Source organism: Cyprinodon tularosa, unplaced genomic scaffold, assembly GCF_016077235.1.
Source record: "Cyprinodon tularosa strain WSP-4 unplaced genomic scaffold, ASM1607723v1 ctg185, whole genome shotgun sequence".
Taxonomy (NCBI): Eukaryota; Metazoa; Chordata; class Actinopteri; order Cyprinodontiformes; family Cyprinodontidae; genus Cyprinodon; species Cyprinodon tularosa.
Window position 1 is genome coordinate 147048 of NW_024038643.1, and position 59719 is coordinate 206766.

At 36.9% G+C, this 59719-nt stretch overlaps 1 protein-coding gene across 1 annotated transcript; it reads left to right on the plus strand.

Annotated features, from left to right (window-relative positions):
- Positions 1-30678: 30678 nt before the first annotated feature.
- LOC119781891 (melanopsin-A-like) lies at positions 30679-59304 on the plus strand. Its single transcript, XM_038282506.1, has 10 exons — positions 30679-30807; positions 30896-31029; positions 36366-36569; positions 39855-40026; positions 40218-40379; positions 45490-45597; positions 47846-48017; positions 48121-48225; positions 56420-56491; positions 57819-59304. Exons 1-10 carry the CDS (start codon positions 30770-30772, stop codon positions 58017-58019), a joined length of 1368 nt encoding a protein of 455 aa, XP_038138434.1. The 5' UTR covers positions 30679-30769; the 3' UTR covers positions 58020-59304.
- The last annotated feature ends 415 nt before the right edge of the window (positions 59305-59719 follow it).

Consider the following 59719-nt stretch of genomic DNA (forward strand, 5'->3'; position numbering starts at 1 on the left):
ACGATAATGGAAATTCAGCTAGAAAAGGGAGGTTCTGAGCTAGATCAAAAAGGGAATAAACTGTACTTAAATAACAGATTGTTATCTTATCATTTTCAGCTGATTAAACATGGTTGTTACAAAGCCTGTTTTCTTACCTTATTTCTTATAAAGCTTAACATGGGGCATGACAAGTAAAAATACTCTTTTCTTAAAACAGGAATTTATGTTGCAGGTGTAATCTATTGTTTTGGACTTTTGTTCAAGCTGTCCAACGCTTTTCTGATGGCGGTGGCCGCTCTCTACATTCCGGAGGCAGCAGCCTTATGCCAACAGCTTGAGTGCTGGTTGGCTCGGGTCCGCCACTGCTGGCCCTGACGCCATGGGGGTGTCGTCCAGGTACCATCGCAAGGTGCCGTCCCTGGAGAGGAAGGTGGTCATACAAACAAAACAAGCCAGTAAGGTACTAAACAGGAAAAATATGCAAAGTGTAGATGCACAATATGCACAGTGTATATTTGACAAATCAGAGGCCTCCTGTCTGCACCACTGTCTGCGGTCACCTACAGTTTTGGAGAGGTGCACCAGAGTGTCTGCGGAAGGGGCAGGGGCATATCTGCGTTAGCTCCGACACACCCACACACACAGACGACCTGGTTTCTGATCATAAACCAGCCTGCAGACCCCCTGTGTAGAGGAAAGATGGAGTTAGTGTGATAGAGTCAAAAAATAAAGAAAGCATAGATAAATTGATCGAAAAAAAGAAACATAAAAAAAACAGTCACCCCATTCCTGCTTAGCTCAGGCAAACAATTTGAAGGTTTTGGGCCGGTGGACCCTGACGAGGAGGAGCGGTGGTGGTAAGAGGCCCCTGCTTGCGCTGCACGGTAGACCTCGCTCTCTTCATCCCAGGGACTGTTCACTGTCCTTTGCTTTTTTTTATTAGTTTTTTTGTTCCAGCAGTGAATGGGGTGAAAGCGGGTGGGGTCCCTTCTCTCACCGTTCAAGACATGGCAGTGTCTGTCGGGCCCCTCTCGGATGTTGGGTGGGGGTGGTAGAGCGCAGGGTCCGGAAGACCCCTCTAACTACTAAATCAGGGCGTTTACCCACCTTTTTTCCAAAAGAAGGAGTTGACAGATGGTTTACTGTTCTTAAACAATAACTGAAGGTTTGCATCAATGTTTGAGAAAAAAATTATTGATTTCTGTTTAATTGTTTTGCTTTTTTCTCTGAAGGATACAAAGATCAGCATTGCATTTGAAAAGACCAAAATCAAACACATTTACATTTGGCTCAATTAAAATTACACTCTAACTTAAAGTTAGACTTCTCACATTTGGCATTAGCATGTCTCTGTGATTGCAGAGTGCTTTTAGGACAGCAGGGTGTTTAAATATTGCTTTATATGTGTTTCAACTGTCCGCTTGTAATGTCCAGATAAAAATAGGAATCAGTTATAACTGACTCATACAGGGATAGGGAACAAAAAATACAATTACAGTCATCAACCAAACAACATCATTGTGGATTCAGACAGTTTACAAGGACATCAAATGTGCAAGAGAGATATCTGCAATTTCTCAGACAAAATATGCATTGCTTTTGGAGAAAACGGCTTGCAGCAAATAAAATAGTCTTGATTGAGAAAGTCTTACATTCATGGTCAAAAAGTATGAAGCGCTCAGCTGAATCTACCTTGACAAACTTTACTCATAGAATATCAAGTGCTTGTGTGTCTTATAACTTTCAGAAAAATGTCAATATGAATCATCAAGTTTAAACTTTTTGCATTAGATGTCACATTTTAAAAGACCAGAAATGAGAGAGAGAACAGATCAGCTTAGTCATGGGAACGGCGACATAGATTCAAACCTTCTACCCCTTTATTATCTTTCTGGTATTAAACCTGTGGTAAGGTATTCAATCTCAACATAACATGGTGAGGCAGGAGAATACATTTGGCTGCTTTTGTATTTAATTAACAGTTAATTATAAATAGTTTGCTTTTAAGATACTACACAGTTACATTTCTTTAATGAACATCTTCAGTTTTTTGTGATCAGTCTTTCACTTTGGCTAAAGTGTTACAGCATTATAATTAAATCAACCAAGGTCAAGCTTGTTTACAGTTCATATTTATAGTTAACTTTTAACCTTTTATCTAGCCAGATCAAAATCACCAAGAATATTATCAAAGGCTTAATTTAATTCAGCTCCTTTTCTTTGCACATTTTTAAATCTTATATACCTCTGCTAACAGTGTTCTGTGGCTTCGTCAGGAAAAATTCAGTCCGACTCGGGAACCCAGTCCTCACTACAGCAGTCAGCTGTAGTTGAGACTTGGCAGTCAGGTAAACCGGTGTTGCTCTCCCCTTAGACTTGAAGGGTCACAGGCAAAGATGAAGAAAGGAAGGAGTCGGCTGCTTAAGTCATCTCTGCCGCCGGGATGTGTTGTCATGGGGGAAGAGGTGCTCTCGCTCAAATCATTGACATTTGATCTTTAACATTCTTTTAGATTGTGAATGAGAAAAAAAATAATTGGCATATTAGCAGCGTCGATTCAAGAATATCTTGACACGAGCCCAGGCACCAGACACCCCCTAGCATCCCCTCACCCTCCTACTGCAGCCATAGTCCATGCGCAGGGTCAGGGCAGGTAGCAAGGCAGACCTACACCACAGGCTGAGATGCATCCAGGCATGGCGATAGTATCACATCTGCAAAGATGGGGCCAAACCTTCCAAATGTCCTAGACCCCCATCTGATGCCAGGAACCAACATCCCCCACCCTAGTAGGCGGACAAATAATTAGGATGGTAGCCAACAGTGCCAAGAGAGTCCAAGGAGAGCCAGAAACCCCAGCCAAGCCATAACAAACCCCAAGGGCCCTTACTCACACTTTTAAACTAGATAAAAGGAGGGACAGATTGAGTGGTTTGTTAGAAATTTAAAAAGAAAGTTGCTGATTCAGAAAATGGAAAATCTCTTTTTAATTGTCCATATTTCATATATTTGAATAAAGCTCAAGGTTTGTTAAAGTTAATGCATTGCTACCTTTTTTATTTAATCCCTAATCATTAATCATATTATTTTTTAATTTTATGCTTTTCTTTTCTGTTTTTTTTTTACATGCATCAAGATAACATATGAAATGTCAAGTGGTGTGCTAATAATAGACCCCATCACATCAAATTAAAATTATCTGGCATAGCCCTCAAAGCTGTTAACCCCTGTTGTAATAATGGACAAACAAAGGCATAACCGGCCTCTCTATATATAAAAGAAACCACTGGCATCAGGTGAGTCGGGATAATAAAAAAACATTTCAAGCAGCATAGTTAGACATTCTTTTTCTTTTGGCAGCCTGCAGCATCTCAAATGACAAAGCCCCCGCTTGTCTGAAAGAGCTCATGGTTCTATAATTTTTCAAACATTGTTCAAACAACCATTTTGCTTGTGATAACTGAAAAAATCTCAGTTCAGAACAAGAGATCATCTTTATCCATCATCCAATATCAGCTTCAAATGTGTGAGCCAGACACCCTGTCTCCTTGAAAGGGCAGCCTTAGTGTAAGAACATCTTTATTTTTCAGTTAGACATAGCCATAGGCCATAGCATAAGCTCCCTACTTTCAGCTTGCATAATTTTTGGTCTCTCTTAACTGCCAATAAATGCTTATTTTTGTTTCTCCAATAACAGGTACGTCTAGAAAAAAGGCAAAAAAAATTCAAATCATGGCAAAATTTTATATTTTATTTTAATCCAGACAGGGAAACCTTTTTCTAATGTAATTCTGATGATTATGACTTATCAATTATGTAAAACCTAGGATTAGGGTCCTTAGAAAATGTGATTTAATTAGGTTTAATTAAAGGTTATTCATGTTCTAAGGCAAGGCTCTTAGTGTAATGATCTTGGTGCAGATGACTGGATTGATTGTTCAGTCTATTTATCTGCCTAGCTCTCTGCAGTTCCTCATCACCGTTCAAATGTGTCACCTGCTCTAGTCTCTATTAGCCTGCCTGCTTGCAGTCATGAGTGCCAGATTATTCGAGTCTTTGGTTAGAGTCTTCTAGCGAGTCATAGTGTTTTCTGATTGCCTGATCCTGACCTGTTTTGCCTTTGGACATCTGAGCCTGCCCGTTTCCATTCTCATCTGTTTGCCTGACTTGTCCTGGGACTCCTGCTGGTTTCTGCCTGTTGACAAACCTGGAAATGCTTCCTGACACTGGCCAGGATTTCCCTTCAGTACCTCTTCAGATCTCTGATCTCTGGCCCGGATTCCTTTAAACCTCTTCGACAGACCTCGATTCCTTTAAACCTCTTCGACAGACCTCTTCGACACCGGCTCTGACTTTGTCCTCTGGATTGTCCTGCCTTCTTGGATCTGATCTCCTGCCAGATCTGTAGTCTTCAAGGCTTTGGTATCTGAAACTCTCTGGGCAGCGTTTGCCGCTTCGTGTTTGCAGCCATTCAGCTGAAATGCACCTCTTCCCCTGAGCACGGACTTTAAGACCAGGTGAGTGACTCACACGTCGGTAATAAATCCTCTGCCAGATAAACCTGAATGGAGGTTCCTGCCTCAAATGCCCTAGCTGCCCACTGTTAATCAAGCAATTTGTCTGTCTTGAATACTGGGTTCTCTGTTCTGAGCCTTTACACTCACAAACATACAAGAAAACACTTAGAATAGAGACACCAAAGATTGATGTCAGTGGGAAATAAAAATAAAAACCCCATGCTTAAAAAAGAAAAGACAATTGCAGAGACATATAGTCAGTCAGTTTATGAAAACCATCAGAACCGTTCGGTTCGACTGTCTCGGTTCGATTCGCGTGTGTTGCGTTTGGTTCATGCGCTGCTCCTTTTTCTCATAGGGGAAGCGATTACACTCCAGAGCAGAAGGTGGCGGTACTGCGACCAAAGCCAACCACCAGTAGTAAACAAGAAAGAAGAAGAAGCGAAGCAGCGTAGCCGGGTGTAGCAGAAAAAAATCAGTTGCTGTGGAGAATTGTGTGGGTATGGTGAGTGGGAAAGAAGAAGGGTTGGAAGACGCGCCAGCAGCACTTTATAGGTTTGCTGTATCGGACCGCTTTGCATTTTGAGTGACCTACGATGACAGCGGAAAGAAAGTTGTGGATAAAAGTGCAACAGTGTGCAAGCATTGTGCAACACGTTTTGTTTATGCTAACAGCAACATTACCAACATGTCAGGCTAACCCCGAAATCCCACATACTCCGTCAGAGCTCCGCCCCGCTGCGCTCCAGACCGCCTGCTCAAAGCAAAGCCTACAGCCTCCACTGTGGCTCCCGTCTGCTCTGCTCTGAGTTCCTTGGAGATGGTAGAGAGCATGCGTGAGATGATTAAATTCAAAGCAGCAAAACATGCGGAAATGATCCAGGGTTTCTGCAGATCATTAAAAATAATTACAATTCATAATTTTTTGGGGATTTTTTCATTAATTTCATAAATTTTTATGGTATTTCAGGGTAACAATCAACATATACCAAACCAAAAACCGTGAAAACGTGAACCGAACCGAACCGTGGATTTTCTGAACCGTTCCACCCCTAATATACTGTATATATATATATATATATATATATATATATATATATATATATATATATATATATATATATATATATATATATATATATATATATATATATATATATATATATATATATATATATATATTAAGAAAGAAGGATAGATTTTTTTAAAATAAATAATCTCTGGTAAGCATCTCTGGTAACTGTGAAATATAGTATTTTTAATAATATAATCTGGTACTTAGATGCATATTGAATCTGAATGGCTGCTGATGATGTAAATGTGGTGATGTGGTGGAGCTGTGGTTTGCTGTTGTCTTAACTGGGCCTCTTCTTAATTGATCTCTGTTTTCAATCTTACATTAATCTTCCTCTACTCTTGTTACAGCTCTTATTTGAATACTATTGGTGTTTTTTTTTCTATTAAAATGTGAAAGTGGTGATATTGCTCCCTTGGCACCTATCATTGAAAATATGCCACAAACCCTTTGTATTAAAAAGATAGCATGTGCATTCCCTAAGTGCTAGTTAATACACATTCAGTGAACATGAACCTTTTGCAAGCTCTTGTTTCTGTTAACAACTGGACCCGATAAATTGAGAAGTAAGGATCAGAATTTATCTTGCTGGTCTGAAGTAGGGTTCTTGAAGTCATGGAGGAGTATGCAGAGTCTTAGGGTGTTAAACTGTGTGACAAACAGTCTTCATTATGGAGTAGTTGGAGAATTGGCAGTTTAGCTTCTAATAGAAAAGGGAGATTTGATGTTGCTTTTGATTGGGGAAAATTCTGGAACCCTGGGGCACTAAGAGGGAGGCAAAACGAGAATTAGAAACATAAACATAGAAATTTTAAATATCAGAAAGCTTGAAGTACCTCCTGGTTGACACTCAGGCATTGAATGACCGGCTGTGTGCTCCTCTGAAGCTCCAGCTGATGAGCTGATCAGTAACACGTGTTCCAGTGTTGTGGAAGACCTCCCGCTGTGTTCCGGTACCAACTAAAACTCATCCACCAGTCTTCTACGTCTGAGGAGCTACTGCTTTGACATCCATTTTAAAGGTCCTATTGGCTCCCTTAAGTAATCAAGAAAGCAGTTGCCAGTACTCCCTGCTGTACTGCTACTCCCTGTGTGTTTAATACATCTGCTTCAACAGAATCCACCTTCATTTAAACACAGAAGACAGCCCTGTGAGGATCATGTTCTTTAATTTTACCAGTTCATTAAACACAATTTGTCCTAATTTACTTTGGCAAAATCTAAAGATTTAGGTGAAGGCATCAACAATCACCTGAAGGACTATCTGAAAAACAGACCAAACTGTTTAATACAAGTGTCTAATCAGGTAGTCATATGGGAAATCTTAGAAATACAAAATCTTCTAAGGCACTGAATTTACACAGCTAATTTGGAAGTATTAATTCAACTCCTATTAGGCTGAATTCAGCACTTCTAACATGTAAGTTTTCTTCCCCACTGCCATCAGACTGCTGAACTGTTGAAAAAACTCTAAATCATGTCACAGGCTCTGCATCAGACTGATAACACCAAACCAAAAATACTGCTTATTTGCACCATATATATTAATGCTCTGAACTTCTATATCAATGTGTTGTTTTTTTTTGCCCCATTTTTTTTCTCCCACACTGTTAATATTGATCCCTGCTGCACTTTATGGAATTAAAATGTTAATTTACCATCTGGGAAGCCGTACTAAATTAAATTTTGTTTTGTATACACTTTGTGTATACAAAATGACAATAAAATTGTCCAAGTCTGTATTGATCCACTCTAGATTAGGCTAAAATAACATGTTAAACAATAAAAACTGTGAGGTGGAACAATACTCATAATGGTTGTGTTTCAACAGTTGGCAGGGTTAAATTCATCTAACACAAGTGTATAGTGTCAAAAGTGTACTCTTTACAATAGTGCTGGTTTTATATGCTGTAATACTATTATATAGAGTTATTTTTTCACAATACACACTAGTGAAAATCCTTCACAAACACATCACCAAACTGAGCACTCTGACTGTAGTGGGGCTGCAGCACACAGGCACCACCAATCACTTTGACCACCATCAGTAGCCAACGCGGATGAAGAATCTTGCACAATGACACAATCTTCCCTCTTAGTTGTTGTGTCCTTCAGTTGCAAGATGAACTTCTGCATCCTATGCCAAGGCCTGACCTAAACAAGGTTTAAATAGGAGCAAAAATGTTTTATGTTTTATACAAACATGTGTGGGTAGGAAAAATCAACAGAAAAAAAAAACAACACTTAACAGAGCTTTATGAATTGAAGTTACATTCTAGTTAAATTAGCATTAAAAATGTTAATTCAACATTGTACTTTCAAGATACTAAGCCAACAACACAGGAAATCTAACACACTGGATATTACTGTGTAGGATTTAATTTAATGATTTCAAAGTTGTGAGGCATAAAGCTTTGCAACATTTTAAGCTATGCAATATATGTCCGTATTGCTGATATGTCTGACAAAAAATATAGAACTTTATACAATACTAAACTAATTATTTGAGATGTACCTGTTGTACTCAATTCAATTTCAATTCAGTTTATTTATATAGTGCCAAATTCACAACACATGTCATCTAAAGGCACTTTACAGTTCAACCAGATCATACAGTCAAATTGATTCAAAGTTTTTTATCTAAGGAAAACCAGAGATTATTTGCTTGGCTTTATATTTCAGTTTTACTTCAAATGGTCACAAAACACAGATAAATGTAAAAAAATAAAAAATTTCTGCATAATCCATTTTGCATTGGAACCCGAGATTTTGCACAATCACATTGTGCAAAATCCCAGGGACATAACATTGGCTTTGGAGTCCTGCAGTAGGCAAAAGGATATAGTACCTGGAAAAATTTGGAATGAAACAATCTAAACTGTGCAGTTTAAAAAAAAAAAAAAGATTAGCAAAATGATGACCAGCAGTGTTACCACATATTTTGTAGTGTTGGGGTCCACTTTTTATTCTCTCCGCAAACCTTTGCATTTTGGCTGGGATTTTTATTTTAGAACCTAAAAAATTATACAATTTCCTTATGAGATGAGTAAATGTACTTCCACAATCTTCACTTTAAGTTATTAAAAAACAGCATATCCAAGAAAATTATGCAAAGGTTTGCAGTTAGCATACACCCCTCTGTACATATAAACCACTTTTAAAATATAAATGAAATCCTTATTTAATCAATCAAATAGAATTAATGAAACTAAACTATGATTAATCTGTTTATCTGCCAATGTCCTCTCTGAAACCAAATAAAGGAACTTAATAAATGTAATAAATGTTGTTATTCTTTCTTTGCACCTTTTAATGCTCTCAAGTAGATTGGCAGGAAAGCCCATATGCTGTCGTGTTCTAGGAGATTCTGCCTGTTCTTTGTGAACAAATAACACTAGCTCAAAGACAAAATTAGCATTCAGCTGAGCCATTGCTCCAGTCTGGTATTTCTTTATCTACATTCTATGTTTATGAGTAGTTTTATTGTGTTAGCATATTTCCTCCCAGCAATAGTTTTCTATTAGCTTTCTAGGACAAAACAGCGGATATCTTGTTTATTGGCATGTGTAATGACAAGAAAACATTAAATATCCACTACAAAACAAATGACCCAGATTGAAAGACCTATGAGCCCCTGCCTGGATGACGTAAGGAAGCCACGTGGGAAAACCTGGATAACCTGAACCAGGAATCAGGATATGGCACGACGAGTGAAAGTACAGGAAGGATCATACCATACAGAGCCACATTGTTCTCCTTTTTACATTAGCCGGACTGTTTGTATAACGCTTGTGTAAGTCCAGCCCCAGATTCTGATCCTCTTAATATCAGCCAGAACTCTGCATCATGGGACCAGTTATGTCGCGGGTCTCATAGCTTAAAGGCCACTCAGACAAAACACACTCCTAACTTGCTCAAATAAAGTATAATTATATAAAAGTGATGCGGGGGGGGGGGGGGGGGGGGTGATTAGTTGTTGATGTCTTGATTGCATAGGAAGAAGGAGTGAAACCTGAAACTATTTGTTTTCGAGTGTGTGTATGGATTTCATGTTGTTACAACATTTTGAGACTTTTAAGTGAAGCATTGCGACATCATTCTTCAACTTCTTGTCTTAAAACCCATTTTTTAGAGCGAAAAAAATATATAAAAAAAACAGTTTTACCATTTGATTAAATTTAATCCGCTGTCTTTCAGAACATTTACCTTTCAGCACTCAAATTGTCCTATCTGAATTTAGAGCAGAAAAGGAGAGGTTGTCTTCCATAAAAAAGCATTATTACCCCTTGGAACCTTTTCTCACATTGGAACAAGAGACTACAGAATATTTTCAGGGTTTTGACAAATGCACAATGGTTTTATTTTATGTGGAAGGAAATGTACGTTATGAAATCTATTAATTCTAATACCATTAAATATAATAGCTATGAATTAGAATCATCACGCAATAGCCAGGTTCATGGGAATCATTTTTATATCTCTTTTGTAAACCTTGAATATCTTTTAGAGAACAGTAAAATGCAAGCATCACCTTGAAGTTTAAGAAACAAACAAATGGGTCAGAGGTTATATAGCTTATATAACCACTCATGAAAATGGGAAGCTAACAAGATAAGTCCCATCTAGGTTACAAATTAGGGAATAAACCTATTAATAGCTTTTAGAGAGAGAAGCAGTGTTAAGGTCTTTGGAAACCCTGAAGGAGCTGCACAAATTCACAGCTCAGGTGGTGTTTTCTTTCAGCAAAAAAACTAACAATCATTCCAGAAATATTTTCTTTGTGAGAGCGTTTTAAAATGAACTTTTGTTAAGAGAACCTTAACAGGTCTTTTTTGCAGTCTCCCACATCCATGTAGGAGACAAAACCAGTAAAGAGAAAGATCATTAAAGACCACAGTTAAACTTTCTGGCCAATACGAAGAATGCCTTTTTTTTAGGAAAAGTAGCACTGCTTTTAAACACCGTCACCGTATGTGACAGGTTAAAATTATTAAAATATTTTAAAAGTTGTCCAGACACAAATTAAAATACACAGGTTTAAAAGACTGATATTTCAGTTAAAAACGAGAATTAAAAATTATTCATATTTCATAATTATCATTATGTTATCATGGTTTAAAAGTAGTGGTAATACAGTACTAAGAGTATTCATACTATGTACACTATTTACAATTTCTTAAGAGTTCGATGGTTTGTAGATCGATTGTTTCTGTCCAGCAGAGAACTGTGTTTTGCGCTTGCGCAGAAAGGTTTTGGTGTTCTTTTGAATAAAGTGAAAGTGAGTAAAGACATCGCCAGCATCTCCATTATTCATTTTAACTCAAAAGCAACCACGTACCTCTCCCAATATATCGGCAGATGGGCGCAACAGGTACATGGTGGTTTCATGGTTTTATGGAGCCTGAAGAAACTCATTGCTCTCTTCCAATCAGCATCCAAAGTTCATCTTAAAAGGCCTTCGATCAGCATCTCGTCTGCTCCTGTGCACAGACGGTGGATGCGTTGTGTGACTTCATCCAGATGACACCATTTCAACCCACCACCAATCCCTCCTCATCCACTGGATCTCTCCATAAAGTTCACCATACTGTCTCGCTAACCAGCAGTCTACAGACTGACCACTTCATCTATCTCCACTCCACCACCAGTTTCAGGCCTGGGGGATTGGGAAAGTTGTCCTGTTCATGCATATCAATGAAAATTAAGCGCTATGTTTCCTGCCGAGGTCTAAGCGCCAAAGACAAAGTCATTGTATCAATCAATTTCTCCTAATTGTTTTTTCTCTTCGTGTGAGCTTTTCAGATGGAAGTTTGGGGAAAATTGTGTCAGAGTGGATGAGAAGTTGGATGAAAGAAAAAAAAATGCACTTTGACCTTATAAAGGGACAACAATCATCAAAATGCAAAGAAAGCCACAGTTTTATGATAACTTATACAAAATGATAAGGGATGTTGGCTTCAGAGAGAAGATAAGCCAATTACTGTTTTGACAGGGTAATGGAGGCAGGCGTTACAAATTGTAAAAACAAAACAAAAACAAAAGACAAACGAAAGTAGGCCAAGAGTTCATGACTTTGAATAATACAGAATAGTCATGCTTAAATTCCTCAACATTGGGGTTAAAAATGATTGTCATTATTGTTGAGCTCTGGGCGTCTTGAGTCTTGGCTCTATTCACATGCAGGGCAGTGCGCCTGCAGCTAAATGTCATCTTAGATCTGTTGAGGTGAAACTAGCAGCTGATTGTTCACCTGGGAGCATTCGCTAACACAACATGTTCCTGGTTGGCGTCTTTTTCCCTCCTGCTTCCTGTTGTAGCTTAGGCAACCATTTTTTCCCTGTAAGAAGCTATGATTTCTAAGAACATCAGCACAGAGATGCCTCTTTGACAGCACTATTAAGAATGATTTTATTATTTCTTAACAGATCCAAAGCCTTTCTGCCAACAGCAGGACTTAAGCAAGGTCAGACTTATTTTATAGACTTAAGTTAAGGGCAAAATTACAGGAAAAGGTTAAAACAGCAATGAAGTCAAGACTGAGAGTTTATCAGTTAACAGTTCAGACTTGATTAGTTATATCAAAAGGTCCCTGCTTTATAAAATTGATTGTTATGAAAGTATTGAAGTATCTGTTTTAATTATTATTATTTTAGGCTTTAGTTTGCCTGGGTATGAGCAGATGCGGTCCATTCTATTCACTTACAATGGCTAACAAAAGAGCAGGGATAAAGACGAGCATAGTGACAGTTTTAAAAGGGATAAAAGTATGAAAAGGAGGCTTTTTTCCCTATCAATCCATTTACTTTCTAATTTCTATCTTTTTTTCAGTTTTGGTTGTTTTGTACCCAATAATCTTTTTTCAGTAACAAGCAGATATATTGTTGTTAATCATTACGGACATTTAAATCAATTTCTACCTTGAAGAAAATGTTTTATAAAGTTATCACCTGCAACAATTATCTTCACATGCAGGAAAATGATGCAACAACACTTTAGTGTGTTTGAAAAGATACATCTGCAGGAGCTCGACTGATGCTGGGTCCTCAAAGCTATGCTGAAGTTGTTCAGTTTGGCAAAACAGCACCAAGTTTAACAGCATTACCTTGTAAAACTCAAGACTGTTGATATCATCTAACATTGCATTTTTTCAATTTAAACAAAATGATTTTTTTTTTTACATTTTGTAATTAGCTTGGACAGGCAATAAAAGTTTGACAGCATGTTAATCTTCTGCCTCTCTGTTGGTTTCATTTCCTTTTCAAACTAAATCAGCACTTAAGAGAGACATACATAAATATGTGAAATTAGTTTGGTTGGTTGGGAATTTTTAACATTAAAGTTTAAATAATAGGATCTATTAAAGGAAAAGTCCGAACACATTCAAAATTCAAACTATTAAAAGTACTTTAAATATGAAATTATTACATTCTGCTCAATAACTGAAAAGTGTTTTTAATTAACAGCAATTTTCATTTGAATGTGCTTTACTGGAGGCATCCATGTTTGTCAAATAACACTACTGCCACCTACTGGTTTTTGATGTCACGGTGCGGTATCGGCTGTTGAGCAAGTCCCAATGCTGTATCAGGTGTTTGTCGCAACGCGCTATTATCCATGTCATCTTGAAAACCGTCTTTTTTGAAATTTCGGCTACATATGATGTTTTTTTCTCTGGCCAGATGTTTAAGGGCAAATCCTCCCTCTTCAAGTTGGCAATCCAATGACCAGGACCGCAGTAACCCGTCCGTGGAGGATCATTAATCGGAAAGGTGAAATAACTAAGTTTCTTTTCACTTGCGAATTTCAATGGTGAAGTCCTCCTGAAATCTTAAATAATTGTTGTTGATTGCATGTGTGTATAATAGTTCCCATTGATTTTGATTGTAAAGCAAATGGCGCTAGGCGGAAGATGTCAGGAGTGATGTCTTACTATATTTACTATATTAGGGCAAAAATGGCCGGTCCTGGACTCATTGATCACGACGAAAATATATATTTTTATTTTTTTTTTACCGATTAACGCTAAATTTATTAAATCACTGCAAACCTCTCTAACCTTCTGCTCTCTCTGCTTTTCCTCAGAGTAGCTTTGCCTCGTCTGTTCCTGTTTGGCTGTGACGTCATCCTGGAAAGAAACATCAGCTGTGCTGCTTCTATCAACACCCTTGTTTATAGATGTTGGAGATCGGCCTGTTTTCCAGTGTGGTCCTGTTTCTCTGACCGTGACTGAGTGGATGTGCTCTCTTCGTCCTCTGGCATGGGAGCTGCCTTGGAGCTCGTCTGCCTGGCTGCGTGTTTCCTGGACGGGGCCGCCTTTTACAGCTGCTTTTTGTATCTCTGCTTCTGTCTCCTTGAACCCCAGTCGGCCTCGGCAGATGACCGCTCACACTGAGCCTGGTTCTGCTGGAGGTTTCTTCCTGTTAAAAGGGAGTTTTTCCTCTCCACTGTCGCTACAAGCATGCTTAGTGTGGGGGATTGTATTTGAGTCAATGAGTCAATGCAATCAACTGGTTTTCCTTAGATAGAAAACTTTGTATCAATTTGACTGTATGATCTGGTTGAACTGTAAAGTGCCTTGAGATGACATGTGTTGTGAATTTGGCGCTATATAAATAAACTGAATTGAATTGAATTGAATTGAATTCAAACGTATTAGTTCTAGGTATAAATAATGATTCATCGATTATTCCTTGCTGACTGGACTTTTCCTTTAAGCTGAGATGTTAAAATACAAAGCTGCTAAGTTGATAAATCTCAAATTAACTCCAGTGCAAAATCTGTGTAAATAAGCAGTTAACTTTATATATTAGATTGTCTGTTTAACGAAGAAAATCCCTCTCTTAATATGCAGATTAACCCAATTTAAACCAAACCTGCTTGAAGAGAACCTATTGCTCTTAGTGTGGGGCGACAGTGGCGTTGGATGGAGGAGTTTGCCCTGTAATCGAAGGGTTGACGGTTCAAGCCCCGACTCCGACTTTCAGTGTCGTTGTGTCCTTGGGCAAGACACTTCACCTGCATTGTCTACTGATGGTGGTCAGAGGGCCCGGTGGCGCCAGTGTACAGCAGCTCCGCTTCTGTCAGTGAGCCCCAGGGCAGCTGTGGCTACAATGTAGCTTGCCACCATCAGTGTGTGAATGGGTGAATGAATGTGGTGTAAAGCTCTTTGGTCAAGTCTCCTAACTTGAATAAAGGCGCTATATAAGTACATGCCATTTACCATTTAGTATCATCTGTTTAAGACATTTTTTTTACTTTATTTAATCCTACAAGTTTTAAAAATTGTATTAGTGCTGCAATATAATTAGTTTTCCTTAAATTTAACAATATTATTGTCTACTTTTCACAAAAGTCTTAATTAGAAGTGTCTAAAGATCTTTATGTCTGTTTATTCTTGAACACCCAAAGTTAGAAAAAGGCAAGAGAAGAGAGGAAAAAGGATTGCATGGTGACACTGTTTCTTTGCAACAAGAAGGTCCTGAGTTTGAATCATTCTGCATGGAGTGCAGAAGGATTCATCCATGTTCTCCTTGTTTTTGTCTTGATTTTCTCCAGGTACTCCGCCTTCCTCCTACAGTTAAAATTGTATATTGCTTTTAGGTGTGAGTGTGTTTGGTTTTATTTCCTCTGTGTTTCTGTTACCCTGCAATAGACTGGTGACCTGTCCAGGGTGTGATATCGGCGGTTATATTTTTTTATTTTTATATCTTTTAAAAACAAAGCAGAGTGTGTATGACGTCATCCGCGCGTTTTTTGGATATAACCTAACGAAATATCTTCAGAGCAGCTCCAAATGAAAAAAAACTAATATGGGTGAGTGGAACATGATGTAATAACGTAAAATTAAGGGCCCAATGTAAAAAAAAAAAAAAAAAAAAAAAAGGCATTTCCCTTTAAGGCAAAAACCCAAAGAGAACTTTGGAAAATGTAATTAATTCAATCATGTCCTCTTAACACAAACAAAAAAGATTATTGCATCACAGACATTGCAAGTGGTGTGTGAAATAAAAAGAATCAGATCAAATCGTGATGTCGTGATCCTGTTTTAGGTTTTGCCATAGCTTTTTCATTTGGGTAATGTCATATAAATCCTGTTCTAACTGCTCTTTCCTGTTAGAATAATTTTATGTTTGGGAATTTCTATAGTCATGACTGGAGTTATTCATGAGAAGTCTTGTGTTAATATTCTATAGGTTATGTTCTTCTCTTCAGGTCCAATTATGTTTTTATTTTACCTACCCTAAGCAGTTTATACCTGCAGCATGCCGCTCTTATTGGTTATTTCATGTGTGTCATCTGTTTTTGTTTGTCATGCCATGGTCTCTCTGTTGGTAATTTTGCCCTTATTGTGATTTTTTTGTGATTTTTCTTTCTTATAAATGAAAACAATTAGAATCTCTGATCTACCTCGGTCTGCCTGTTTGTTATTGAGTTCTCTCCAACAGCCACACAGTGTTGACATGGGATTTACTGACAGAAAGACACAATCACGAGACAACATGGAAACCATCTTTTTTTTTTGTCCTTATTTCTCTTGATACCTCTCTCACTCTTTTATCCCTTTTAAACTGCGACTCATCTCCTCTTCATCACTCTTTTTTTGGAAGACAATGTTAAGCTTAAAATAAAACCTAGTAATCCTTCCATTACAATCCACTTCTCAAGCTGCGACCTTTCATCTCAGATGCACCTAAAATCTCCAATTTTCCCCATGCCGTCATGTGCCATGTCTATGGAGCTTTTATACAGTGGCTTATGCAAATATGTCATTTAAAGGTTTCCACAATCATTTGTCATGTTATAAAGTATATTTAGATTTATATAATAGATTAAAGGAAAGTATTTTGTTGGGAGGTAAAAAGAAAAGTGTACAACCTTTAGCTGCAATCGCAGATGCCAGTCTTTAAAAGCTGTTACATGTAGAGTCCAGCCTCAGTTAAGGTGAGTTTCAGTATGAAATTATTTTTTAAGATTCTAAGTTAAACTTATCCCTGGGATTTAATTAGGGTGTTTTACCACATAAATGTACAATGAACTTCTGTTGTATGTTTAAGGCCAAGTTGCCAGTAGAGGGTGAACCCTCATCCCTGAGTAACATGACCTAAGCTTTACAGTAATCTTCTCATTATGGCGAAATGAATCTCACAGAAAAACACTTTCTGAACTAAAACTAATACTGTATTTCTTTGGTTCTCTTGTAGTCAGGCAGGTAAGGCTTGGAGGACCTTAGATACGGGCATCTATTTGTATTTCTTCAGTATTTGCTTTCCGGATAAATCCTTTTGGCTTATTTCTTTCTATGTTGCCTTGTTTTTGGCTTGGATCTTTAGCCTTCAATGTTGACTTTGTCAATTGTGGATACTCTTAACATTATCTTCACGAAGCATCTCAGGGATCATGAATTAAAACCTACTGCACATGGTTTTAGCAGTGGTCAAACTGCGCCTCAGGAGGCACTTCACTCACACTTCGCGTCAACACAACCAGAAAATTTGTTGAATTAACCAATATGGTTAGTAGTTACTGTATGTGTGTTTGTAAAAGGGCAAACCAATGCAAATTTTCAAAATCCTCCACTGTCAAGGCTAAGAAGTCGGGGAATTTAATACTACTGCATTCTTATAGGTTAATGTCAAGACTAGCATGCTGTATAAGAGCACATCACTGTAATTTTTGTCAAGGTCCAAAACTATTACTATTACACACTACACTTCCCTACAGCCAACAGTCCAATCAGTAAACCATCCATTACTATTTGTATTGGTTGTTTGGTTAACCAAAACCAATGGCTTGATCAGTTTCTGACCAAGATATTGGTTAATCTAACCAAAACTGATGTAAACAACTAGAATCTAGTTGGTTACACCAGTTTTGGTTTTTTCAACCAATCTATTCATGTTTCTTTACCAAGCTCTAAAAATACGGTAGTAATGATCGTATTTCTCAGGTCAGTCTTTCTAACATTTAGTTCCTACTTCTTCAGATGTTTTCCCACAGTGATTTCACAGCCCCACTGATTACAGTTAATGGAGTAGCAGCAGATGGATGGATGGATGGATGGATGGATGGATGGATGGATGGATGGATGGATGGATGGATGGATGGATGGATGGATGGATGGACTTATCTATATGGCTATAACATGGCTTGTGGAAACTGAACTTCTTATGACCTTCCTCTTTCCACTCCTCCTCCACTGAGCTACCATGAGTCCCCTTGAGCTCTGCAAGATGTTTAAAGTTTTGAAATTAACATTTTATGATTTTTCAAACTGTTGGTTATCTAAGTTTCACTACCAAAAACTCTGAGTCCTTTTATTCAGGGATACAAAGACACATGAAGTTCAAATTCTATGTATACTTTTCACATTATATTTGTAGAAAATTGCATAGAATGTGTTATGTGTCTTCAACTACATAATAATACATAGGGTTTGGTCCTTATTGATCAACAGGGTTTTCGGGTAAATGGAAAAATAAAACAGTGTTGTGTATACTGCAAAGAGAAAAAACTGCAGATGCCTTCAATAAAAAAAAGAAAAGAAAAAAGAAAAAGGGTGATTTTATTTGTGCACTACTAACACAGTGTGAGAGGCTTCCCCGGAGCAGAGATTGGTTGAGAAACCCGGGGATAGACACATAAAGAGAGAGAGCAAGTGGTCTCCACCGCTGTTTTACTCCAGTTTCTCTGAGGAGGAGGAGCAGGGTGGAGAGGATGACCGCCCTCTCCGACTCTTAGACCACACGCTCAAGACATTTCCAATTTACTTCTCTCGCAAACTCAGCCTTTCTGAGTAGTCTGGTCCTTCGGATGGATTCAAAGCTGCACATCGGACCGATGGTTCCGACACCGGAGCCGACTCGCAGCGCACCTTGGAATATCACTTCCATCAACCCGCACCGGATCATCGAGGCGTCCCCGGTGGCTCCAGCTGTAAGTCTCCACTTTATTTCCCCTCTTTTTTTTATTTTATTGTAGCCTATATAAATGCAACATCTTTCTGTGTGACCGGAGAGCCTCTGCGCGCTTCAGCACTGCGCGCAAAGGTCTGATGTGAACTGGCAAAATCAGTTCAACACATCTGGAGAAAAACTGGAAAAAGATAAATCAATAAATTATTTGCACACTTTATTGAAAGGCTATTCCTAACAACATCTCACAAACTACTGTATTTTATTGTTATTGTTCTGAATGATTTGAGAAAATAGCTGAAAATGACATGATGAGAAGAAGTGCGGGAGTGAATGAACAGCTGTATCAATGACTGACTGCAAGCATGGTTTCTCCGCTTCATTCATTCATAACCGCGCCTCAATGGAAGAAGCTGGTTCCTTGTAAAGTAATAAAAAAAATAAAAAAAAATAAATACTGTTATGTGCGCGTGCAGCTGTGAGTGACGCTTCCAAAGAGCGCATTTCCACCCTTGTGCCAAGAACATGCCATACAGGATAGGCTACACTAGATAAGTTCAATATATAAAAATGATGAAAAAATTTATTATTGCTTACATTTTTCTGCTTTTGGGGGGGGGGGGGGGGGGGGGGTGTTAGCTGTATGCCATTTTATAACGCATTTTCTTGTTATTTCTTATCTATTCTTTAATGTAGAGTCCAAATCAGGCCTCAAGACTTTTGAGAAAAATGCTATTTTTTTTAAATCAAATGCAATAACACTTCATTTCTGCATTTAAAATGTATTTCCTTCCAAGTTTAAACATAATTTAAAGATTTACCTTTAATTTACCAACATGTATCAACATCAACATATTATCTTTCATCATATTGATATAGCTGTTTTGTTCTGTAAATCTGATTATTTGTCCTTGTTGAAACGTTCATAGGTTTAAACAAAAACATTGCATGTGATAGCAACAAAAAAAATCTAAGAAATTGATTTGACTCAAGACATATCCAGTATTACTACTAAACCATGTTTGAACGCTAGATTTAAAACCCTCGTTGACAAATCTGAACATTAAAACTGTTCCTAGATACAATCTAGTGAGCTGCAGTTTAGTGAGGCTAATACAGGAAATGTCAAACATTTCATTGAACTGAACTGGCAGTATATTTTCTGATAATATGTTGTAAATGTTGCCTCTAGCCTAACAGCAAGAGATGTGACAGCCAATAATTAAAGTGTTTTCCTAAGCGCATACATCATCTGTCAGTGTTCTATTCTTTCACTTTCCTAATGGCTTTGTTTCACTGCTGATCATTTGAAATGAAGCTTATGTAAAGGATCATAGACTACAACCAGGAGTGTCACTCAAGCCATAAGTCTTCAAGGCAGAGGTTTAATTTAAGTCTGGAGTTTAGGTTCTTATACCTTAGTCTTTAAATTATTCTATCCAGAGAGGTATTCTAAAGTATTTTGACCGCAGATAATTATATTTTTTATTCAATATTAAGTCAACTGTAAATAAATGTTTCTTTATGACCCTAGTAAGTTAAATAAAACAGAAATTCACTTTAGACTGGATTTAGTTTATAAACCTCTCATGTTTCAGTGGGGTTGATAAGTCTGAATAGGGACCATACCCTTTATAATTGAAAATAAACTATACTGAAAAGCTTTCAGATGGCAATATAGAATTATATAATGAGCGGATGTGAGTCCAAATCATGTATGACTATCTATCACAATAAAATATGTAAATACATGCACATAAATACCCTTAAATCCATATTCCATGGTTTACGTTTGTGGGAACAAAATCAAGTTTGTAGGTAAGAATTAGAAGTAGGAGACAAAATGCAGGCCAAACAGGGAAAACTGATATTGATCCAAAGACAGAGTGAGTCAAAAGGGTTAAGTTTTAACATATTTGTTTAGGCTCAATTTGGACAGATCATGTGGATTAAATGGTCAGATATTTACTATAAACTACATACTCCGCTTACCTAAGGGGTTCTGTGGCAAAAATCTAGAGTAGCCTCTGCCTGGATGGGGGAGCCAATATTTCCTAGCCTGACATTATCTAAAGGATCAGCCTCCATCTGCTTCTCTTATTCCATAATGAATCCTGGTTTGTTGTGTTTCCAAGGTAAAACATGTACACACCTCCAGACATACACATTGATGGGAAAGAAAACCAGTCCAGACTTGGTCCAATTCTCACGTACCCCTTACTGGTTCTTTAAATGAGAAGAAGGACCAATTTTGGTACTCTAAGTGCCCTGTGTTCCATACACAGCAAAATGTGATGCTTGTGTATTTTAGGATTTTCCATCAGAACCAGCATTAACGCTTTCAACAGCTTCAGCTAGAGTAGCTTTTCTGTTGGATCAGTGCACACCAGGCAGCCTTCAATCCCCATTTCCATCAATTAACCTTTGACCCTGTTGTTGATTCAAAACTGCTCCTTCTTTTAGCCACCTTTGATGATGATAGGCAGAGTAGATGGGACCAACCTATGAGAAGTGCAGTTTCAGAGATGCTTTGACCCAGTTTTTGAGGTCGGCTACTTTTAAACTCACTTAAATATCAAATTTTTTATTTTACAACTTTCTTACCTATTACTTTGGTGGAGATAATGATTACTTGCTCCCTAATGTAACTACTTCTAAGAGGTGCCATAATGATCAGCGTGCCAGTAATATTCATTTCATCTCTCAGTGGTTATAATTCTATGCCTGTTTGGTGTATTTTTCTAGGACAAAGAAACTGTTCAACCTGAAATATCCTGTGAAAATATATCCATAGAATATTGTCATCTTTTATACACAGAATTTGTACAAAATGAACTTTGGATGCTTACAGTTTTTCAACAGTGACTCAGCAGCTTACAACAGTGAAACGAACATTACCATTTATAAAGTCCATCAGTGATTGGAATGTCAACATTTACACCCATGATGTTAGTGGCTGTGCTTTAAAGGGGAACACCTTTTTTTTACATTTGGCCCTTGATTTTACGTTATTGCGTCATGTTCTACTCACTCATATGAGTTTTGTGTCATTTGGAGCTGTTCCGAAGATATTCGGTTAGGTTATATCCAAGTAACGTCTTCCTATGGGCGACGACTTGAAGGCACAAACTAAACTGTTCATAATTTATTCTTTACGGTACGCCAGCATTGATAACATATAGGCGAATCACTGTCCCCCAGACATCCGCGGTTATATTTTTTATATTTCTATTTTTCTAAAACAAAGCGGCGTGTGTATGACGTCATCCGCGCGCCGGACTGGAGTTTCTTTATTTAACCAATGTACATTACAGCAGACGGCTCCGCTCTACCTCTAATATATTCGGCTAGCTAATCTCAATCGTTTAATTCCATTTCGAGAGCGAGATCATCTGTGGTAGTAGCACTAGCATAGCCCTTTCTGCAAAGGCTCGGAAGTGCCTCCTATAGTTGACTCAAATACCAGTTGTTCCCCTTCGGATGGAGGGGAACCGCCACTCAGTGCCCCATCTAGGGACACAGCCAAAATGGATATCAGCCATAACGGCAACATCCAGTGACTCAAAGTATTCACGGCAGATCTCATCAACTCCCAATGCTTTAACACCTCAGACTTTTTGACCACAGATATCAGTGACCACCTGGCTCTGGGATTCTCAGTTTTCCTAATTTTTTTGTCTATTATCTTGTTAGCTAGAGTCCACTTTTAATAAAAGTTGCCAAATGTGTGTTGTTCTGTTTAGAGTAAAATTAATATACTCACATTAATGAATACCAATAATTTTCAGAAGAAAATGTGTTTTAAGAGCATTTTATTTGACCTTGAAACCCTCTGTTTGAAGAAATCTGTTAGATTGGCTTAATTATGTTATCTTGGTTCTGTAATGTCATCTAGTGCCCCCCAGGCTACACTTCTGATACTTGGTCAAAGGAAAAGGTTAATTTGGTAATGTAATGCAGACTAGATATTGGGCTCTGTAATATTTCTTGGCAGTGTTGATTTGTATATCAACGCACTAAAGGTTCTTCAGAAATTTAAGAACTTTTCTGTTATTTCACACATTAATTTGACTCTAACAGGTATAAACCCGTTTATTTCCGTTTGCTGTGTTTTCAAAAGATTCAGGTCAGATTTTGTGCTTTAGTTAGTATAGACAGAGCTGTTGCTTTTCTGCAGAAACTCCTTATGTATTAATCCCAGCCATTCACTTTCTACTTAGAGCTTTCATGTTCTGTTCTTTGCAAACCGTTCTCTTTATATATTCAGAATTTCTCCCATATTATAGTTACGTTTATTTACCCTTTCTTAATTGCCCTGTAGTTTGAGCATGGTGTGCATGTCTTGTTTGTCTGCATCCGACTACTTGCAATTTCCTGTAGTGACATGAGGCAGACACCCAGTGGCCCTGCAAATTCAACTGGGAAAACTCAACTTGTAAACCTATCTGGGGTTGTGGCTGAATAAATCAGCAGAAATCTAAGTATCCCTCTTTCTATTGAGTTGTTACATGTCTCCCTTTTTTTTTTTTTTCTAAACCCAGCAACACTAATGTGGAATCCCTATATTTTTCCAAGGCCTAAAGGAATATTGTGTCACTTAAGTTCCCAGAGAGTCCAGAGACTGTTTGAGAGAGAGCAGTGGCTTTTTTTCCAAGCTGTCTCAGGATGATATCTACCATTACTTTACAGCAGGGGTGGGTAACTCTGGGACTTGAGGGTCAGTGTCCTGAAACATTTAGATTCATCCATGGTCCAACATATCTGAATGAAAAGGATATTGGCATTTTCTTCAGTCCAGTTAATTATCTTATTATTTGATTCAGGTGTGATGGGCCAGGGACACAGCCAAAGTTACAGGGCAGGAGTTGCCTACTCTTGCCTTGCAGTGTATTTAAGCCTAAAATCAGCTACAGAAGAAAGCCATCTTTTTTCTTTTATCCACTAGGTTGACCACTCTCCAACTAATTTCTCCCATGCTCTTAGTCTACTTGTCAGTGTAAAAATCAATTAATGTCTCCAGGGAGTCATGCACAAAATGCTGGTTAATCATCATTAATTTGAATTCAAAAGCAGAAAGGTTTGGAATCACTGGGTGGTTTCTGACTATTTTTTCAATTATTTTTGTTGAATAGAGTTGATTACATCCTGTTAGATTTTTTTAATGAGACATCTTGTTTCTGAAGTAGAGCAAAGTCATTTTTTTTTAGTATACAGGTTGGATCATTGAGGCATTACTCTCAAGGAGTGGCTGATTATATGGCTACCGAGGGGCAGCTCATACAGTATTCATCACTTTTAATGAGACTGTGAACAAATGAAGAATGTGTGAGACTAATATACGTAGAGGACCCGAGAAAAAAAAAACTAGACAGAAACTGCAGGAATGGCTGCAACATATGTTCAGATTTATGTATTCATTTTCTTCTTTTAAAAAAAGTTATACTGATTAACATTCCGTATTCAGTAATTCTTTTTCAAATATCAAGGCAAAATAAAGTGTTTGTCAGACATTTTAATTTTACATCCAGTGGAACAAAAGACTGTCATTTTGCCCCAAAATAAAATTTCTCACTAATAGAATATTTAAATTTACGTGGTAGAGAAATATGTTTTCTACAATACCAAATTTTTTAATGTATAAATTTCTCTTCCTGCCTTTTTTTTTATTTTATGTCTGCATTCATCCCACATTCATGTCCTCCTCCTGACAAGCAGCCCAGACTAAATAAATATTAGTTTAAGGGACCTCTAGTGGCTTTTGTCGGAAGTGCTTGCAACACCATGGATGAGAGCCTCTCTCATAAGCAAATGAAATTATATTGAATGTTTTGTTATCTAAATGCAACTTGAGAGAATATCTAAATGACTCCAAAACATGTAAATGCACAATTTTTCATAATATCACCTTTAGCAGGAGTACAATCTCTTCTTAAAGCTACAGTGTGTAATTTTTACAGGAATATAAAGTCAGAAATGTAATATATTATACATAACTATGTTATTTATCATCACCTTTGAGCTCAGCCTTTTAACCATAATATTTGCGTTGCCTTAGAATTCGTTATTTATAATTACATAGGAGCGGGTCGCGCAGCCATGGGGGCTGACATCTTTGCTCTACGGCAAGTGCAGAGGCAATAAACTAGCGATTGCGAGATCTCCCATTACGCTCGAAAATAACTACGGCAAGTTGAGAGAGATGAACTGAGATGGTACTGAACAGTAGATGGCAGTACTATGCCTGAGAAGCGTTTAGTCTGCCTGAAACCAAAGAAGAAGAAGAAGCAGGTATACGGCGCTTCAGTAACAACAAAGGTAAACAAGGCGGCAGGCGTGAGTGACTTGGCAAACTGTTTGGCACTGTGTGGCCAAACATCAGACGAATGGAGGATCATGCCTACTCTGTATCACAACGAAAAGCGGCGGACACCGAACCCCCGTCATCTAAGAAGCGGAAACACGACGAGAATAAACTCAAGCGTGACAAGAAACGGCAAAAAACACGGATCAACATTGGCACGGCATTTCCACGATGGAAGTCACTGATGGAGGAAAAAGGTTTTCAAAGTGACGCTCAAGTTGCCAGTTTTCTCTTGGACAGGTAATTAATCCTACACACACAATTGTCTAATATCACTGCAGTTTTTGGAGTACAGGATGCTCAGACCTGTCTAAAACAATAACATGCTGCGTGATGATGCTGTTACTCTCCAGTATACTTATTCAGCAACGTCCCTGACGTTTCACAGGTAATGATTCAGTAATTTTCTGTAAAATAATTTTCTGGATATATACCTCGGTTACTTCTCTCCGGCTCCTTTGGAGATCTTCAAGCCTTTCCTCCTCTGCTCTAGTCACCCCGCTGGCACCCCTCTCTCGCCTGGCCCTAGCTGCACGCCCTCGCCCTCTTCCTCTCCCTCTTCCTCGCCTTGTAACCCCCGTGCCACAAACAAGACTTGGACTCTGTAAACGGGGAATATATATTCTTCTAGCGAACACAATCTCGCTGTTAAACTAATGGCTACAATTCCTTCGTCTGTTTATATCACCATGCAAAGCAGCTCACCAAAACGTCACAACGACGTAGAAAAAATAACGGGTATATTTATTATCTAAAGTCTACATGAAATCTATACCCTACACAGACTAATGAAATACTATCTGTAAAATTATCTATGTAAACAAACCTCATCACTTGAGAAGGTAGGTGATTCCGACGTCGTGGAAGACATTTTGTCCCGTAACGCTCGCCGTACTGTTGGGGGGGAGAAGCGGTGGGGGGGAGATGTTCATGTTGCTGCGGTCTGCAGTCTGGACGTTAGATGTCGCTGAAAATTACACACTGTAGCTTTAACGGAAAGTGAAGCCCTCCTCCTCTGAAAAGTCATGTGTGACATTAATTTTTGTTTTGTTTTATCTTTTTTTCAAATAATTAGATTAAATAGGGATTAAGTTTAATAAGAACAAAGAATTAATTAAACTGAGTGTTTGTCACACAGTGATCCCTGGCTTTTACCACTCTGTGGTTTAGTGTTTAACAATCATTCCGTTAGATGTTATTTCCAAGTCTCTTTTCACACAGCAAATGCAAGATTAGGGCTTAAAACAATGGGTCTAGACAGAAATTGCTAAACAGGGTAAACTACATTTGCTTTATCATTAAAAAAAATTACAATTTTTAAATACAAATATAATGAAAGAAACATTGTCGTATTTGTAAGACATTAAATCCACATATCTGTCTGTCTATAGATTAAAAAAAAATATATTTTTTTTTTTTTTTGAGAGAGAGAAATTTTATTTTACCAAAATAGAACAATGAAATATACTATCTCATTATAGTCTACTGAACATGGGCATAGTGGGTTAGAGCAGTGCGCTTGTGCTCTGAAAAGGTTGCAAGTCAAAATGGACTGCCATATGCACCCTGAGCTCTCCTTTACATCTGTATTGCGGAGAAGCTACTCCACATGTACAGCTTTTAACGAGAGTCGATTGCGCCATAGGGGGGAAATACGGAACCAATCCAAAAAATATGAAAACGGCTTTACTCGTCATTGAAGATTAAATATTTATCTTGCACATCTAAAAAAATATATTAATTTATTATATATATATATATATATATATATATATATATATATATATATATATATATATATATATATATATATATATATATATATATATATATATATTTAATTTTAGAATTAAAAATTTTTTTTTTTACGTCTTAAACAAGGTCATTGGGTGGGTGAGGCCGTGCCCTACCAGCCGCCACCGGTGTAAACATTTTCTGTATTTCTGAATCTCTTGCTTGAAAGAAAATCTTCTCAGCAAAATAAGGATTGTTAGAGATGCTTTTATAGATGCACATAAAAAAAACACCTTGACAGATAGATATTTATGTTGAACAAGTTAACGAATGTTTAAAAAGTTTATTTACTTCATTAACTTTACTCCATTTTACCGAGATTGATGCTTTCAACTCACTTTTTTTGTTAACTTACATGAATTTCCATCAATAGCTCATAGAAACATGTTTGTTTAAAACTATGTTTTGAATAAAAAAATTGAGTGATTAAAATGTCAAAACAAAAGCGTGGATTTGATTGAAAAAAAACATTTCAAACATCTACTTAACAGTTGTTACTTTTAGAAAATACTTTAAGTCTAATAAAACAGATTGAGCAGAAAGCATTTTTTTTAATGTCTGTATGTTCTATAGGCAAAATCAAGGTCTTATCCAAAAATTTAATGCATCAACTATTAGTGTTGCACCGATACCGATACCAGTATCGGACGGGGCCCCGATACTGCCCTAAAATGGTGGTATCGGTATCGGCGAGTACCAACAAATAGGGCACCGATACCATTTTGAGAGCCATAAGTTTATTCAACTATTGTCACCCACTCCTGGTAGGCAATAAAAAGTTCTACTGGATTCACTTTGTATTAGATTTTTTCCTGCTTTCCAAAGGTAGGCAGCAGCTTGACAAAGCCACGATGGCTATTATTTTACATTATTATGGTATCGGCCGATACTGCACAGCCAGGTATCGGGTATCGGTATCGGGGCCAAAAAATGGCATCGGCGCAACACTATCAACTATAATTACACATTTTGAAAAAACTCAAAGGTGAAGATAATCCTAAAACATTTTAAACTTCACACTGCCTTCACACCTCTTTTCAACATTTTTAAATGTGGCAAACTTTAAAATTGTATGTATTGTTGTATGTATTTTTCTTGTATTCTGTATTAAATGCATTAGCTTGAGTTACAGCTTAGCTAAAAAAAAAAAAAAACAGGGATGCTGTTGCTCTCTGAAACGGGCAGATTAATGGTGTTAATTCAATCCAAGCATAAAGTATTGTTAACGTTAGTTGAAATGCATAAACATATTACTGAAATAAGTGGAAAAAAACTTCAGAAACCATGGCAAGAGTTCAGCACTAGATAACTTTTCTGAGTGAATGCACAAAGGCTCAAGCCTTTACTGAGATAGACTGACAGGCAGCGTCCTGGACTCAACAGCAGATAAATGTGCAACATACGCATGAAATTAAATTCACTTTAATGACAACATTTATGAGGTTTGATATGTTTGACTTACTATTTAACGAAATTTATAGAGGAGGTTTAGCCTCCCTAGTATTATAAAATATCCCTGGTAAGTTTTATTGCCATATTGCCAAAAAAAGGCTTTTTAATCTTCTAAACGGTATGGATAAATGGTGATAAGGTATTTATTGTAATATATTTCAGAATAGGATTTTAAAAAAATGCTGGAATTGACACAAAATATTCTTTTTCATTTTAAATTAAGGATCAAATAGAGTCCTGAATATGTATTTCATTATTTTTAAACTAAAGGCTCAAATCTAAAATAAGATAAAAGTCTATATCATAAGAAGTCGGATCTTTTATAATGATGTAAGAAAACTATATGGGCCAATTGTTTTTTAATATAGTACCAGTAAGAATTTAAAACTACTTTCACTCCTGATCTTCACCCTTTTACTTGTTAAAATTGTGTTATTATTCGTCTATTTGCATATCACTGTGTTAAGAGGCACCCAGACCAGTTATATTTAAATTACAAGAGATAAAAGCACACAGAAACCTTAAAGCGATAATGCTTCTTTACATTTCCCTTAAATCAAAAGAAAACACAGAAGAGATTTCCCCTTATTTCCCCCCTTGTCTGCCGTGTGATTGCCGTTAATCTGATACTTAGCTGCTGGAGCTCACAGACAGTCAACAGGAGAGAAAGCAAAGGTCTAAGGTAAAGAGTAAGAGATTTCACTGCAAAGAAAATCTTGGAAGCATCTGGAACTCAAAAAGATAAAGAGATATAGGATAGGAAGTGGCTGTTAGAAGATCTGCTGTTTACATTCCACACAGAAACAATATATAAATCTAAAACTTGCAATATCTTTGTAAAACATCCCAGTGACCTTTTCACTGTTATTCTTACATAACATTCTGCTAAACGCCCTCCTTTTCACTGCGTGATGGTAAAACTCTGCAGAAAAGTAGGACTGTTGAAGCAGATGTCAAACACAGAAATAAACGCTGCCGCAGCCAGGATTAACTTCGAAAAATCCCCGATATCTGTCTGAGAGTTAGTTCCTGTTAAACACTGGGCTCAGCTGAGGTAGTCCTGGTAATGATTTGCACCGTGTGCAACTGGGTGAGTGGGTGGCTGAGCGTCTGCCTGAAAGAAGCTCACCGAGAGACAAGAGAAAACTGTCATGCATGCAGTGTGTAAGAATATAAAATTCTGACATTGAGTTTTGAGCCTTAAGGTGAAGCTACTCAGCTGGTGAAAGCATGGACACCTGGGATGGCAGAAAACTGCATTTATGAAAAGATTTCACTTTTCCCAGGCTTTTGCTCTTGTCAGCTTTACCAAACTTGAATAAATACCTGAATTTATTCTAAGTTATTTAGCTGCTCTGGTTCTTTTTTTTTTTTTTTTTGATGACTTTGTGGACAAAATCATCTGATGTGGTACTGAGAAGTAGCCTACAATTTTGTTGTTTTTTTGAAGTGACAACAAAAATACCCAAAATAATCATTTCTGTTACCTGAGAAAGACCAAAATGTATAATAAAAAGAAGTAATAACAAAAAACAAAAAAAGCAAGAATGACTTCTTGAAGCAGGGTTATTTCAAATATATATATTTATGAACCGCCAAATCACTGCAAATGTCATCTCAAAGCCCATCAGCAGCCCAACGAGGCTGCTTTATGTTAAACTGTAAAAAAAAAATGAAATCAAATCCATCTCTCATACCAGTTCCATCCAATCATACCATGAAGTTCAGTAACATCAAGTCCAACTTGATATAACAAAATAAATACCAAAATAATTGCAAGAATGTATAAAGCTTTTCTGTAGAAGGCTTTTAGTGCCACATTATAGTACACAAAATTGAACTAATCACCTCAACAATCATCACTTTGGCAGCAATCGTTTGTCAAAAAGAAAGATGTGACAAAGGTGTGAATGTGGATTGTGGCCTGAAGTGTTTGTGTAGATATGCATGTGTTCCTTTACATCTATGAATGTAGATTTATTTATATGTGTATATACATATATGTATATAATCGTGTGTATATATCTATATATATTTTTTGTGTGTTGAATATTGGATAAAAAACATAGAGGTTTAAAAGTAAGGTTACTTTACCTTAAGTGTAATTAGAAGGACAGGGGGTATGAAAAATAAGTTTTACTTCTATGAAGAAATAAAATGTACAATTTACAATAATCAATGTCATTTTTCTGGTTGTATATACCGACAGATTTATTTTGTGGAGGGTTTTGTTTCTGTTTTTGTTCAGGTGAATTTAGTTTGATTGGAAATTGGACATTGGTTTGGTTTGATGTCCGTTTTTGTTTGTATTTGGTGGATTTAATTATTGTTGTTTGTCAAAATTTCCTAAAATTTAAAATTCTTTCATTTCATCTAATTTCATTTAAAAGATTTTAATATCAGCTGAGCTATATATATATATATATATATATATATATATATATATATATATATATATATATATATGTATATGTATATGTATTTACACAAGCTATACATACTGTAGAATTTTTTATATTAAACATTCATTTTTGTATTTTTATAAATAAGCCATGGTTTTCCTTTTCTCTAAAAATAGGTAGGTATCGTTCCCGGCCATGCTTTTCCAACGGTGAACGTACCTGACCATGCTCACTACACCATCGGCGTTGTAATACTGGCTGTGGGCATCACAGGCATGTTGGGAAACTTCCTGGTCATATATGCTTTCAGCAGGTATTTGAGGTTATATCTCTTCCTTGCGAAATTTCTGTCAAAACTATTTACTAAAACTGTTTTTCAACCTTTGTTTGTGTGTTTGCAGAAGTCGGAGTCTGAGGACGCCTTCTAACATCTTCATTATCAACTTGGCAATTACAGACTTCCTTATGTGTGCCACTCAGTCACCTATCTTTTTCATTACAAGCATGCATAAACACTGGATCTTTGGAAAGAAAGGTGATTTATAAAGATAATGCTAAATTGCCTCATAAAAAAATGATCTTTTATTGCAGTATCATAGCGTTACGTACCTCAAAAAACTTAAAGATATTGCTTCCCTTGACTCAAGTTCATTTATTTATCGAAGGAAGATTTCAAATAGCGGCTGGCTAGCTTAAGTGGTAAGTCACCCATCCTGCAAACAGGAAGCCTGGGTTCGTATTCCAGCTGGAGGAAATGAGCTGCCAGTGTGGGTCCTTAGGGAAGACCCTTCATGCTTATGCCTTCACGCCTGCTTTGGGGAGCGGTGGCCAGGTGGTTAGGGCAGAGGTTCTGAGTTCAAGCCCGACTCCCACGGACTGCCACCCTGGCTCCCTGAGCAAGACTCTTAATCCCACACTGATTCCTGGGTGCCGCACAATGGCAGCCCACTGCTGCAAGGGGATGGGTTCAATGCAGAGAGTTTATTCTATTGCTCTGTACTTGTGACAGTGTAATGACAATAAAACGCTGTGGGGAAAAAAGCCCATTGGTACGGTGATGTGTAACCCTATAGATGAACATCTATGAAGGGAAAAAATATTGCAAGAAGAGTAAATTACAGCATTATTATAGAAAAATCCATCCATTTTCTGACACAAGCTGGGTCGCGAGGCCTTCAGGGGTGCTGCTGCCTATCTCCAGCTGTCTATGGGCAAGAGGCGGAGTACACCCTGGACAGGTTGCCAGTCTATCGCAGTGCAACACAGAGACAAACAACCACTCACACACACCTAAGGAGATTTTAAAGCAACCAATTAACCTAACAGTATTTTTTTTGGACTGTGGGAGGAAGCCAGAGTACCCAGAGAGAACCCACGCATGCTCAGGGAAAACATGCAAACTCCATGCAGAAAGATCCCAAGCCGGGGTTTGAACCTACAACCTTCTTGCTGAAAGGCACTACCCCACTGAGCAGCCCATTACAGAAAAATGCCAAAATTAAATTGTTGTACAGCAGCGGAATCCTCCATAAAATACCCCCAAATAATTTGCTCTAAAGTAATTGTTAATGTTATGGTGGACCAGAGATCTGGTTCCATTGCTGTAGAAAACTAAAATAGTTATTTTATTAAAACAGCTTAAAAAAAAACAGCTCTATATTCAGACTTGCTTTTCCATGGAAACCATTTAGGAAAAAAAAACATTATGGAAAAAAAGCATAGAGCATTTAAGCCCCCCAAAATTCCTGAAAAGTTTTAAAAGACATCAACAACATCTGTGCACTTTCTTGTAATCACATTTAGTTGCGTCAAACGTAGCACTTAGATTTGCAAATGTATTCAGTCTGAGATGGTTTGACCTCAGATGAAGTGCATTCTTGCTTTATAAAAAGTATATTTAAAAAGGAAAAATGGTAAAATCAAACTGAAAGAATAAAGCATAGCATAGTTACAGTAATGTGTTGCATAAGCTACCCTCCACTGCACTACTGTACACTGCTTTGCAGATCATCTACAGTTTATAATCTCCTCTTACATAGCCCTAGTACATACCTAATTCATGTACATTGATGTGATACATTTTTTTTAACCTTTTGCTTTTAAAGCTTATTTGTGGTTTAATAAATTCTCTCACAAACACAAACAAACTATCGTTCATGTAATCCACTTCCTTTTGCAACACTTTTTTTCATTATAAAGGGCAAATACATATATGGACATACAGATTTCGGTAAACATGAGCATAATTGTAGATGATATATTTCAGAGTCTTCTAAACACTAGATTACCACTTTGAGAATATTAAAGGCAGTGAAAGAGGCTCATTGATCACATCCTAAAGATTTGTTCATCTCATTGCAGCATGTAGTGCCTCAGACCTATTATAACCCCTGCAAGCATCTATGTAATTATCTATCATTGTGTGAATGTGTATTTAAATATTCCCTTCTACTTATGTAATCATATGTCCTTTCAATTAGAGAAAGGCCATCTGAGTTTCTTTTAAGCACTTTTCCAAGAATCTTTATTGTTTCTAACAGAGCCATGAATTATGACAGCGACACAGGTGACTTCAGTTCCCACTACCTTATTTTATCCTGTAGTGCCTTCATTAGCATTGCCTTTAAAGCTTGAAAATACTTTTGCACAAAGAATGAAAGTAAATGGCAGACAGTTAGATCACATCAGTAGAGAAATTAAAAAAACAATTTTTTAGCTTTTAGTTCATTAGTAACTAACCTTCTTAGCAGTGGCGGCTGGTGAAAAATATTTTTGGTGGGGCTGATATAGCCTAGTGTATGTCTCCAACTAATCCGGAATAAGAATTCAAATAAACAATTGGACAATACATACAATTTAACAGTAATGATTTAATTTACTATATAATAACAGTAACAGTGATGATTTGGGTCACTGTGACGGGGTTCTTTGGCCTCCAAGAATCCAGGCTCAGTCGGGTTACCGGTGTTGGTGATTTATTGTGCTTAAAAACTCAAAACAGGGTGCAAAAGAAACTAAACATATACAAGATCCTCTGGGCCTCAGCCTCCCTCCAGTTACCAGCAATGTAACAAAGAAACAGAAAACAAAAATTGCCGCTTTTCTTCCCACAGCCCTCATTAAATAGTTTAAGCCCCTCACCTCAGGCTCTCTTATTTCTGATTTCTTCTCATTAATCAGTTTTGTCCATATATTACCTCCACAAACAATTGATGTACAAAAACAAATAATTTTTACAACTTAATTCTTTTACACAGATTCATTGACTTATTCAATTACACCAAACTGGGTTTGAACCCAGCAAAGATGCAGCCAGACTGAAGATGACAAGTCCCCATAGCATAAACACGTACACACCCACACCCCCCCCACACACACACACACACACACACACACACACACACACACACACACACACACACACACACACACACACACACACACACACACACACACACACACGGCTAACCCCACTGAAATATTAAGTGTGCACCCTCAATACGCCAGCAGGTAACCAGGAACAGCTTGTGTGTTTTAAGTTCATGGAGCTACTTGGCTCTGTGCGAGTCTATTGGTCCTCACAAACACAGTATAACAGGAATGTGTGTGTGGCGCACAAAGTTAGAGAGGTTGTTTTAAGCGACGAGGTGGATTCGTCACAGTCACAATAACCATGACATGAAATGTTCATATCCTACAACAGGGATGTTCTTCTGGCAAACGGGTAGATAAATAACGATCTCACCGAATTTGGTGGAAGCTGCATCTCGTTCGTTACATTCGCCATCTTCCCTTTAATTGTCTGCACCTGCGCTTGGGTGCAGAAGCCTGTTAAAGCGCAGTATTTTCAGCGCCCCAATACCATAAAGTTCCGAGACGCTGATTGGCCATTAAATTCACCTAGCAATAGTACATGATTGACAGATTCTCTGCAAATGTGGGGCTGTCTGATCAGCGCCCCAAGACGGAGACGGTAGGAGTCTGTCTGTGGAAATCCACAAATGAATGACAGTAGATAGGGAAATGTAGTTTATATAATTTGTTTTGCTTATAGGTACACAGTCTAGAGAGTAAAACTGACATTTATGAGTTAATTTCTAAAAATATATTTTACGTTTCTCTCTTCTTATCAGGGAGGGCGGTGCCCCAGCGCCCCCTATGGGCCGGCCGCCACTGATTTATGAGTTAATTTCTAAAAATATATTTTACGTTTCTCTCTTCTTATCAGGGAGGGCGGTGCCCCAGCGCCCCCTATGGGCCGGCCGCCACTGCTTCTTAGGCAGATACAAACTAAGATCTCTGAGACTAAGATAAATGCTGGAAGAAAAGTGTCTGGTTTAAAAAAGCAAGTTGTTTCTTTAAAGAAAACTGCTTAATTGTTCTAAAAAATATCCAGTCGATAGAGGGATAAGACGATTACAGCAGAAGATAAGTAACAATTAATGAAAGTGTTACTAAAACTAAAGACAGTGTACTTATATCAGTACAAACCTAGGAGATGATTGCACAAGCAGGGGCAGAGCTAGATGGGGGGCCAGGGGTGGCCATGGCCACCCTTAGCCAATCATTGGCCACCCCTACCATTTTTTCCGTCTAATACAGATAGTCAAGTGGAATATTCAAAACATTTTATTTTTTTGTGGGTAATTATGCACATCAATATACTAACATCAAAAATGATAACTACTGAAATCATGTTCTTTTCAAAGCTAGATTTTGTGTTATATGGGGTAAAGAGAAAATTATGTGTCTCTGCAAGTCATCTGGGAGTCTTCAGTGAAATCAAAGATAAATAACACTTTTAATAAAAACGTATTAAATAATCAATTTATGTAGATATCAGTGCTTATAAATATCAATTTTATGCAGAATATTTAATTATGCAGGTAGGTAAGTAATGACAATAATGATTGATTTACAGCCCAGAACTCAAAACTGAGTTTTATCAACTATACCTTTTCTCTGGAAAATGTATATGGATTTTTAAATGCGTCTATTTGTTAGCAAAGCCTGTAGGAAAGTATAGTTAGTCTTTAATTAGAAAATATGGATGGTTTGCTCATTAATTATCCTTTTGGAACAGTATAGATTGACCCTGAGTTTCAGCCACCCCTCAGTGTACATTGGTTATTGCCCAGCCACCCACCAAAAATTTCTGGCTACACCTCTGTGCATCAGGAAGGGAATCTATTAAAACTAAAACTGGTATTTTTCGACAAATGTCTGTGAAACTGTTGGCTAACATGATACCTAAGTTATAAAAATAGATAAAACATTGTTTCCATCTAAACTGATTAGATTGTTTTTTCGTTAAAATAACTAAGAGTTATCAGCATAAGGATGCATTTTAACCCATGTCCAACAGTTTTAACCAACTCAAAACATAATATGGATGTTTTAACAGACTTTTGTCATCCAATGGTATGCAAACTCAAATAGCATGAGGTGTTAGAAGACTATTAGAATGCTAAAACTGAAAATAGTAAGCAAAAAGATAGAGTGCTTTGTTACTTTTAGACTAGTTTAGTTTTAAAATTTTACTAACCTGGAAATGCTATTGCTTCTGCACAGCGTGGTAAATTTCCCACTGCAACTGCACTGATGGATTAAAAGCTACTAAATTAAGGGGAGTTCCTGGATAACTAAAATCTGCTGAGCAAAAAAACAAATCAACTGTTAGTAATAGGTGCTGTTTAAAAAAAACCAACATAAATATTAACACAAGTTGATAGAAAGAGCATCATATGACAACAAAGACATTTTTAAAACAATTAAAGATTATGACTGTGATCACATTGTAGTTTCCCTGTAAATATCTCAGCTTATCCGTTCCTCTTCTGTTGTCTTCCTCTATCATCTCTCCTCCCCCAGGGTGTGAACTATATGCTTTCTGTGGAGCACTGTTTGGTATTTGCAGCATGATGACACTGATGGTGATTGCAGTGGACCGATATGTTGTCATCACCAGGCCTCTGGCCTCTCTTGGAGCAATGTCTCACAAAAAAGCTCTGTGCTTTGTCGCTGTTGCCTGGGTCTACTCCATGGGCTGGAGCCTCCCACCCTTCTTTGGCTGGAGTGAGTATAACTGTAAATATAAAAAAGCTTAGATTTTTCTTTTTTGTTGTTGTTGTTTTCACATAAAAAAAAAAAAAAGTTACTCCTGGTATTCTGTTCCAGCCTTGAGATTTTTAAGGCTTCACTGCTTTTCTCTGAGCAAGTTTTTTTTTTTTTTTTTTTTTTTGGTATTCTTGACCCTGATAGGCACCAGATTCCTGAGCTTAACACAAAATAAAAATCATAACTTTTTTGGCAAATTTCAGATTTGTCTCTGGTTTCTGTAAAGCTTTTTATTCAGATTTTAGGTTATTCACATTTCATCTATAAAATCTGATAAAGTGTTCAAGTTTTGCCACAATAAAGTCAAAGACAGAATAGTTGTACAAATCTCTGTGAGGCTGGTTTGGAGCAATAATGGCTATAAAGTCTAACAGCTGATGGGAGGAAGGATCAGCAGTAATACTCCCTTGGCATTTTGTTCTATACATTTTTAAATCTAAGTAATTATATCAGCAACAGCATTTTTACAATTATATATATAAATTGTTTAAGCATCAATTACTAGTGGCGTTCAAACAGCCAGTACTATAAAAACAGTATTCCCTGTGTATTCTCTTCAGAGTGTACAGTAGATCATTACCTTAAACATATTTGAGTAATTTTGGTATATGCCCATACCAGAAAAGAAATAACAAACACAGTTCATTGGATAAAACAAGAACATATACTCCAAGTGTCTGTCCTGACAGTTTTTTAATTGTCTTTTTGAGCCTAAATAGAACCCCAGCTCCAGGTGCAATGAGTCACCATAAACAGACATGGCACCATCTATTGGCAGTACTGCTGAACTACCAGAGAGCCAGATAATGACCTTTGACGCAGCTACATTATTCAGTGGTTCCCAACCCTGGTCCTCAGGAACCCCTGCCCTCCATGTTTTAGATATGTCTCTATGCCAGCACACCGGATTAAAAATTAGGGATCCTCCACTGCAATCAACTGCTGCAGAAACCTGTTAATTGTCCATTTTTTTTTCGGGTGTAATGCAACATACTATTTTCCCAAGACAACTCAAGTTTTATCCTTCTTTGAATCAAACAATTTTTGTCCTTTTTACGCTTGATCTTGGAGTTTTCTCCACCTACACTGAAAGTTCTACACTAGCTTGCCTCCATCGCTTTAGTTGTTCAGGAATCGTACGCATAACGTAATCTTGATAGATATGTGGTAAATATACACAAAAGGTTTTATCCCCAACAGATTCAGCAAAAAAACAATGTATGTGACGAGAATGAGCAGAAAAAATGTCAAATAACGTGGCTATGTACCTCTTACTCTTAAGATTTTTAGATCCATAACGTTCATAACCACCACAAGAGGCTATAAACTCTAGTCACTAGATTCCTTTTTTCACAAAGCAATTAACCAATTAAAATTAAGATTTTAAATTTGTACAGTTTGAAAGATAATAAGTGCAGTAAAAACTATTCTAAAAGCATTGCCAAAAAACTTAATCAGGACATCACTTCCTCTAGTTTAAGAAGCAGCAAAAAGATGCTTCCAGTCACTAATATCATCATTATCTCTAACCCACACCATACACAGTACTGCCTATGAGGCCAGGGATGAAGCTACACATTCTATGAAGTAAAACAGCAAGTTTTTACTGAAGCTTTGTCAAAACTTGGACTTCAATTAAACCCCCATCATCCTTCTCCCCCACCTTGGACAGAGCTGAGTATTGGCTCTATCCTAGTATTTAACACATCTGTCTGTCTTTCTTCTATGTGCAAAACTTACAATTTTCTTCTAAATTTACTTTATGTGATAAATAGCATGTGTGGATAAGGTTTTTCATTCATTTTCTTTTTTTTTTTGACTTGATTATTATTATTTTTTGTCCAGTTCTTAAGTTTGTTAAAGCTCTTATGATGACCTGTTTTACTCTAATATATTTTCCTGGGCTCAGGCAAAGAAATGTCATTTAGATATGTGTTTGGTAATGCTGATCTCAATGGTTATACAGGAAGCGTTGTACTCTAGAAGTGTACCAGGCAGGTTCCAGCTCTGACACTTCACTGCTGCTGTGCACTATCTTCCTGACAGCAGATCTGTCAGCCATATCACTGGTCGTCACTGTACTAAATCTATCTTTTCCACCTGTGTTTAAAAAAAGCACAAAAAACACCCACAATTTCCATCAATTCATAATCACTAACTGACTCTATATGCAGCTCAATGTTCATATTACACCAAATATATTCTTAACCTTGAAAGACTTTCACTTTTTCCACTAGTGTATATGTCCTACCTGTACTTCAACATTATTGTACAGCCGTTTGCAGCCAATTCTTTCTTTTTTTAATTTCTCCCTCTCTCTACCTTTTTCTTTACTGCTTTTCTCACTTTATTTTATAGCTTATATGGGGTTTACTAAGTGCACACCCTATCATGTGTGTCTGTGACATACAGCCTTACAGAGAGAAAGAAGGGGGCGGGGTTCTGGTGAATAATACGGAGGCCTTTTGCTACACTTTATTCAGCCCTCTGCTATACGCTGGCTGGACTGTTTTCTCACACTATTTTGTAGTCTGGGTTATTTTTATTAAAGTCTCTGATTTCCTTTTAACTACATTTCTGACAGTGAATATATCCAGCATTGAATTCTTAACATCAGTCAATAGTATATCTGCCAATACCATTTGTAGTGCTAAGGAGTTTTAAATGTATAGAACAACCTTTTAGACAACGACAGGTTCACCTGATAAACCATAGCACAGTAAAAAGCCTACTTCCACTGAAAAAACATATTCCTTTCACTGTGGCACAAGTAAAGGTGACTATCAGGTTTCACCAAATGTTTGTGTTTGTCTAAGACTCATTCTAGAGAATCCATTGGTCAGTTATATCCAAAAGAATAAACCTCGTATTAAGTTATTTCACAAAGCTTTGCCCTTTGATTCTGCAATAATTTGACATTTTATTTTTTTATTCAAACCTTTTGAAGAGATTTTATAATGCTAAGCTATTCTTATACATTTGACAGCAAGGAAGCTCTTTGAATATGACATCTATATGTAAATATATATTAAATAAACTTAAATTGTGCTTTTGCTTCCTCACCATAAGTATAGCAAACCCAACCCTAAACAAGTAGTTTAAGTTATAAAAATCAGTGTTGAGTGTGTGGATTTGTGTTTAGTTTAAGCTCAGGTTAATTAAAGAAAAGGGGCTCTGACTCCTTTAATATAAAATTACTGCCATGTAATCGCAATAACAAAAATAGTGTATGTTCTCCCACAGGTGCCTACGTCCCAGAGGGTCTAATGACTTCTTGCTCCTGGGACTACATGACCTTCACCCCTTCCGTGCGCTCCTACACTATGTTACTCTTCACTTTTGTTTTCTTTATTCCTCTTTTTATCATCATCTTCTGCTACTGCGGCATTTTCAGAGCCATCCGACACACAACACGGTTGGTACATGCACAGCTTTGCACGTATGTTTTCATACTCAACCTCAATATATTCACACAGAGATAATCTCTTGTTGGAGTTCCTGTTGTTTGCCATTGAGCTTGAGTTTCTCTGTTTGTTTGCTTGTTTTTTTTTTAAATCTTGGATTGCAAAAAACTGTATCTATAAAGGTTGTATCTATGGTTGGCAGAGCGATAACAAAGATCAACTGCATAGGGAAAAGAGACTCTGCGAAGAAGTTCCATAAAATGAGGAGTGAATGGAAGATGGCAAAAATCGCCTTAATTGTCATCTTGCTGTTTGTCATCTCCTGGGCACCTTACTCTTGTGCAGCCCTGACCGCATTTGCAGGGTAAGTGCCCAAATGGCTAAAGAGAAATTATTTACCATCTAGCAGGGTTTGAAATTGCCCACATGGACTTAAACTCAGTGAAGCACTATATTTGTGGTGGGTTTCATTCATAATAGAACAGTCTAGAGATTAATTTAAGATGTAAAATGTCTGCTTGAGGCAAAGGTCCTTTATGCATTGTCCCACAGACTGTTACTGAAGACAGTTGGCTATGTCGGTCAAAAGATATTAAAATAAATTTTAGGCAGTTTGGGTGCATATTTTTGGGATTTAAGGCACCATTCTTTTTATCTTTATCATTACATTACATAAACCTCTCATTTCAACAAAACATAATTTCTTATAGATTATTTTAAGGTATTAAAGCTGCACAGAAAATATAATTTTTCCAGCTCTTCGGTGCCCTGTCAGATTATATTATAGATCATTTAGTTACATTATTTATTAGCCTGGTTCCCAGTCAATACAAAAGTTGTGTTTAAGGTGAATATTTGATTTTTCTTAAAACTTGCTCATAATTATAGAAATAAAATTATATTTTCATAATAGGTACTATCATATATAATTTAGAAGGTTTAAAATATTTTGCTTTCTTATCAATGCTTATGCATTCCCACTTATTGTTTTTCTGTTTATATTTATTATTATTCCGTAGGTTTTTCTTCGTTTAACTAGTTCAACAGTTTTCAGCCGATTTAAACAAATTTGGTATCAAAACGTTCAGCTTGTTCAGGAGAATTCTGCTATATCTTTTGGTAAAGATATTGTTCGTAGTTTTTGCGATATTCAGCTTTTTCTGCGATTTTTGGCCCCATTGAAATGCATGTAAAACTTCAAAAATTCCACTAAATCTTCAGCTACTTTGCCCTTTAACTACTTCAGCATACTTTCAGCTAGAAACACCATTCAACTTTTAAAATGTTTCCGTATCTTTCTGCTATCTATTACTGTTTAACTCGGCTTTCAGCTAACTTTTACAGTTTTGCTTCAGTGAAGCTTCAAACTTTTAAACAATTTTTACAAATTTTCAAATTTATAATGGAAGTCTATGGACGGAATGTTCAGCTGCTAGAGTGTGCCACTCTAGCGTTTTCAAACATTTCACTCATGCCGAACAGCTTCAACTCACTCGCTCATTTTTTACCCTATCTAGATAAATTTTACATCAAGACGTAGGGATTTTTGTCAGGATTCAGGAAATGTAACCCTCATCTGTGTGGCATTTACGGTTTTCCGACAGTTTGGCCAAGACCACGAAGAAGTCCACACTTCTCCAATAGAAATCCAATGAGAGCTCTCTGAAAATCCAAACTGAAAATAAAAAAAAACAGACTTTTTCGTATCGTTCCCATTCGGGAACCGTTTGACGTAGCAACACGAGCCTTGTGGAAGTTGTTCCTCAGACCTTCCTAGCACTCACATTGAAGGAAGTGTGTCGATATCTTTTATCGTTTAGCTAGGAAAAAGGTTTGTTCGGGGGTAACAAATCTGTCCGAACCCCAAAATCAAGATTTTGACAATTATACACTTTTTTACATCGTCACCACGCCTAGACCAAATATTGTAGAAATATGAAAGTTACACCAGTTGTAGTCCAAAGATGGCTGACGCTCACGGTGAAATAACTTTTTGAATACCTAATACGGTTTTGGCTCACTGCTCGTTTGTTCGGAGGGAAAGTTTTGCTTTTGAGAGTTCTGCTCTACCATTGGGCTGCATGTTATTCAATGAGACCAGCAGGATTTCTCAAACCTTTTTATTCCTCCTTCCCATTAAGGTTGTGAATGGGTACATCCATGAAAGTTACCCCAATCGGAGACAAAGGATAGCTGTCGCTTAGACTGAAAGAATTTTTTAGATAGCATTTACGGTTTGTCTTCAGCACTTGTTTGTTCGGAGCTGATATTCCCATTCAAAAAAGCCTGAGAACGAAGGAACGAAAGTGATGCGCATGTGTCTCTGTCACTGACAGGCTCGTTAACGTCGTCAAGGTAACCGTGCTTCAAAGAGATTTTACCTCCACCACTTTAAACAGCACATTTTAATCTAATGGAGGGAGACAACACTGATTTAACATTAGGAAGTGGATACAATATGACTACTGGCCATGACCCTTCCCTTCACACGCAACCCTGATAGACTTTCAAAATAAGACTCCGGGGACACTTCAAAATAAAAGCCCCTACATTAAACTCATATTTTTTTCCCAGCATATGGCTCAACATTATGACCCAAACTCAACCACTTTTTTAAAAATGAGACTCTAGGGGGTTTTCAAAACACACCCCACAGAAAATTTCAAAATAAAAGCCTCCCATTGCCACTTTATCTACTGCCCTAATAACAAGGGAAAAGAGTAATTTAACGATTGGAAAGTCATCAAGTATCACTGCTGGGTCTGACCCTTTTCTCAACACACAACCCTGCTAGACTTTCAAAATAAGACTTCAGTTACCCTACAAAATAAAAGCCTCTATATTATACTCGTGTATTAATTGATGCAAATGGCTCAGCATTATGACCCAAACTCCACCAGCTTGTTACTATTAGACTCTAGGGACCTTTGCAAAACATACCCAGGAGCAAATTTCACAATAAAAGTCTCCCATTTACGCTCTAATACAGCATCTATTCACCCAATAACATGGAAAACCAGTGATTTCATATTTGGAAATGGATTCTATATCACTGCTGGGCATGACCCTTCCCTTGACACACATCCATGATAGACTTTCAAAATAAGACTAAAGGGAACCTACAAAATAAAAGCCTCTTCCTTACGCACACTCATTCATTGTGCCATATGGCTTGTAGCTATGACCCAAACTCAACCAATTTCTTCAAATTACACTACCAAGGCCTGTTGACCACACACCTCAGTGCATATTTCTTAATCAGGTTCTAAAATTTATACTGTAATAAAGCATCTGCTAACCTTGTAACATGCAGCCTAAGCCTGCCAACGGTGCTTTCATTACCACAGCGGCTCGTAACATGCAGGTTCAATTTTTTTTTATAAATTCAGCTCCTTAAAGTGGTATTAGCTCTCTTTCTATAAGCTTCTCTCTCTGTCCTTCCTCTGCTTCTCATGGTCAGTCTTGCACATAGGTTTGTAGATTTTCAATCCTCTAAGGATGACACTGTTTTCTTTATGCTGATCAACCGACACATTTTAAATAATTTTCCAGTTGTTTTGCCAAGTCTTGACATTTCCACATATGATTTCAAAATGTTAATACTTATTCAATACCATCGTCCTCAATATTTTACTTCCAATTCTTAAGCTACTAATTTTTTCTTCAACCAGATAAGATTAAAGTTTTTCTTTGTAATTTCTTTTCTACTTCAGCTAATTTCATACTTTTCAGCCTATGTTGTGAACTTTGGCTTCATTCTGCTCTGTTTCTGGACAGGAATTAAGCTTTTTCTGTTTGCTGCTAATTCATAACACGCCTGACATGTTTCTGGAAAGTAGGTAAACCCCCCTTCAAAATTTCTTTATACATTTTTCTAGAAACTTGGGAGACATTATATTAAGACCCTTCTAGTGCCCACATTCAAGACATTTTTTGATATCATGTATGGTTTGGCTGTGCAGCTTTTAAGATGAGTTTGTTTCTGCCATTTTACTGCCAAATGATTCTACCCTACAAAATCTTCAGATGATTCAATTGTTTTCTGCAGTTTGAATTTTCTGATGACTTCCTATCTCATTTTCATATGTTCTTGAGGTAATTTCAGCTTTTTTCATTCAGCAAAAGCATTCCCACTTTGATGTTTCTCCGAAACAGCTTTTTCTAGTTTTATATTTTGATTTCTTTCCTCACAAAATAAAAATGTAATGTGCAGCCTATGCCTGACAAGTTTTAAATTGTATTAAATAGTAGAATTTTGAGATAAAAGTGTAAAACTTACAGCACCAGCAGGATAAAATCCCCCTACAGGAAACTGTTAATATCCTGTCACTTTAAATAAATTCTGCCCTTTGGTGTCCAGGAGTTCTGAAGGCTCGTAAATGTCAAAATTTAGAAAATCTAATTTCAGTTTGATCATATTCCCCTTTTATTTCTGACAGTTTCCCAGCCGTTCTGTCACAAAACTACCTCCATGGCGTCTGTGCAAGGACTTTCTCCTGATAAAAAGAAATGTTCCAATAAACATGGACATATTTACAGAGCTTTCCATTCAGTTATTCTTTCACATTTTACTACTGTACATTCCTTTGTTGTCCCATCTTGGGATATCAAAAACAGAAGCAGTTAACCCTTTAAAGCCTGATCCAAGAATAAAACAAAACAGAAAAATCTTTTTCTTTGGTTTGAATTCTTTATTTGCCCTTTTAACAAAATATGTAAAAAGAAAAAACAGAAATACATTTTTGATATTAATAATTTATTACTCTGCGATAAGTCAAGATTATTTTTTGTGTAGTCTTCTGGCTGTTATCAGGTATATCTGATTGTGTACAATAGAATATTGAGCAAAGTTTTTACCATTAAATTATGCAAAAGGTGTCAGATCAAATAAGATACATTTGGCATTATAGGGTTAAATGATTACATACACATAAATTCTACGGTAATTATGTTTGTTTTAACTAATAACAGCAAAAAACCCATAAAAAAAGATCCTAAGAATTGGTCAGATTTATGTTTATTTAATTTTAAGAAATTCATTTTTTAAGCTCCAGCCTAGCTGTGGTGTAAATCCCTCTTTTTCTAGCCTCTGTTTAAAATTTTAAATTCAGCACTGCAAAATATTTTTTGGTCTTAAGAAATAATAACAAAAATTCTTAACAAAATAAATATGAGCAAAGTAAGTAAATGCAAAAAAGTGCACAAAAGTGCAGTGGGTGTCTGTAAAACAGGTTTCTATTGAGATGTGTTTAGGTCAGAATAACAGAAGATTTACTAGTGAACACAAGAGAGCCCATATAGGTATTACACATATAGAAATAGAACCTGATTTCCATCATTGTGCTAAATTCAGGTTTTAGGTCTCTTTGTTCTAGAATATTCCATTTATTAAGCTCCATCAATCACAAAGAGCTCATTTCCTTCTCTCATTTTTCTCCCTGTCACCTCATGTAACTCATCTGTTTCTACCTCAGGTACGCCGACATGTTGACACCCTACATGAATTCTGTTCCAGCTGTGATCGCCAAAGCTTCAGCTATCCACAACCCCATTATATACGCCATCACACATCCAAAATACAGGTAGGATACACATGCAGGTGTTGTATTATAGAAGGGGTGCAAATAAAAAAAATGAAATTTTGTATTTGTTAGTTTTGTTTTTTTTTTTCCTTTGTTTGCTATTTTATCATTAAAAAACAAACAAACTGCTATGTCAATTGAAGGTGTATTTGTTTGAGGGTTGTATTGTGATGAAAATGCAATGTTAAAAAATTCTGAAGTTAGAGTTATGTGGGAAATATCTCACCAAACATGATCTCAAAAATCAATATGGCTACCATGGCTTTAAAGTATAATGATAGCAGCAGGAGGAAATAATTAAATACATTGCCAAGTTAAACCAGGAAAGGTTGACAGTCTCTAATGTCCACCCACCTGGAATGCTTTTAACATAAAATCAAGCGCTCCTTGACTATTTTCCTAAGTTAGAAATAATGCTGCTCACCTGGGTTTCATAGAAGGATGGCACAAGCAAAGAACTCCAACTCCAAGCAACAACAAAAGACACCACTGCTAGGAGATGGTGAGAACATTTGTGTATTCAAATGGACAGCAAAAAATATTTTATATGATTCATATTTTGTGCAGTAATACAAAAGGAAATTTTGTTTGACAGTTTGTCTTAGGTATTTGAGATTATAGACATCATGGTATGTAGTGATTGCTATTTATTGTTTGTTGATTTCATTTACAGTTAAGTTTTGAAAGCAGGTTGGAAATGTGAAAAATTCAAGAGAATTCATTGTATTTTCTGGTGTGCATTTTATCTTTGGAGATTATCAACGTGCGTGCATGTGACATTTGTCTGAATCAAGACAAAAGACATAAAGAAACCAAACTGAGTTAAGCTGTCCCAGCATCGTTTTGATTGTGGCTAGGCCTTTTCAAGTTTGTTCAAGAGCTGGAGAATCTGAGAAAAATTGACATATTTAAATACGATTTAAAAAAAAAAACAAAAAAATATTTATATCTAAGAAAAAAACCAACTGATTGCAAGGACTCGTTGACTCTCTTCAATCCCTCACACCGAGCAGGAAGAAACCTCCAGCAGAACCAGGCTCAGTGTGAGCCGCCGTCTGCAGACACTGACTGGTCAGAAGCAGATGTACAGATTCTGACATAAATTAAATAAGATCTTTGCCGCTCGGGACCCTGCAGAATTCTTTGATGCTAAGAATTGACATTTCGTCGGGTAATCCAGGATTAGAGTAGTCTTCCCCCGGAGCCGGGACACTGGTGGTGAAATAAGCCAGAGGGTGATTGGGACTGAGAATAGTCTGAGAGTGAGGTGGGTCAAAGTTTGCTTGTATGAGGGAATTCGGCTGGGCAAGGAGCCAAATGAAGGAGCTCATGGAAGATGATTGGCTTAATAGTCTTTGCCGGAGGTGCAATAAACATCACAGGTGCTTCAGGTGAAGCTGATAAGTCTTCCAGATTGAATTTTCGCTTAAGCTTCATTACAAAAATTTCACGTTTGGTACAATTCATCTGCCATTACTGAACAAGTTGCTACAATATTTAAAGGCAGACATTTAGCTTGAATTGTTAAAACAGGCTGACTTTGGAAGATATATATGTATATAATTACTTTCAGGTTGTTTTTTTTTGTAGACTTATTTTTGTTTGCAGTGTTTGGGCTGCAATGATGCAGCATTAAAACTTATCTATTACCAACAAATAATTAAATGGATTTATAAGTCATTTTTCTTGTCAGATTTAACCATATCCAAATAAATGCTACAATTTTAAGCCCATTATACCATGTCCGAAACTGGATGATGCATTTCAACATGTTTTTCTGGTATAGTTTTTCACTTTATACAAGAACAGCTTTTCTTTATATATTGAAATGCATTTATGTATGTTGATGTTGTAATGGAATAAAAGTGAAGAAAATATTAAAAGTAAGTTTTAAGAACAAAATCCAATGAAATGTATCATTGCTAGAATAAAGTGCAAATAATGTTTCATGTTCTTAAAAAATGTGCCTACTGCTTCACAGTAATGGATTACTTTGTATTATTTTGTTATATAATCCCAAGTAAATAGATGTAAAACTGTGGCTGTGATAAGAAATGTCAATTTTTAACATAATTTTTTATACATTTTTGGAATTATCAAAAATAAATACTTTGCATTATTGATTTATGGTGTTAATTTATGTATTTAATTGTTGTATTGTTGAATTTTGGTACTTCTATTTCTGCCTTGTAAGGACTTTTAAATCCTTACAGTAAAGTCTGCTCACGTGGGTTTCATTCTTTCTCAGATCAGCCATCAGCAGATATGTACCATACCTGGGTGTGCTGCTCTGCATCCCTGGCAGAGACCGTTACAGCAGCAGCAGCCTCCAGTCCACACGACGATCTACATTGACCAGTCAATCAGAGTGTAAAGGCACCGGCGGGCACCACAACTCTTCCCAGTCTGAGAGCGAATCAGTGAGTGTACCTCATGTCTAATCTGGTATGTCTCTGTCTCACTCTTCCATCCACGACAGAAACCTTGTAGGAGTCACTGATTTTTGGTTTCGTGTCGTTGCAGGCGCACTTCTCGGACACCGAGGAGGACTGCTCATCTCGGACTCCTGTCAGTCGTCACTTGTCTGCTGATGTCAAACAGTTTCGCCATACCAGCCAGAGATCAAAGGTGAGTGATCGCAGCACTCACAGAGAGATTGAGAGAACTGCTGCCCTCCACCCCAATGACTCGGCAATTTGTCATCTATCACAGCTCACTGTGAGTACGGGGGAATTATCCATGTCAACACTATTCCAAACACAATTTCAAAAGTGTCTATAATTATGGTTTCATTGGATTTTTTTGGATCTTATTCAGTATATGCGATTTAGGGTTGTTTTCATAAAAGGTTTTCCCAGTTCTTCATTCTGTTGAAGTTGAATTAGTTTTCCTAAATTAAAGATCTAAAATCACTGTTCTAGTATCCAAGTCTTGGTTAACTTAAGTAGATCATGTCTAGTTTTGTGAAATTATAAAGTAATGTTAGTTAGAGCTCTTCTTTGGCCGTGTTGTCTTTGGTAGTAAAGGTTGCTGGTTTGAGCAAAACATTTGTCTTGTATTCAAAAATTATATCGATAAATGAAATGTTCAATAAAAGTTGCTGAGGTTTAAAATTATACTAATGTACATCATATACAGTATTTAATTTGTAAATTAAAACGATACCAATGAGTCGGTATTTAAGTAGATAATAAAGGCATTATTTTATTTTTTTGTTTTAAAGAGAATAATCGGTTACTCAAAATCTCACTTTATGATTTAAAAAGTGTCCCTCTGCTCTCTGCTGGAGGACCAAATTTGATACATATATTAGATACCTCTACCAGGTTTCCCTTGCAAAAGAGATTTTTAATCTCAATGGGTATTACCTGGTTAAATAAAGGATAAATTAAAAAAAATTAAATAAATAAACAACAGGGAAATATCTCCTGCAGGACTGAATAGAAAAAACAAAAACAGTCGCTAACTGTAGGTGGGTAGCAGAGTAGAGATCAACCGATGCAGGGGTTTTTAATCCCTGTTACGCAAGTCTCAATTTAAACCAAAACTAAACATTTATTAAGAAATCTAACAAAACATCAAAATGGATAGCAAATTCAGATAGCTGCAGTGCATGCATTTCAAGTGATCTAAAGACGTGGCAGCTGAATGCACTAATGGATTTCCGAGTGCATGCAGGTACTGGCCGATGCTGAAGCAAGAAGAAATGGGTCTGAAATATTGGTTGGCTAATCTATCTATCTCCAATTTTAAGTGTTTCCAAATTGATTGTTTCTTCTAAGTTTATTCTTTCGCCATTTCTTTTCATCTAATAGATTACTAAAATATCTCTGCAAAGAAAGCATAAAACCTGTTAAGGCTTTATCTAACTCTACCAAGAGCAGCATCACACTAAGTGTTGTTTCCTGCTCCTAAATGAGTCATAGATATTGATAGAGGATATCAAGCTTTATGCACCCACTTTTATATCAATAAGAATATCTTTCACTCACACCTAATTGGTAGATCATATGCTAACAGCAAATGAGAAGTGTTTTGTGAGGCAGACCTATCTTTCTTCAGAGATATTGTGCTGTTTTATTATCGCAAGCTCTTTTGAGACATCTCTACGGAGAAGTCAAGGTCTAATCTCCCTCCAGATCATCCACTCAAAGGTGGGAAAGAAAATAAATCTGTTATAATAGTAGTAATATAGAGCACTGCCATACCTTAGCATGAGATTAAATCATACAAATATCAGGTCACTGCTGTTATGTTTATGAAACAGTCAACAGTCATCTCTTTTGTTCCACTTCGGAGTATAATTGGCATCTATGATTATGTACAGTATGAATAGTAACTCTCATGCCACAAAGTACTTTAAAATGAAAGAACTTTCTCAGCCTAGATTTGCTTTATTTCATATAACTTACCTTGTGCTACAGTCTGAGATGATAGAAGGTGATGTTTGCAGAAGTTACATCTTGTTGTTAATGGAAAGCTTTCAGTTGTACATGTCCTAACACTTTTATAAAGTGCAGTGTTATTATTAGGTGAAACAACATATGAAGTTGGACAAATATAAAGGCACAAAAAGTCAAGAATTGTTTTTGTGTAACATTTGAGTGGAGATTAATAAACCATGAAATTATCCAGATTACAGAATTGCTTAAAAAGTGTAAAACAAACAGAAAAACCCCTGTAGGCCTGTTAGTGTTTCAAAAGTAGAAGGTCAGAGGTGGGTTAGACAGCTGGGGCTTTGGTTAGACTCACCAGAGTTACAAGGCCCAAAGTGTGAATGTGTCTTAAGCTGTCAGAAACACTAAATCATCCACTGCAACAAGGGGTGCAGGTGAGAGACAAAAGCAAACTCCAAAATACCACATAGCCCCAGCAGTAAGGGTCAACTCAGCAGGTCTGGACACATGCATTTTTATCCACCGTTACCCAGCGAAAGGTCATCAGCAGGGGACATCTGTTTCCAACACATGGGAGGGTAATATAGTTGTTAGTTTGAAGGAAGCTAGCTAAAGTGGATCTCACCTGCTGTAGGTGCTGGTCAATGCACTCACAGTTTGGGGTATCAGCGGGATTTACTACAAGAAGTTCAGAAGGTGAAGGATGTTTCCTTTTAGCACCAAACTATTTTTATATCCTTGTTTAAATGCCCGTGCCTGGTCAGAAATCCCCAATGCTTTGTCATGCCAAACTCATAAGTACTCCCAACAAACCAGAATATCCCTTCAATGACTGTATTCTGACCCATTTTCAGTGTGTTATTCAACAGATGTGATTGCCAGCAGGGCCTAGATCTACATTTTTGGGGCAAGGCTCATCCCTGATCCATGATCTAATACAGCATTAATATTCTATGTGCATTCCGGCTTATGCAAATAATAGCATTAGAGTAGTTAGTCATAAAGATATTTTTAATTTTGACATTACTTGCTTCTTTATTTTTGTTTTTAATAAACATTTTCACCCTGCCTTGTTCCTTATGACATTTGCTGAAATGTGCCCTTGCGAAAAAAATTCATAACGGTTTCATGTTGAGAAGAATTAAGTCCAAAAAGCTGTCCACCAGAATGAATCTGTTATTAATGATATAAAAATAGTTCTCAGTATGTAGACGTTGAACGAGGGGGGAAAGTTCCAGCCGAAAAACCAAAAAAATCCTCATCCCTTTGACACTATCCAGCTCCTTATAGGAGACTCCAAGACCGGACTACATCTATTCTCTCTGCTGCAGGGTCTGTTCATGCTTCTGCCTCAAGTAGGAGATGCCAAGGAAAGCTTGAAAGAATTTAATTCAAGGAGCATCCTGGTCTAATTCAACCATCATGACACGTGAAATATTTTGATCTACTGTATAGGAGCAGCCACACTATTGTTTGTTCCCTTCATCTAAAGAGAGCAAACATTAGAGAGGTTTCTCTGAGGAAGTTTAAAGAATCCAATAGAGGAAGCTCCATTCATCAGAATTCAGGGTCCTGGATGATCATAAACCTAATATATATTGTTTTAGGTCTTTAACTCCTATTCTTAGTCCTCAAAATATAATGACAGTTTGACTATTTTATTATACATAATTTGATGGTTCCTGTAAAGAAGCAGACTTACAAAATGATCTGAGATCCCAGGATTCAGCAAGACGCAGAGTGTGTTTCAAAGGTTTTTTGAAAGAGTTTATGAATGTCCGTGAATGCAGGCAGGTGAACTGTTGCCTAGTTTGAGTTAGCAGGTGATAACTGAACCAGTTTGTAACAGGCCAAAGAGACTGGCTGCAGGCTGGAGGAGGAAGATGAAGACAGAACTTGCTGGTGACAGACTAAGCTGGCTGATTTCAGACCTGAGGAGACAAATAAGCTGCATTTCCATTAACAATCAATTTGCACAAATTGTAATAACAAAAATAGATTTGCTAAATGCAAACATTGCAAAAAATATTCTTATCTTTTGCTAAAAAGTTCTTCCACTTCCATGAGGTGATTTTTGGCGCCTCAACATTCATACAATTCGCAAAACTGCAATCGAAACACTTTTTCTACATCACATGATCTGCACCTTACTGCCTTGTAAAAAGACGAAGACAGGTGCACATTTGTAATGGAAACGCACCTACTATCTACAATGAGTACAGAAACTGCCAACCCAACAACCCAATCCTAATAATTGTCTAAGCACATTAACACAAAAATGGCTATTAACCTTTCACTTTTTAGCCATATTTTCATGTTGTTTTAACAAAAGAAATTTCTTTATTAGCCCAAATATTGAAGCGAATTCTTTAACGAAAAAAGCAGAGCCTCTGATTTTTTTGTTTTGTTTAACAAATCATTCTCAGGCACGGAAACTGGTGTGATAAAACCTGTGATGCTGCACTTCTGCAAAGAGTTAGGTCATTAAATGTGGGCCACTATGTATATAGAGTATTTTCATCCCCTATAATCATCTTTGTTGGCAGAAAAGAAAAAACACTAGTAACCTATTTATATTATAACACGCAAACTCTCACAAACAGACTGGCTGCAATGCAGGTCAGGTTTACCAAGGAGTCCATTACAGAGCGCCTGAACGCTAATCCAGTAATCTGGGACTTTCTGTGTTAATCCACAGTTTGCATGATGTGGTATGATGTTTCAGCATATGGCAGCAGCTGACAGATGAGGACGTTCTTAATCTCGACATAAATTACAAGTACCGGTATATATATTTTTTATTTGAAAGTTCATAATCCAGATTGTGACAAATTCTACAGGTTCTACATATAAGGTTCAGTTTTTGGTTTGACAACTAAGGACTGTAAACATTTTAAGAATGACGTCTGAAGAATGCCATCTGCAGAAAAAAATTGGATCAAATTTTAAGTCTTATTAATAAATCAGGTAAATGTTCTGACTTTGGAACAGAGGAGTGAGAAAAGTCTGTACGGGGTCTGTGCAGACCACGGAGTCCGCTGACGTTACTGAACCTCACAAGATGGATGTGAATTACAAGACAGTTTTAATTACCTTATGAAGGCCTGTCATGGAAACCTGTTTTCTCCTTTAAATATTCAACAGTAGGTTTTTGTTTTTTTATTTTTTTGCATTAGTGAGGAAAATGTTCAGGTTTAAGAGATTGATTCTTCAAGACTGATTGTTAATATATGTATAATTATTTATATGTATACATAATTGTGTGTTTAATAATATTTACAGTATATGTTTAACAACGTGACCAGCTATATATATCTGCATTAAATGGGTTTCTATGCTATTGTAAGTAAATGTACATTTTAAGACCTACCTTCCTTAATATTTTTGGGAAAAAGATTAAATATGTTGCCTATGATAAAAACCTATCTACTTAGATGAATTCTTTATCTGTTTTGTTTTATTAAAAAAAACAATTAGCCTACAGGCAGAAATATCGGAAACTGATCACAAGATGAAAAAATAAAATAAAATGGAGAAAGGCAAAAACAATAATTGTGATTAACTTTAGCTTTTTGGTCCGCATTCAAAATGCTATATGCGAAGAGAAACAGTTGGTGTGTATGACCTTTAACACAACAACCCCACCTTGAAACAAGGGGGTGGAGGCATCATAATGTGGGGATGCTTTTCTTGAAGCAAGCATAGGGGAGCTAACTCTGTTTTTCTTACTTTTTTCAAACTACCAAGCTAAATCTCACTCGAAATAAGGAAGTTATTTGCACTAAAAAGCAAAGCACCATTTCCCGTTCAACTGTTTGTGTTTGTATAAACTTGATAAAGCTTCAGAACTAAACAGTGACCAGGTTAGTTTCGATGCTTTGGATTATGAATCTAAAGAATGTTTTGTTTTCACTAAAGTCAGATTTCATAACTCTCTCTAAAAGATTGCCACCTCTTAATATCTGCCCACTGACGATTATGAGCTAATAGCTTGATTTTAGCTTGATTTAATTTGATCTGTGCCAGAAAGGTAGAAAAAAATATTCAAAGATCCAATAGTTTCTGTGAATGTCTTATTTCTGGGGAATTGCTTTCTAACAGAGTATGTGTTTCCGAGCTCCTCCACTCTGTAATCAACTGGCTGACAAAAAATGAAGTGCTAAAAGCTGTTGACTCTTTTGAAATATTTTCTGAAAACATAAAAGTGTTCGGATAGATGCTGAGAATTGCTTCATTATTTCCAGAAAGTCTAGTGTTTTGATTTTTCTTGACATTATTCCATGTTTTTATGCTTCACTTAGATTCCCTGCAATTCTTTTATTATTTTTTTTAAACCTTTAATATACTTTGAAATAACCAGTGCATTTATAGAGCATTGGAAATAAACTTGTCTTGCCTTCCAAAATGAAAGAGAAGTGAACCTAAAAACCTTTTTGTTAAATATTAAAAACTGCCTTAAGATGCACCTTGTATAAAATTAATTAATGATAATTTGATAAATTACCTTTTCTCAGTTAGAACATTTTAGTTCTTCTACCTAAATACAATTGCTTACAATATTATTCGATTGTCGGTCATCTAGGATGAATGTATCCAATGGATGGCAATGCATCAAAATTCCAACATGTCATCTTTTAAGGAGAGATATCAGAACTTAGTCAGCAGAGATATAAAGCACCTTCGATGTTTATGAGGGGAGATTCACTCACTGTCAGACTGAAGATGTAGATCTAAGCTTAGCAGCCCAAATACCACAAGTGGAGGAAGGGGTTTGGGAATTGTTTGTATGCAGCTGTAGTATTCAGTAACATTATAAATGGGACTCCACACACAAATATAAATAAGACCATTATGCATGAAAAAACGTAGATCTCCAGTTTGTTCGTATAGGAGCAAATTCAAAATAATATAGAAATGAAGAACCTGGTGTTGCTTTTCAAGTCATTTTGTGAGATTCTCATCCTGCTGGTTTGGCTTCAGTTATTCTCCACATAAATTGCACAATCACTTTGAAATGTGCGCTTAAACTTGGAAAACAAATGTTTTTAACTACGGCGGGTGTGACAGGGTTAGCCATTAATTCCTGTGACAACACCTGTATCTTTTGGCATTAGAAAATAACACAATGATAAATCTTTAAAGTTCCCATTTAACATGTACAATTTCACTGAAAAAAATATATAAAAAAGATACAAAATGTGTGCAAACACATGTATAATATTATGTTTAATCACTTTCTGATCCAAGTTTACTATTATGTTGGTAGTTTCTAGATGCATTTTTTTACCCTATTGTTCGTGGCCTCCTGGCATATAAACATTTTCTAAATCAGTTGGGTGGTTGGGACACCTTGTCTGCAGCTATTTTCAAGTTAGATTCAGGCTAAAGACTTAACGACTAAAGTTGTATTTAGAATATTTTATGATTGTTGTTTCCACCTCCACAATAAAAAAAGCTAAATCTGTAGATGGGTAACTTGAGACGATGGTAAATAGCCTGTACTTGTATAGAGATTTTTCAGGTCAGGAGACTTGACCAAAGTGCTTTACGCTACTGTACATTCGTCATTCATCCATTCACGCACAAACTGATGGTGGCAAACTACATTGTAGCCACAGCTACCCTTTACTGACAGAAGCGCCACCAGGCCCTCTGACCACTATCAGTTGGCAATGCAGGTGAAATGTCTTGCCCAAGGACAGGACACTGAAAGCCAGCTTGAACCACGACCCTCCGATTGCAGGGCAAACTCCTGCACTTGACACTACTGTCGCCTCAGTGGCGTTTGATGAAGCTGCAGCCTCTCTTTTTCACTTTGCTTTGGTGTCTTATTGTTTGATTGCTGTGTTATTTGGTGCCAAACTTAATTTCTTTGGACTATAATCCATTCTCCCTCAAGGTTTTGGGACATTTTAGCCAGGTCTGGATGTTCATTGAAAGAAAAAGGCTCTTGCAACAGTGAACTTAAATTCAGTCATAAGGAGAGTTGTTGTCACATGTTATACTGCTTTATTTATATATATTTTTTTTTTCAGTTTTTTTTTTTTCAGTTTTCCAATTTATAAAAGACCAACTGATTTGCCCAGCTAACTATATACTAAGGATGGTTTTGTGTACGCTTTTGTTGACTTATACCTTTGTACAGCTGATCATTTTTGTTATCCCTTTTGAAGTCTCTACTAACTAAGATGTATAATTGAAGGAATCAAATCAAGGAAAGCACAGAATCTGAAAAAAAAGAACTGACAAGATTTGCATTTGTGTCAGACCTTTTATATCAGCTGTCAGTGAGGATCTACAAGTTGAAACACTTAACATGACAAACTACTAGTCCCGAATGGCCCCAACTGAAAATGTGTCTGTCCATATATGAAATCATTTAAAATGGGAAAAGCACTAAAACTGTTTTTTTTGCTACTGTTCAGACTCTGACAGAGCCTGAAGACATCTGCATGATGGAGATCAACCGGCAGCCAACCAGTCATCTACGTGCTAGTGTAAGAATCCACTAATAACTCACTAATTCATATTGATGGATATCAAATAAACTAGTTTTTAAACAGCCAAATCATCTACAAATTATTCTGGAAAATATTTTCTGCCATTTTTATATTTATATAGATAAGTGTTATTTGATTAAACTTTAATGTTTACACATTTTTTGTTCTTCTGGACTGTTGCAGTCTTTTATAGTGTATAGGAGAGCCAGTAACTGTGGTCAAGGTTCAGCTGTATATTTGCAACTCAAGAACAAAGGACACACCTTTAAAGACCAAAATGCAAATATTTTGGACAGAGAGGAAAGATTGTTTGAAAGAGGGGTGAAGGAGGCAAAATTTGTGGAAATCACTGAACAGATGGGGAGTATTGAGGTTGCCTATTGAGATAGGCACCAGCACGCCTCGTAACCCCAGCAGGGACAAGCGTGACAGAAGATGGAAGTTTTTGTGCTTTTTGTGTAATAGATTAAAGTAAATGCTTTGGTTTAGAATCAGTTCTTTAAAGGTTCGTAAGTAAAACAATATATTATTATATTGCATTACACTTTATATTAGATTTTTATTATAAACCCATATAAAATATTTTTAACAACTAGGGGAATAAAGTTTTTGCAGCCACAGGACAATACTCTAAGTTCCCAAGAAATTAACCTTTTTAAAAAGACAAAAAATATAGAGAGATAAGGTAGGATGTTAGGTGCCTCTAGCCTGTCCAATAATTGGCTCCTACTTTATATTTCAGCTGTGTTTATATTAGAAAAAATAGAAATCTTGCTGGAATATTAATGTTTTCCAGCTTCTACTTATCCTGTGTCATCATTTTATAACCAAACAAACATCAATTACATTTTTCCCATCAGTGTAAAAGTGTAAGTTGATTTCATTAATTCTGCCTTAGTCTTAAAAGAAATTAACTAAAGTAAGTATTTTATTTTCTTAAAAAAGTGAGACACTTTGCCAATGGGACAAGACAATTTACATGTAAAATAAGAAAAAAAAAATTAGCATTGTTATTTCAAGTGCATATTATCTAAATATCTTATTTTAAGAGTAAACATCTTACTTTCCTGCTCCAAGTAAGGGTTAATATACATAATTGAAGACATTTTTACTTATTTCTAGATCATTTTTGCACTGTAGATGTTTTTAATGACTTGATCTGATTGTAACCATTTCATAACAGTTGAAATTAGCTTAAGTGTGATGATTGTACTGTACCCTGGGAAGGTTTGTCTAGTCTTTAAGGTGTTTCTCAAATTATTCAACCCTCACTGATCACCTGCTGACAAATATACTCAAAATCTTCCTCCTCTCTATGTCACAGATGGATAGCATGAGAAGGGAACCTGGACCAAAGACAATTTCCAAGAACACGTCATCCATCATTGTCACCTCCATATCTACCCCGTCCATACTGCACAGTCCTCCTGGTTACCACGGGAGCCTAAAAGTGGCTAAAACTGTCACTCCGGTCAGTAAGGAGCTACTGGACATCGCTAAACTGGAGACAACGGTGTTACCGTGAACAGGCTACAGTTTAGCACTGTGTCGTGCTGTCCCCCTTCTAGGGAGGAACTTGTAACCATACTGTATGCCATTTGATAGTTATGGTAACTGGAAAATTTTGCATGCAGTTAAAATGTATTTAAATCAAAATGCCCAGGAAATGTAGTCGATGTGTGTCTGCACTATAGGCATGGGTCATTCTCAGTCTAGATAAATACATTCCAAGGTTCAGAAAGGTTGTGTGAAATGTATTACAGATGAGGCACAAACTCATCTGGAGTCACAGGAACAGATTGATCAGAAAATGGATGCTTCTGTCACCGTTTTAACGCTTTTAATGCATGAAGTTGTTTTTAAAGCCTTTGGTTAGGCTACAATCAATCCACATGCTTCAACAATATGAACAAAACAACATTTAACATCAGTTCTGTTTATTTCTTTCATTTACAGTAGTCATATGGGTTTGTTTTTGGTTTTAGTTTTCTGTTTTATTTCTTTCTTTTATAAAATTTGAAAAAAATCATATACTTTATCATTGTTATTTGCAGTCCATGGAGGCAGTGTGCTTTAATCAAGTCTTTTTGAAATCTCCTGGTTGACCTTGACCTTTGCCTTGTGAGTGTTGATGTTCTGTTTTTGAAGTGGTCTGACCAGCTTTCTTGCTCAGCTGTTGCTGTCGTCTCAATGTAGGATAAAGTAGGGAAGCCAGCCTCCACTTTTTCATGGCACCATTGTCACCTTTTTGGCATTTTTTTCTTGTGGCAGAAAATGCAGCTACAGCTAGGAATTTACTCCCACTCACTTTTTTAAGATAACAGAATTTTCAAACTAATGATCTACCGCGTTAACTAGTAACATACTAAGGCAGATTGTTTGAAAACTAAATTAGTAATTTTGTGCAACAAGAATGCTAAATGTAGATTTGGTCAGAATTGACTTTTTGAGCAACTCACATGCTTGGTTAGAAAAGATCTTGAGCCGGTTTTTTGACTCAACACATCTTACTTTTTTGCATGCTGTGGACCCTGCTAGTTTACTTGTAGGTAGGTAGCAATAGGAGCATGAAGGAAATTATTGAATAACAAAAAAGGTTTTAAACTGAAGGTAATCATTTGTTAGGAAACACTTATAAAGCAAAGAATACTTGGTCTATATGTGCAAATCTTTAGCAGCAGGGAGCCCTCGCTCCAGGCTGGGACTGGGAACAATTTTTGGCCCTGGCATTTTTACATCTACTTCGACCCCACAAAAAATAGAAGCACAGTCAAACGCATGCGTCTAAAATTTGAAACACTATACGAATACACATTACTGGCAACCTGTCCAGGGTGTACCCCGCCTCTCGCCCATTGACTGCTGGAGATAGGCACCAGCACCCCTCGCGACCCCAATTGGGACAAGCGTGTAAGATAATGGATGGATGGATGGACGAATACACATTGTGGATTAACCAATCTATTTTAAAGCATCACATGACAACCCTCCCCAAGACTTCCATAATGCAGTTTTACTGGCTTTGGTTATTAACACGGATGCGACAGTGACTGCTGTTGCATAACGTCCACACTTGCATAAAGCCAGCCAGACACCCACTCACACACACTAGGTCTACAACGTAACTCACTTGTTGACATCTTGAGGACGCCTGCTGCTGACACAACAAGGATGCGATAACCCTCTTACTGGTCCATAGCGATTCGCATCTGTGCATTCGTGGTG

Excerpts from the sequence above, each read along its gene's own strand:
- LOC119781891 (XM_038282506.1), top strand. The coding sequence starts at position 30,770 with ATGTTGGGAAACTTCCTGGTCATATATGCTTTCAGCAG. Across the intron at positions 40,027-40,217 it reads GCCATCCGACACACAACACG|AGCGATAACAAAGATCAACT; the intron begins GTTGGTACATGC and ends TATGGTTGGCAG. Across the intron at positions 48,226-56,419 it reads ATACCAGCCAGAGATCAAAG|ACTCTGACAGAGCCTGAAGA; the intron begins GTGAGTGATCGC and ends GCTACTGTTCAG.